Source organism: Solanum verrucosum, unplaced genomic scaffold (genome assembly GCF_900185275.1).
Source record: "Solanum verrucosum unplaced genomic scaffold, falcon-dt-bn FXZP01000181.1, whole genome shotgun sequence".
NCBI lineage: Eukaryota > Viridiplantae > Streptophyta > Magnoliopsida > Solanales > Solanaceae > Solanum > Solanum verrucosum.
Genome location: NW_026020407.1, coordinates 2941108 through 3013196, shown reverse-complemented (window position 1 = coordinate 3013196; position 72089 = coordinate 2941108). Strand labels below are relative to the sequence as shown.

General features: G+C 37.1%; 2 protein-coding genes and 1 long non-coding RNA gene across 3 annotated transcripts; 2 read left to right on the top strand and 1 right to left on the bottom strand.

The window, feature by feature from the left end:
- Positions 1–3690: 3690 nt before the first annotated feature.
- Positions 3691–4092, bottom strand: LOC125840502 (uncharacterized). The gene is made up of 2 exons (XM_049519475.1): positions 3950–4092; positions 3691–3880 (listed from the first exon to the last, which is right to left on the bottom strand). Exons 1-2 carry the CDS (start codon positions 4090–4092, stop codon positions 3691–3693), a joined length of 333 nt encoding a protein of 110 aa, XP_049375432.1.
- A 21665-nt stretch (positions 4093–25757) lies between these two features.
- Positions 25758–30321, top strand: LOC125840514 (uncharacterized). The gene is made up of 4 exons (XM_049519485.1): positions 25758–26136; positions 29213–29251; positions 29897–29981; positions 30073–30321. Exons 1-4 carry the CDS (start codon positions 25762–25764, stop codon positions 30153–30155), a joined length of 582 nt encoding a protein of 193 aa, XP_049375442.1. The 5' UTR covers positions 25758–25761; the 3' UTR covers positions 30156–30321.
- Positions 30322–34449: 4128 nt separating this feature from the next.
- On the top strand, positions 34450–34712 carry LOC125840518 (uncharacterized). Its single transcript, XR_007443750.1, has 2 exons — positions 34450–34573; positions 34663–34712. It is a non-coding gene; the product is annotated as an uncharacterized LOC125840518 (long non-coding RNA).
- Positions 34713–72089: the final 37377 nt, after the last annotated feature.

The following is a 72089-nucleotide window of genomic DNA, read 5'->3' as shown; positions in this document are numbered from 1 at the left end:
TTTTGCGTCAATAGTGTCCAACGCCTTTTTACCACTTCAAAGTTTCACGTGTTTTATATATACATATATGTGTTGCTATTTTGACTAACATTTTCCATATTAATGTTTAATATTTAAATTTGTGCTTGCTTTATTTTTGGGCCTATAGAAACCAATTGAGAGTGATAGTAAGACATAGTCGTTCATCTCTCATCCCTCTAGATATTAAGTTTAGTACGACCATTTGGCTTAGGACGACACTTTCGAATTTAGTTTTCATTTGTTACTTACCATATCTTTTGGTCACGAAAGCTTAACATTTAAAAGAAAGTGAACTTGAGAGGAATCCATTTTTAGAGTATAACATATTCATTTTAGATCTGTTTTAATAATAAAATAAGAGTTTAAAACAATTGTGTAGCAATTTTATAAAGTGCAGTTTTTTAAGGTGCCAACGTACAGATTGTATCCTGAAAATTGCAGAATTTTGAGGGGTAAGAACTGCAACTTTAAACAGCCCGGCAATGCAGATTTTTTAGTGCAAAATTTATACATTTTGTTTTGGAGTAAAATGCTATGTTATGAGAGTTTTTGTGATGCGGCATTTTGTGTTCTAAAAAATGATGCATTTTCAGTTTCAAAGAGTGTAGATTTTCAAAAGTTACAAAAAAAATATATCACGTTTTAAGGGGCTTCAAAATATAGCAAGTCATGTATCAAAAATCATAACTTTGAAGACAAGAACGCATACTTTTCTAGAACTTATAAAATAAGAATGTAACTATAGAATAAGTCTCAATAGCTAAAGCCCATTTTATATTCTTTACATCACCCCATCTTTTGAAATATATATATATTTGCTATATTACTTTTCAAATCAAATATTGCTAAAACATTCTAATTTCTTAATATGTCGTTTCAAGATTTTAGATATGCCAAAAGGTTCAAAATACAAGGTACGTACATATAAATGTCATGCACATAAAGGTATAAATTCTATTTTTTTATATTTAGTTTTCTCTAATACATGACCTATTATTTTGTTACACTTTATATTATTTTCTCACATCTACTATCACTCTTACAAATGTTACTTATTTTTTCTTATAATTTATAAATCCCTACACGTTAATATACAATTTATTTTACTACATATTTTCATTCGACTACGATCTCACTTTATTTTTATTTTCTTTCATGTCTTAGTTCTATATATATAAATAAAATGACAAATTTTCATATCCTTTAAACTCAACATTTATTTTTGATACATTTATATAGGACACCTCTATATTTTTTTATTTTTTTATTTTTACATACAAAATTGTCATACATTTTAGTACATTTATTTATTTATTTTTACTATATGATAAACATACTACTATTAATTTTATTTAATAGACATATATATATGTCGTACCTTGTAATTTACTCTTTTCTTAAAATAATAAAATTTACTTACCATTGATTTTAAAAGCAAATAAATAAATAAGATTTTCCTGACTATATTTTCCTAAATTGAGTTTAAGGACTATCTTCGGATAGGCTCGAGGGATGCTTCACACCTTCCCCTCGAGTAACCAAAACCCTTACTCAGAATCTCACTAGTTTCGCAAATCAAAACAGAGTTTACATTTACATATTTAAAAAATGGTTTTCCTAATATTTTCCTTAAAATTTAGGTGGCGACTCTAAAACAATAACAATTTTTTTTCAAAATCAAAGTGTCAGCCATATTATATTGTGAACTGTTTCAGTTGTTTCGAAATAGGGGTGCGACAGTGTTCGTTCAACATGGTGTCATTCTCACACAACTGATACTGACCCGAAATGCACCATATGTTCGGCTCATAGGCATTTGTTGAAGGCTCAACTCTGGTAGGTACCAGGCTGTCGCTTGAGTTATCGGCATCAGATGAAGAAGCGGGACTGCCGCTAGAACTAGAGCCGGACTGCGACTCGAAGCTTGAATATGTGGGGCCCTCCTCAGACTGGGGGGAGATGACCTCGACCTCGTCACTTGTGGGCACAATCTACTGGGATCGCCTAGTAGTGCGAGGGGTATTGAGGGAGACCCTGGTGATAGGTGGAATGTACTTTGTATCGTTGTTCGCATCAATTAGTCATTGTGACGGGGTGACAGATTTGGACTTGCTCTTCTTGGCGTATACCGGTGCTTGTTTGGGAGGCATGGTACCTGTGGAATATTAGTTAGTACCATAACAAGGCAATAAGACTCACAAAATAATTTTAGAACAAGATTCGGACCCAGACAAAATCTCAAAAAAAATTCAGACAGTAGCTGAACTTGTGACCCACGGTGGGTACCTACGGTACGTCGATGGAATGATGGTCCGTAGGTTAGGAGGTCTCATTTTTGGGTTCCAGATAGGGAACCACGGATGTGCAGAATGGTCTGTCGATCAAATGACGGACCACAGTCCACACCATGGTTCTAGACTTATACCAATTTTGTGTGCTACTAATCTACGGTCCCCGACCTATGGTCCATAGGTTGACCTATGGTCCATAGGTTGACCTATGGTCCGTGGGTGGGGCTTGTGGATCAGTTATGTGCTAGGCATCATACTTGAACTCACAGTCATTGCAATATTTCAACAAACACTCAATCAAACTAAGCTGACACATGCATTTCAACATATATTTTGGTAGTTCATCATCCTTAGGGTTGTGATCTTTCAATTTCATTCACATTCACACAAAACCATTGAACAACCCTAAGTCAAAAACTTCCAATTAGGCCTATTATTATTTTTAGTTGGTATTAATTCACTACACACTCACATACTGTCATTCCAAGGGTGTTTCTAAACTAACATCAACATTTGAACAAGTAATTGAACAACCCGAGGTCAATTTCATTGTTCTGACTTCAATAGAAACAATGAAATGTTGAAAGTTTTGGAGAAATCAACATACCTTACAAGTAATCAATGATGGCGAGTGTGTGATCAAATGCAAAAGCTCCTAGAACAACAATGACACCGAACCTGGACCTCGAGAACTTTCATGGAAAGGAAATAGAGATGAAATTTAGGAGAGAAGGCTGATATAGGATATGGGAAATTGATTTGTATCAGTTATGGAGTGATTTGCTGGGTTATTTAAGGATGAATATGGGTATATGGAGGGTTAAAAACGGTTGGGAGGGAAATATAGAAGTGGGGAATGTTTTAAAACTGAGGGGTTATATTAATTTAGGGTTCGGGTCGGATAGAAAACCCTAGTCTGGACCCACGAGACCCCATCGATGGGTTGTGGGTCGACCTATGGTCCGTCGATTGGGTTCGTAGACCACTCTGACACTTATAAAATATAGAGAAATTACTTGGTATCTACGGACACCATCCACGGTCCGTGGATTGACCAACGGACCGTCGATGGGATCCGAGACCACTGCACATCAGGTTTCTGCAGATTTTGCCTTTTCATCCCTGCACACGTAGCAACCATTAGGACTTTGTTTTTACATTTTATGGATACTTTTTAGACACGGACCCTATTCTATATATAGCCAACACAAAAACATAAAATAAACACCTATCTAAAGACCTGCAAAAATCAAAATGAAAGAAGAAAACTCCTAAAATCGAAAACAAAATCCTATAGTTGGCTAGATTGTACATCTTGGGTTGCCTCCCAAGCAGCGCTTGATTTAACATCGCGGTACGACGCAGACACCTTGATTACTCAGACTTCATAAAGATAATATGCCTCAATCACTTCTGTCACACTCTTAGATTTCCCCAAGTAGACTTTGATCCTTTGTCTGTTCACTTTAAACCTCGTTCCTTCCTTGTTCTCGAGCTCGAACGCTCCATGTGGAAATACTTGAGTGACTTTGAATGGCCCGGTCCACTTGGACTTGAGCAAGCGCAACCTTTAGTTGAATAAGAGCACCAGATCACCCATAACAAATTCACGTTTTTCAATCTTTTGATCATGGTACTTCTTCATCTTCTCCTTGTACAAAGATGAACTTTCATATTCTTTTAGGCGAAACTGATCAAGCTCATTCATGTCATTCATGTCATTCAGTCTTTGTCTCGATGCGGCACCCCAATCCAAATTAGACTTCTTTTGCACCCACATTGCTTTATGCTCTAGCTCTACGGGCAAATGACATGACTTCGCATATACAAGTTAGTAGGGGGACATACCTATGGGAGTCTTGAATGAGGTGCGATAGGCCCATAGAGCATCATCAAGACTTCTTGACCAATTAGTTTGGTTACAGAGTCTTTGCAAGGATTTTCTTTATCTCTCTATTTGACACCTCAACTTGCCCACTAGACTGCGGATGAAAAAGAGTAGCTACAATGTGGTGAACTTCATATTTCTCAAGCAACGCTTTGAATAACTTGTTACAAATGTGAGAACCTTCATCACTGATAATTTCCCTAGATGTACCAAATCTAGAGAATATACTCTTTTCAAGAATGTGGTGACACTTTTTCCCTCATTGTTTGAAAGCGCAATTGCCTCCACCCATTTCGATACATAGTCAACCGCAACAAGAATATACTTCATCACATGCGAACTTACAAATGGACCCATGAAGTCAAGGTCCTAGACATCAAATAACTCAATCACCAATATCGGATTCATAAGTAGCTCTTACTTCTTTGAAATTCCTCCTTCTCTTTGGCAACGGTCACAAGACTTGGCGAAATCATGAGCATCTTGGTGGATGGTAGGCCAATAATGCCCACACTGCGTAACTTTGTGAGCAGTTCGGATACCACTATGGTGCCCACCAACAGGCGATGAATGACATACCTCTAGTATACTCATCATCTCAACCTCGGGCACACAACGATGAATAATCCCATCAGCACAAATATGGAACAAGTAAGGCTTATCCCAAAAAAAATTCTTCACATCAGACATAAATTTTTTCCTTTAGTGGAATGACAAATCTGACAGACCAAATCACTTGCCAAGTAATTAGCAAAATCTACAAACCAAGGGATAAGATCATAAGAAGCGGCCAGTACTTATTCATCAAGGAATGCATCAGTAATCTCAATTCCATCCTCAAATTTGACCATAGTTTCCTTATCTAATATGGACAAATGATCAGTAACTTGATTTTCCATCCCATTTCTATCTTTCACCTCAAACTCGAACTCTTGCAACAAAAGCACCCATCTAATTAACCTTGGTTTTACATCCTTTTTAGCCATCAAACACCTCAATGGAGAATGGTCAGTATGCACTATGACCTTAGAACCAAGAAATTAGGACCTAAATTTTTTAAATGCGAAAACTACATCAAGGAGTTCCTGTTCAGTCACCATATAGTTCTTTTGAGCCACATTCATAGCTTTGTTGGCGTAGTAAATTGGATGAAGAATCTTTTATTGCCTCTATCCTAATACTAACCCAAGCGCCACCCCGCTCACATCACACATAACTTCAAATAATTGTCCCCAATCCGGTGAAATAATGATAGGTGCAGAAGTTAACTTGGCTTTCAACTCTCCAAATGCTCTCAGACAAGCATTATAAAAATCAAACTTACACTCCTTTTCGAGTAGTTTGCACTATGGGTGTGCAATTTTTGAGAAATCTTTTATGAGCCTCCGATAGAAACCTACATGCCTAAGAAAACTGCGAACACCTTTTACAGAGATGGGTGGTGGAAGCTTTTCGGTTACCTCAACTTTGGCTCTATCAACCTCAATACCTTTCTGCAAAATTTGATGACCCAGAACCATACCCTCTTTCACCATGAAGTGGTACTTTTCCCAATTGAGCACAAGATTGTACTCTTCACATCGTTTCAGTACCTCAGCCAGATGCATCAAACGAATCACCTACCACAGAAAAATCATCCATAAATACCTCAATAGTGTCCTCCACCATATCTAAAAATATCGACATCATACAATGCTGGAAGGTCATTAGAGCATTACATAACCTAAATGGCATCCTTTTGAAGGCGAAAGTCCCATAAGGACAAGTGAAGGTGGTCTTCTCTATGTCTTACGGAGCTATGGAGATTGGATTGTATCCCGAATACCCATCTAGAAAACAATACAAACCCTTACCAGGGAGATGATCCAACATCTGATCCTTGAATGGCATAGGGAAGTGGTCTTTCTCTGTCCATGCATTTAGCTTGCGATAGTCCATACACACTCTCCAACCAGTCACCGGCCTCATTGGAACAAGTTCATTTTTAGCATTTGTGATGTTTGTGTAATCAAGACACAAGTTCCAATTCGAGTGTCTATGATCGTACATTAGTAAAGTAACCCAACCAAGGGTTGGGGTTAAGTCCCAAAGGAGTGGTTTTGAGAATTAATAGAAAAATAAAATTTAGTTCTAATTAGACATAGCTATAGACATTAACGAACATACTAAATCTAAAGGGGATGACACAAGCGTCAATTATCAATGGGTGGTTTTGTATTAATTAACAACTACAAAGAGCGAAAATATACGAAACTAGATAAAAAGACAGGATTCTTGGGATGTGATAGGAATATGGGGTAAACTAAATTGTCGGGTACATGTTTTTGATAGTAATTTCTTTAGTAGTTGTGACTAGGCTAGATTATATTGGGGGTAAATTCTCTCTCGAGCAACTTACTTCGAATCGACTCGATTTATCTCAAACACCAAGATGCCACTTTAAGCACAGCCTCCGCCTTAGCCCATTCACTCTCTTGAGCTGAATGTGTGGGAGTAGGACTAGGATTCACTCTCTCGAGCTGAACCCATGTCGACCCAATACCACCAGCTATCAATTTAGTAGTCTTAGTTTTACGACCTCTCTCTCGAGCAAGCCGAAAACACTGAGATGAAATCGTATTTACAACTAAAACTCCATTAACTTCATACACAACTACTAAAAGAAATCACATTTAAGCAACAAATAAACCATCACCATGCAAGACCCAACAGATAATCTAACCCATATTCACAAAATCACACCTCAAGAATTGGGGTTTTAGCTAGACATGTAAAAGAGATAAAAATTTGTACCAATATCAGTTTCCATCAACTGTGTATGAAAGATTAAGTCTAAAAACACATCAAGAGTGAAGAATCTTTGAGACCCAAGTCTAATTTCTTGGAGTTGAAACCCTTTGAATCTTCAAGGTCTTAGAATAAAGTCTCCAAAACCCTCTAAAACTTAAACTCTATAAAAAAAACTGTAAAATGTTCTAACAATAATAGTGAAATGATACTAAGCTAGAAATTTAAACCAGTATTTATAGTGTTTGAAAATGTGTTGCGAAGGACCCTTCGGCAAAGTTAGTCAGGATCACCGATACATTCGGCGATCCGTCATTTGGTCGATTTCATCACCTTCCTGCTTTAGCCTTTAGCCTTTAGCCTCTTCGCGTTTTGAGCCGTTGGGCGATATGGTACTGCTTCACGAAACTATTCGACGACACGTTGACTGCTCTATTTCATCGCCAGCTTGACCTTTTCCTTCTTGGTTAAGCGCATTGGAACAAAAGGCGATCTCCAGGCCGATCGGCGACTCGCCAACTGGGCTCGTCAATCTTCAGCCATTTTTTTCTTCCTTCTTTCAGCCGCTTTGTTCCTTTTTGCTCGACAGCATCAATGCTTTGTCTCTCAACTCAAATACTTGAAACTTAAGGATTTTCATCATATATAGAGACAAAATATGCATTTGATGACACTAATTCTATCAAAATATACCCCTAAATGAGTCCAAATTGTGGACTCGTCAATTTGGAACCACGGTGATTCCCCCTTTGTTGGGCACACACTGAATAGGACAAACCCAACTACTATCAGCAATGGGATCTATGACTCCAACATCCAACTACTTAATGATCTCCATGTTCTCAACCTCTTGCATAGGGGGATTCAGTCTTCTTTGGTGCTCAAGTATGGCTTAGTGTCCGGCATGAGTTGGATTTTGTGAGAACAAATGCCCGGTGGAATACCAATAATGTCTGCAATAGTCCATCCAATTTCCCTCTTGAACCTTTTCAAAACAGAAACCAAGGCCTCAACTTGCTCCTCACTCAAATCAGTAGCAATGATTACAGGTAAAGTACTATCTCTCCCCAAGAATAAATACCTCAAGTGTGATGGTAGAGCCTTGAGTTCCAGTTTTAGAGGCTCTTCCACGAACGATTTTGCAGGTGGGGATTCGCGATTCTTCATATCTAACTCCAATCTTTTTGGTTTGGAATGGAATTTGAACCTATCAAGTGCGGTAACCAATTCATCATAGTCTTTAATACCATTACCATCAAAACTCATCATTACCGCTATCAGTGCATCAACACCTAACCTATCTTCAGTAGACATTTTAGAACCTCTTTCCACATTATGATTCACCACCGATACTGACTTAAGATCACTTTCTTGCTTTATATACCTACAGATGTTAAAAGTTACCTCCTCATTATTTAGTCAGAATTTCATCTGCCCTCTCTCAATATTGACCAAAGCATTCCTAGTAGCAAGGAATGGTCTCCTTAAGATAATAGGAACCTCACAATCAAGGGTCACAAAATCCGCCGGAAAAATTAACGACTCCACTTTCACAAGGTCATCCTGAAAAACACCAATGGGATTCTTCACAATTCTATCGCCCATGAGTAGATGCATCGCAGTCTATTTTGGAGCCCTTAACCACAATTTCTTGTAGATAGACAATGGCATTAAATTAATGTTGGCACCCAAGTCGCACAAAGCTTTCGCAAAGTGTAATATCCCAATGGTACGAGGAATTATGAAAGATCCAGGATCCTCTTTCTTTTGCACAAGTGACATAGTAGCAATAGCACTGCAATGTTGCAACCTCTCATCATTATCAAAACTGACAGACCTCTTTTTGATCACCAAGTCTTTCATGAATTTAGCATATACAAGCATTTGTTCTAAAGCTTCTATCACCGGAACATTGATGGACAGTTTCTTCAACATAGTGATGAACCAGTTGTATTTTTCTTCTTCAGTCTTTTTTAACAACCATTGTGGGAATGGAGGTGGAGGTGGAGGTCTCGGCATGGGAACAACTTTTTGGGTCACCTCAGCTTCCTTTTCAGTATCACTTTTGGGCACTTTAGTACCCTCATTCTCAACCTCATCCTTCTCTATCACTTGTTCAACCACAGATGGCATAGGTGGGTCAATGGTCTATTTTCCTCCTCGAGTTGTGACTGCTATACCATGCCTATCATTTTTCAGATTCTGGATGGTGTTGCTGGGAAGTATGCCAGGCTGATGTGGGTTTACAATGGTAGACAACTGACTAAACTGTTGCTCAAGTTGCTTGATCGACACATCACGGGAATCAACTTTTTGACCAATTCTATACAAGTCATTTCGCATCTCTTTCACATTTTCATCAGTTGCATCAAACCTCTTCATCATCTTTTGGATCGTATACCCAATTTGTGACATATTATTAACACCCTCTCTATTACCACCCTCTCTATTACCAGGAGGAACAGAAGGTCCAACTTTTTGCTAAGTAGTGTCCATGCTTTCCCTCCAACTCCAAATACCTGAAACTTAAGGATTTTCATCAGATATAGAGACAAAATATGCGTTTGAGGACACTAATTCTATCAAAATATAGCTCTAAATGAGTCCAAATTGTGGACTCATCAACACCCCCAACTTAAACTTTTGCTTGTACTCAAGCAAACTAGAGTTCAACTGTTCAAAAAGGGTGTCTCAAACAGTGCTACACAAGACTCAATCATGAATGCACATAACAAGACTCTCTTTACTAATGCAAAGATCAATTGTGCACTCAAAGATTCAAGTTGTGACTCACCATTATAAAAAAGTCTCATGCTCACAATACTTGCTTAAAATGCAAGTTCAAGCTCAACAAAAGTGTTCAAATGCCTTCACACAAAGAAAGATTCAATTTCACACAATGGTTCACAATTTAAAGTTTTGGAATCAAATGCAACGCTCACACTCAAAAAGAGGACCACAATGCATAATTTTACCCATAGGTTTGCCCGTATTTTCCAATCGACATTTGTTTCAGCTCACTCAAGATCAAAAAGGTCTTTTTAAGGCTTGTAATGGGGCCGAGGGAAAAGGTATGGTCATTTAGGCTCAGTGACTTTCATCCTCATGAAATGTGGTTCTCACAACACTTCCTTTCCTCTTCTTTCATCATTTTCTTTAGTGCTCATAAGTCATCCTATTATTCACTTCCCATGGATTGTTTGGGAACCCCATTTCTTTTGTACTTTTCAACTTTATTCCACAACTTTTCTTTTTCATTCTTTTTCTTTTTCTCTCTTCTTTTTTTTATATGGAGGGGTTCCATTTTTCTCAACACTATGGGCTAAAGGAGACATTCCTTGCACTTCTTGACTTTCCCTTTTCTTTTCACCACACCCCCAACTTACTTTTGGCCTAAGTTGGCTATTCAATCAACCATGATTCACGAGGATTAAGGGTAATGGGTCAAGAAATGTCATGTTGTCATCAAATTTCTTCCAAAGAAAGGTAAGGTTCAAGGGGTGTTCACGAGAGGTTCACACACTCACAATGTAGGCCACAAAAGAGGTATATGTCAAATTGGCTCACACTCTTCGAAGTTGTCTAAGATCATATCAAAAGATAGCCTTACTTAGTCGATCAGACCAACGGGGAAAATTCTAGGTGTTATCATGTATGGTTCATTCTACGTTCATCACACAAGGCATCGACACTAAAGTCAAACAAGACTTCACACTTTCGCAAGTGTGCAACGATCATCACAAGAGACTCGATTTAATAATTGGCTAGTCACAACGAGATGCAAAAAGTTCACATATTGTCTATGCAACTTCACTTGGCCTCATCGTAGCCGCACATTCATGTTTGTTCGATTAAGAGCACTATTTAAGTCATCGGTATTGATCAGAACCGATACTCAAATTTGCGAAAGAACAACCACATTCAACACAGAAGGGGTGGCAAAATTTTTCGAAAGGGTCAAAATCATTTTGCAATATAAAATACAAAGCCACAAGCTTAAACATCCACAAAAATGCAGTATTAAAAAAATTATAATTTCAACCCAAATATATATACAAAACAAATATGCACAAAGGTGGCCTCACCCCACCACAAACAAAAATCATTTGTCCTCAAATGCGAATAAAAGTATCCAAAAGTAAAAGTAAGTAAGACAGAGAGGGAAGTAAAGAAAGGATCATGTCTATGCAGTCTCTCCATCTGTCTGGGCCTCAGTTCCCGGTGTGGTAATCTGAATATGGGCACCAGTGCTCGGAGCAACCTCAGAAGGAATAGCAATGCCAGATCCACAAGGAGCTGCTGTGGACATCTCAGTCGGCAATGTCTGGATCACCGGCTGCACAATCGTCTCCACAAGATCTGGCAAATATCTAAATATGCTCTCATCTCGGCTCTCTCTCATTTCATCATCATGTACCACTATCTGCTCTTTATTGGTATCTGCATCTGACTCATAATTTGATGTGCCATCCCTTTGTACTGCTCCGGTGGTAGCTGGAGGAATTCCCGAGTTCTCAGGAGCATTCTCGTCATCTGCACGCTAAATTAATGAAGTGAAGTCGATAGACTTCAAATAGTCTATGTCCTTCCTCAAATCTACTATTTCAGCTTTCAAAGCCAAAACCTCAGATGTCTTCCCCTACTTGCTCTCACAAGCAGTGACTCTAGTAGCCAGATCATCAACAGAGACCCTAAGGGGGGTCAGTGCTGCCAAGATAGCACTCTCAATCATCCTTGGGATGGATCTCTCCAATCGAGTTGCCCTCACATCCACTTAATAGGCCAGATTCCCCATTTTCAAGATCATGGCCTGAGTAATCCTGACATGTTGGGAGGAGGAAGAAGCACCTGGGACCTGTGAAGAAGAGGAAGGAGCGGGTGTACCTGAAGGCCCAGAGACCGGAGTAGGCGAAGATGCCTCTGTAGGTAACGAGTCAACATTAACATCCAGAGAATTATATGTCGGAACTGCTCTCATCCCATCAGCCTTCTCCCATATGTACTCGGCCTCAATACGCCGGATGTCAGTGCAGGATGAAGGGGTGACCTCAATATCCCTCGCACTGTCCCGAGGTACTCCAGCATGCCGGCACAGCTCAGTGATCAAGACCATGTCAGAGAAATCTGCTTCTGTTTGGCTCTCATGGCCATCTCCTGTGAAATCAACAGTCCCAGATTGATGTGTCTCCTAGACATGATAGAGCCAAGGGAAGCTACTTTCGGATGGCACAAAATACACACGTTCTGGGATGGCATTATAGTGTTGCTGATAAAGCCAAACCAGAACCTGGCAGCAATGCTCATGTCCGTCTTCTCAATAGGAGCTCCTGCATCCATCCACCTCGGGGTGGTGTCAGAAATCAGAGGAGCCAGCCAACCCTTCAAGTCATCAAAGGACTGAGCAATAGGCAACCCCTCGTAAGGAAGTGCAGAGTGAAGCGGTCTATTCAAAACAGTGTTAATATATTCACTGTTGCACCCAACTTCTTTGCCTCTGACCATGACCGACTTCGCCAGTCTAAATTTGTTTGCCTTTTTCTTTATTTTGGGCATCAATTCCTCATAAGTTGTATAGAATTCTCGGACCCAGGAAGGAATGTAAGGGCCTCGGGGCCTGGTGAACTGCTCAAACTCATGGTAGTGGATGGTGTCCCTGACACTAAAGTATTTTCCCTCCAGGCCCTCTGTAGATAACAGTTTCTCCTCTAGGATGGTCCGTACGCCATCACCTTTCAATATGTTTAGCAGTCAAGGTGGAGGAGCGATAGGGAGTACAGGGGTCACTGGAGGTGCCTGAGCTGGCACTGAACCTGTTTCAGGAGGGGTGGCAGCTGAGGGAACTCTGGCGGGAGAGGATTGAGATCTAACCTGGTGTCTATTCCTTCGGTGAATCAGAAGATCTTCATCTTCCGGTTCAGAAAAATTAGCTTGGGTGTCAGCAGCTACTTTCCTAGCTATGTGCTTCTTTCTTTTGCCTTTGTCCCCCTGTGGGAGTTCTTACCTTCTCTTCTGTGGGAGATTTGATGCCCCTTCGTTTATAATAATGCCTTGTGCTGTTTTCTTAGGTAGCATTGTTAGATTTGTACGTACCATATCCGCAAAAGATCTGGAGAGATTATGAGAAAATCAAACCTAAGCACAGAAAATCTATTACAGACAGACTCGCCGATCCAGTCGGCAAGTAACCGAACCTCTTTGGCGAGCTAGATCGTGCTCACTGAAGGGATTGGCTCAAAAATTATGGCAAGTCGGTGATGGGAAGGCCCTTTCGATGAATCGCTGACTACTTTCCGAGAGCAAGGGTTTGTCCGCTGAAAGTTACAGTACAACAAAGGTTTCAGGGGTGTAGACAAAGGGCGATCAAGCATACTTCGGCGAGTATCCGAGTGCTTTCAGCGACCTTAGGCTTCTTGCCGAAAGTTACAGAATCAAACATCACATACAACATGAAATTAAAGGTGAGATGGGGTCATTAGGCGAACCGCCATTTGGTTCGGCGAGCTCGACCCAGCTTGCCAAACATCCCAACGTGCCTATTTTAAATACACCTTCTCGAATTCAACCCTGCAACCCCCGAAAACAAAATCAAAACATGCAATAGTTAAATTAGGCTCATACCCATAGCACCCATCACCTCGGAATACTCAGACTTCTTTCGGTTTTGCCAAATTTGGCCATTTGACCACAATTGCCCTGAATAAAGGTGTCACCCTTTCTATCATTGAGCAATATACGTCATTTAGCACAAACACGAGCTACTTAGACTTCACCCAATCAATCTAAGCAACATGCAAGCACAACCCAATAAACTTTCAATTATTTAAAAACACACATATTACGGGCATTCAATGATCAAAGCAATACGGGCAAATTTTTTAAATTAATATTGGTATTAAGACAATCTATTCCTATCAGAGAGGCCCAGCACACATCACTAAGATACAATTAGTGCAAATGAGTACAAAATTTTCAAAGGTAAACTCGAAGTTCGGAAACCAATCTTAGATGCTGATTAAAATAGGATTGAAATGCTAGGCGACAAAGAAATCATAATTCCGAGCACCAATCAACAACCAAAATACTAATGAAAAGCAAGAATATTGAGAATACTAACTTGGTGTGAGTTTGTGAAGTATAAAAGCGAGGGGAAGTAAAAGGTTTGAAACTTTTAAAACCTTTGGCCATATATAACGTCCAGTTCATGACCATTCGACGACATTAGTCGCGTCTTCCGATCCACTCGGCGATGCGCCGAATGGTCTCTTACCTCTCTGATTTCTACAGGAGCTGTATTTTCTTGGGGGTTAAGATGGCGGTCTTAATCGTGGTTGCCAACCTGGTCGGTGACTCGCCAAACTGCTCTTGAGCTCACCGAGTTTTATAGGTATTTGAGTTGAAATTGTGTTGAGCCAAAGATGAATCAAGTCGGGCACGCCGACCTCTTCGGCGATACCCCGACCTCTTCGGCGATACGCCGACCTCTTCGGCGATACGCCGACCTCTTCGGCGATATGCCAACTAGACCATTTGCTTGCCAATCTGCATTTTCCAAATACTTTTCGCATTTAAACCTACTCAACTAACACACCATTATTTACAAAAACAAAACTAAAGCATTTAAAGGTTTTGGGTTGCCTCCCAAACAGCGCCTTAGTTCACGTCGTGGCACGACACAAGTCAACACTCAAACCTCATTTTTGGGGTTGAACCTAGTGCAACTAGGTGATCCCAATTGTTCATTTGAATGGAGCTGAGACAATACATGACCCAAGAGAGTTTCAATTAGCTGGATAGATCTAGAGTGAGAACCGCTCATCTGATTTAACACTTCTACATTTTCTCTACTCTCTTCTAACAGTCTATCTTGCTCATTTATCTTTTGGAGAATGCTTAATAACATATCCTCGATACGTCTATTTTCATTGTCCATAGACCTTCCCTGGTCGGTAGGTGGTATGCATTTGCTCTTTTTTTTGGACATCACCTCCAGTTCCTCGACCTTGTGAGTCAAGTTATCCATCTGAACCAGCAAAATGGTCAATTGTTGGTCCTTCTCAGTATCCTTCTTGGTTTTATCCACAAGGTCAAGGAATTTGGCTGCAGTCTCATAGAAGTATCTCGCAAGGCCACCTGGGATAAGTCGATCGATTAATCCTTTGTTTTTGGGATTAAAACTCATATAGAAGCACTCCAGTAAAGAGCTAGATCGAGAATTTCATGAGTTGGGCATTGTATCAACAGTGCTTTAAGCCTCAGCCACGACTCATGAAAAAGCTCACATTCCATCTGTTTGAAGGTCAGGATGCTATCCCTGAACCTCATCACTTCCACCGAGAGGTGCTCTATTGGTTCATTATCATTAACCACACTCATCTCTCCTGTTTCACTAAAAACAAGCGAACAAAACAAAACTAAAAATTAAGTAAGTAAACTACGACTACCACAAGCAAAATTCATCTAAACCAAGAATTTTCACGTAACACCACTCCCCGGCAGCGGCGCCATTTTAATGTTTGCGTAATCAAGACACAACTTCAAATTTGAGTGTCTACGATCGTACAATATTAAAGTAACCTAACCAAAGGTTGGGGTCGAGTCCCAAGGGACTGGTTTTGAGAATTAATAGAAAAATAAAATTTTGTACTAATTAGTCATAGCTATACACATTATCGAATATAAACATACTAAATCTAAAGGGGGTGACGCAAGCGTCAATTATCAATGGGGGGGTTTTGTATTAATTAACAACTACAAATAGCGAAAATATACAAAAACTAGATAGAGAGACAGGATTCTTGGGATGTGATAGGAATACGGGGTAAACTAAATTGTCGGGTACATACTTTTGAGAGTAAATTGTTGAGTATTTGTGACTAGTCTAGACTACAGTGGGGGTAAATTCTCTCTCGAGCAACTTACCCAGAATCGACTTGGTTTCACCCGAACACCGAGTTGTCTCTATAAGCACAGCCACCGCCTTAGCCCATTCACTCTCTCAAGATAAATGTGTGGAAAAAGGACTAGGATTCACTCTCTCGAGTTGAACCCACATCGAGCCAATACCACCGGCTATCAATTTAGTAGTCTTAGCTTTACGACCTCTCTCTCGAGCAAGCTGAAAACACTAATATGAAATAGTATTTGCAACTACAACTCCATTAAGTTCATACACAACTACTAAACGAAATCACATTTAAACAACAAATAAACCATCAAGAAGCAAGACCCAGCACATAATCTAACCCATATTCACAAAATCACACCTCAAGAATTGGGGTTTTTAGCTAGACATGTAAAAGAGATAAAAATTTATACCAATATCAGTTTCCATCAACTACGTATGAAAGATTAAGACTAAAAACATATCAAGAGTGAAGAATCTTCGAGACCCAAGTCCAATTTCTTGGAGTTTAAACCCTTTGAATCTTCAAGGTCTTAGAACAAAGTCTCCAAAACCCTCTAAAACTTAAACTCTCCAAAAATTGTAAAAAGATTGAATAATAGAAGCGATATGATGCTAGAAATTTAAAACAAGTATTTATAGTGTTTGAAAATTTGTGCTGCAAAGCACCATTCGGCGCAGTTAGTCGAGATTGCCGATACGTTCGGCGATCCGCCTCTTGGTTGATTTCATCGCCTTCCTACTTTTGCCTTCAACATTTTCGCATTTTGAGGCATTGGGCAATAGACGTAATGCTTCACGAAACTGCTCGGCGACGTACCGACTGCTCGTTTTCATCGCGGAATTGACCTTCTCCTTTAGGGCTCAGCATACTGTAATAAAGGGCGATCTTCAGGCTAATCGGCAACTCGCCAACAGGGGTCGGCGATCTTCAAGCCTTCATTTCTTCGTTCTTTTCATCCGGCTTATTCTTTCTTGCCAAGTAGTGGCCATGCTTTGCCTCAAACTCCAAATACCTAAAACTTAAGGATTTACATCAGATATTGAGACAAAATATGCATTTGAGAACACTAATTGTATCAAAATATAGCCCTAAATGAGTCCAATTTGTGGACTAATCAACACCCCCAACTTAAACTTTTGTTTGTCCTCAAGTAAAATTCAAATTCAGTCGTTCAAAAAGGATGTCTCAAACAGTGCTACACAAGACTCAATCATGAATGTACACAACAAGACTCAACTTACTCATGTAAGGATCAATTGTATACTCAAAGACTTAAGTTGTGACACACCATTATCAAAGATTCTTAAGCTCACTATACTTGCTTCAAATGCAAGTTCGAGCTCAATAAAGGTATTTGAATGCCCTCACACAAAGAATGATTCCATATTTACACACAATGGTTTAATCAGTTGAAGTTCCGTAATCAAATGCAACACTCACTCTCACAAAGAAGAACACAATGCATGCTTTCACCCATAGGTTTGTTCGTATTTTCCAATCAACGGTTGTTTAAGCTCACTCAAGATCAAAAAGGCCTTTTCAAGGCTTGTAATGGGGTTCAGTGCAAAGGTATGGTCATTTAGGCTCAGTGACTTTCATCCTCGTGAAAAGTGGCGCTTTCAACATTGCCTTTCCTCTTATTTCATCAATTTCTTTAGTGCTCATAAGTCATCCCATTATTCACTTCCATGGATTATTCGACACCAAAGTCAAATAAGACTCCACACTTTCGCTAGTGTGCAACGTTTATCACAAAAGAATCAATTCGTTAATTGGCTAGTCACAACAAGATGCAAAGAGTTCACATATTGACTATGTAACTTCAATTGGTCTCATCGTAGCAGCACATTCATGTTCGTTCTATTATGAGCATTATTTGAGTCATCGATATTGATCAAAATTGAGATTCAAATTTGCTAAAGAACAACCACATTCCACACGTACAAGAGGTGGCGAAAATTTAAAATTTCTCGAAGGGGTCAAAATCATTTACAATTTAAAATAAAAGGAGCCACAAGCTCAAACATCTACAAGAAGTAGTGTAAAACACAATATTATGATTCACAACCCAACAAGAATATACCACACAAAGGTGGGCCATACCTCACCACAATTAAAAACATTTGTCCTCAAATGCAACTAACATAATATCCATAATTTAAAATAAAGAAAGAAAGAAAGAGAGGGAGGTAAAGACGGGATCTTGTCTAAGCAATTGCTCCATTTGTATGTGTGGTATCAGTTTGGCCTCGGGCCTCAGTACTCTTGGTCACACCAGAAGGACCAGCTCCACTAGAGACAACAAAAGGTGTGTTTTCCATGGAAGCCTGTACAACCGCATCTATCATAATTGCTTCAGTCTCTGTCAGGTCCTCATCTGCAGCATCCATAGTTTCCTCGAGCATTTCCTTGTCTATCTCTGCCCTGACTCAGGCTCAGCTATATGCTCAACTCTATCCTCACTTCTGGTGATAATCGGAGGCATTTCTAGCACATTTAGGATCTCCGTTGTTCCAAAGACCATAGACATATCGGTGGCCTTCAACTGATCAACATCAGTCCTCAGAGCAGTAATAACGGCCTTTAATGTTGTCACCTCATATGTAGCCCCTTGGTCACACTCACACACCGCTATTCTAGCCTCAAGGGCATCAATGGTAGCTTTCATCAGTGTCACAACATTAGTCAAGGCAGTCTGAATCATGCCTCAAATGGAGGTTTCTAGGTTGGCAGCCCGACGATCAGCAGACTAGGCAAGTTGTCCCATCCGGGTCAATGATGCCTGAGTGATGGGCGCACGGGATGTAATGACAACAGTAGGCCTGGGTGATAACGTGGAAATAGAAGAACATGGAATGTCAGCAAGAGTGGTAGTGAAATTAGATATACATAAAGGCCCAGGGGAGCAGAGTAGGCGAAAATGCCTCTGCAGGTATGGATTCAGTGTCTGTGGCTTTCTTCTGCTTCTTCTCTACCTGATCCTTAAGATATTCTTCTTCGATCATTCGAATATCAGTAGAGAATATAGGCATCACTTCCACATCCTTCTTGGCATCTCGAGGTACCCGAGCTCGTTTGCACAGTTATGTGATCAATACTGGGAATGAAAGTGAGGTCTGGCGCTGCCTTGCACTCATGAGTATCTTAGATGCAATGATCTATCCCAGGTTCAACTTTGTTCCCTTGATGAGGCAACCTAAGTAGACTGCTTTTGCGTGGCGAAGGATAGATTCATTTTGTGAAGGCATGACCGTGCTGCTGATGAAGCAAAACCAATACCTCGCTGCCACATTTAGGTCCTTCTTCTCGATAACTGCCCCAGCCTCAAGCCACTTAGGAGCTCCATCTGATATTAATGTGGTCAACCATTCTTTCATATCCTCCAGTGATGTCTTTCTGATCATAATCTAACTGTTGTCCTCAAGTGTCTCGATGCATCCAGAACGGCATTTATAGCAGAAGAGTCACGTTGCACCTTCTTTCCCTTGACAACTACATAGCCAATTGGCTTAAACTTGGCAGTCGGCTTCTTCCCTCATGGTACCAATGCACTGTACTCGTTGTAGAACCCTCTGACCCAGCTTGGGATAAACGGGCCATGGGGCTTTGTGAAAATTTGGAAGTTATGAAATTTAAGACATCTCATAATCTCGGGGTATCTATCAATCACTCCATCCATGGAGAGATGTTTCTCCTTAAGAATTGTCCTTAATCCCTTCGTCTTAATTTGTTCGTTGACTTTGGAGGAGTGCCCTGTATTGGCGGTGCAAGCACTATTGCTTGCTCTGGGACTGGGGGAGTAGGAGTGGTAGGTGGAGGATTCCTGATCCTAGATGGATCATTCAGCTTCTTAGATCGCAGTTCAGCCCTGTGTGCTATTATCAGCTCATCATCACCAAAGGTTGCACTTTGGTTTTCATGTTGTTCACCCTCACTCTCCGAAGTAGTGAGGTCAGTGTCATATATACCTTCGTTGTCGGAGCTGACTTCTAAAGAAGCATGTGCCTTTCCTTTTCTTTTTCCTTTCCTACCAGTTGTGGAAAATTTTATTGCTTGTCCTTTTGATACAATTGCACCCTCGTTGATTTTAATCCCTCTTTCCCTATTGCGGGGTGGCATGTTTCTACCTGCGACTTTGAGTCTAGCCATGTCTGCAATACATTAGGAACAGGTTAGAAACAATTCAATCAGAAGTTCAGACAATTAGTAGCAGATAGATTTGCCGAACTAGTTGGTGAATCGCCGAATCTCTTTGGCGAACTAGATCGGGATCGCCGAAGGGATTGGCTCAAAAAATTTTGCAAGTCGGCGATGAGAGGGCCCTTTCGGTGAATCGCCGACTTCTTTCGGTGAGCAAGGTTTTGTCCGCCAAAAGTTACAGTGCAACAAGGGTTTAGGGATGCAAATAAAAGGAGATCGAAACTACCGTCGGCGAGTCGTCGAGTGCTTTAGGCGACCTCAGGTTTCTCGCCGAAAGTTACATACTTCAACTACTCATTTAGCATAAAATTAAAGGCGAGATGGGGGCATTAGGCGAACCGTCGAGTGGTTTGGCGAGCTCGACCACCCTCGCTAAACAACCCAACGTCCCTACCTTCAATCCACTTTCTCGAATTCAACCCCGCAACCCGCGAAAACAAAATTAACAATTGCACTAGTGAAATTAAACTAAGACCCACGACACTCATCATCCCAGGATACTCAGATTTCTCCCGATTCCACCAAACTAAACAACATGCAAGCACAATAACACAAAATTTAAATCACTTCAACGCACAGGCATATGGGATTTCAAATTAAAATAGGCATTTGAACGATCAGATCTTATCAGAGAGGCACAACACATGACAATACGATAAGATTATTTGGATACGAGAATGAATAAAAATAGGTTCGGGGTTCATAAGACTAACCTTATTTGCCTATTACAATGATATTTGAAATGCTAGGCGGCAATGTAATCCAACTCCAAGCACAAATCGACGACCAAAATACTTGGAATGCAAAAGTATTGAAAATACTTACTAGGGGTGAATTTTTGAAGGTTGTTATCGGGGAAAAGTGAAGACTTCAAAACTTTAAAACCTTTGGCTATTAATACCCATCCAGTTCGCGTCCGTTCGGCGACGTTAGTCGCAACCGCCGATCCACTCAACGACGCGCCGAGTTATTACTTACTTCGCCGAGTTTTACAGGACCTCCAGTCAAAGTGAGGGGCCAAATGGCGGTCTCCATCGGGATCACCGACCTAATCGGCGATGCGCCGAATGGAACATTTTCTCGCCAACCTGCACATATCAACACTTTCCATACTCAAACTTACAACATCAACACAACATTATTTCTAAACAAAATTAAATCATTTAAGGGTTTTGGGTTGCCTCCTAAACAACGCCTTAGTTAACATCGTGGCACGACGCGGGTTAACACCTAGATTTCACTTTTGGGGTTAGCCAAAACATCACTTGGCAACCCCCTGCTTTGTGCCGGATGGAGATGAGGCATCACATGACCCGTGAGGTTCTCGAGCAGCTGAATGGATCTGGAATGAGAACCAATCATCTGTTTCATCAATTTGATGTTCTTTTTCACTTCTTCCAGCACCCTATCATGCTCACTTACCTTGTTGAGAATGATTGAGAGCATTCCTTCAACACATTTACCCTCATTATCCTTGTGCTTTCTTCGCTCATGAGGGGGAACATATCTATCCTTCCTTTTGCATTGGACTTCAATCTCCACTATCTCTTTGGCCAACTCATCCATTTGAGTCATCAGTGTTGCCAACATGAAGTCATTCTCTACTTCTTGGTTTGCTTCAGCCATATGATCAAGCAGGTGGGTTGCTTCAGCCATATGATCAGCCAGGATTTAGGGTCACTTGTACGGTTCCCTATATGGTCCTTGGTGACCTATACGGTCCATTTAGGGACATATATACGTCACCCGTCAACTTTTAAGTTAGGGTCATTTTTGTCTTTCCCCTATGTGTTTGGTACCTAAGCTATGCCGTTTTAACCCCTATTTCAAGACATATATAAGTGATTTAAGTCCTTAAACTACCCATTCTAAATCATTCACCTAATTCCTAAATTTCTCTTCAAGATCACCCCCAAAATCCTCTTTAAGGCTAAGGAATAAAAAGCTAGGATTTCACTTCAAGATTCTCAATTCACCATAGTTATTTAGCCTTGATCACTAAGGTATGTTAGTATTCACCTATGAAGTCATTTCCTCCATAAATTTCCTAAAATCTCCAAGTCTTACAAGTTAGGTTCTCCATTCAAAGTTATGGTTTTATTCAATCTTCATGTGTCCTTTTCAATTATGATTCAATTACTTGTTTCCTATCTTCTAATGCATGAATTGAAAGTATTTACATGATTTTGAGTTGAATTCATATGAACCCATACATGATCCATGATTTTAGACTATGAACATATGATGAAGCTTATGAACTATGAAATATGAATTTATGAAGATACGCATGTTTTTATGAAGTTGATGTAAATGATTTAAGGATGATTTGAGAGTAATGTATCAATGTTGTTATTGTGAAAGGCTTTCTCACATACTACTAAGAATATGATTGTGAAATATTTTCTCACATAAGGATTCATAAGGTTGAAAGGTTTTCTCACCTAAGTTGAATCAAGTATAATAGATATTCTAAATGACTTTAGTTTGGATTGGTTGTTTAATTGTGTCTTTCCATGGATGATGAAATAAATATGATTAATGATTATTCCGTGGAATTTATACTTAGCACCGATAGGATATTGTGATAGAGGCTCTCCTGTTAGTAAAGACCGGGTCTATAGTAGCAATCTCCTTGTCCCATAACTATGTGCCACCATAGGATTGTATCAGATAGACATTAGCTAATTGATCCACTTTAGCTCAGACTCATGGTTCTTACCTTGGCAAGTAAGGACATCCATTTTCGGTGTGGGACAGACAATGGATTTCATGTTATAGCTCTAATGGTCTATGTCGCTTATATGTTGAACTTCCCACAATTATGAACTAAAGTTTCTTTTAAAGTATCTCACAAGTGTTTTAAAGATGTTAAGGTTGCATTGGACATGATTATGAATTATGTTTTCTAATCTTTTTTTTTATGATTTAACTTGTTCATTGCATGTCACGTAAAGTCCTTTTAGCATAATTTCATAACTTATGCATTGTTATCATACTCATGTACTAGTGCATACTTATGTCTACATTGTTCACTAATGTAGGGTCCAACGCTCCTACCTCTCAGACTCGTGGCTAGTTAATCCATTTTACATTTGAATATTGGTGAGTCCTTATGATCCGAGGGCCGAGACACCTTTATAGCTTTATGTCATTTCAGTTTTCAGAGTTTGTACGTATGTATGAGTTACGTCTCAACCACTTCCTTTGATGTAGTTGATGACTTATTAAGGCTTATGTTAGACTTCCACTTTGTGAAACTCTTTCATGATATAAGACTGGTTCATTTGAAATCTTTATTCTATTATCTTGTATGATGTATGCTAAGTGGCTTGTGTAGGGCCTCTCAGGGTTCTATACATCATGTTACGTCTAGGGTATACTTTGGGTCGTGACAGTATATGGAATGAAAAATCTTCACACCTTTATCCTAACACTACGCCAAGTGCCACCCCATTGGCATCACACATAACTTCAAACAATTGTCCCTAATCCAGTGAAATAGTGATGTGTGCAGAAATCAACTTCTCTTTCAACCATTCAAACTCCTTAAAACAAGCTTTATCAAACTTGAACTTCATTCTCAAGAAACTTTCATAATGGGTCCACTATTTTGGAAATTTTTTTTGATAAATCTTTGATAATATCCAACATGTCCTAGAAAGCTTCTAACACCCTTTATAGAGATATGTGGGGGTAATTTTTCAATTACCTCAATTTTAGCTTGATCAACTTCGATGCCTTTATTGGAGATCTGAAGACCAAGAACTATGCCTTCTTTTACCATGAAGTGACACTTCTTCCAGTTTAGCACAAGATTGCATTCTTCACACTGTTTAAGTGTATCACCAAAATGGGCCAATCAATCATCAAACGAGTCACCTACTACATAAAAATCATCCATGAATACCTCAATAGTGTCTTCCACCATGTATGAGAATATGGACATCATACAACGTTGAAAAGTTGGTGGTGCATTACACAACCCCAATGACATCTTCTTGACTGCAAATGTCCTATATGGACAAGTGAAAGTGGTCTTCTATTGGTCTTCAAGGGCAATATAAATCTGATTGTAGCCTAAATATCCATTGGTATCATCTTTTACCAACTAGACGAGCTAACATTTGTTCCATGAACAGAATTGGGAAGTGATCTTTCTTTGTCAATGCATTCAACTTGCGATAATCCATGCATACTCTCCAACAAGTACTGACTTTATAGGTATGAGCTCATCCTATGCATTGTGAACCATACACTCAACAACTGTATCTATCAGGAACTAAAATATAATTAAAATTGGCATAATTATGTATAAGATACATAACAATAAAAAAGATTCATACTGATTTAGGTTTGAAATAATAGGATTATATATAAATAATAATATTTGTATCAAATACATTGTACACAAACAAAGTTGTAATGTATTTGATAGTTGAAACATAAACATGAAACATCAGTAAGCACACGATTAACAGTTCCATAACATCGGAGAAACTATAAGCCAGAACTCCGGTAAACATCTCAGTCACCACACACCCAAGTACCCATATATCTACTGGAATACCCTGTTCGTCGTTGGTGACCATCTCCGATGACATGTACAATAGGGTACCCCTCAATTCACATCTCAAATCATCATCTTTTTTCATTCCAACTCTCTTTGCCAAATCAAAATCAGTTATTTTTACCTTACCATCTTCACCCAGAAGAATATTTTGAAGATTAATATCGCAATGAAAACAAAAAAGATGATGAAGAAATTTTCCTACCTATTTTAGATTTGAAATTGATGAAGAAAACTAGAAAAACACAATTGTAGTTCAAAAAATCCAAGTTTAAAGAAATCGTTGATATATGGCCCCTAATTTTGGCGTGAATTTAGGGGAGTTAAGCATGAAGTAGGAAGGGAGAGGGATATGTATCCGAGATTAAGAGATAGATAAGGAAAAATGAGATTTTTGTAATTTTTTAAATGGTAGGAAATTTTAGAAATTATGGTAACATAAGATATATATTTAGGTAATTTTTCCTAAAATAAAATTTGATGTCACCAGATTAGGTATGTGCTACCTGGGTGCAGGACGGGCGTTCCCTCATCTAGTGTGTGTATATATATATATATATATACGACTTAAGATATATAATATCTAAAATTCCTACTATTTGAATTAGTTACAAAAATCCTCCATTTGAATTAGTTACAAAATTCCTCTTTTCCTTCTCACTCTTAACATCCGAATACATCACTTCACATTTATCAGATACATTACAACTTTATTTGTGTATAATGTATCTGGTACAAATGTTATTGTTGATACATAAGCCCAATTATTTCAAACCTAAATCAATATGAATCTAGTTTATAGTCATGTAACTTATGTATCGTTTACTATGTATCGGGGGAAGGAGCAATCTATCCGAAAATTCAAAAAAATTATAGTTTGAATAACTTTGAAGATAAGATGTAATTAGCGCAAATTTTTTTGGAGTTTTTGTACCTTATACTAAAAGAAATTCTTGTACCGGTATTACCCAATTGGGCTGATGAATATTCTATATGCCCAAATGATATCCCTTATTCAAATGGGTGCCCAATTCCAAAAAGGGTACAATACTTGCTAATTAAGATGAGCCATGTGGCCGTTGAAGAAGAATATACAGAAACATGAAAGAAGGCAATAGAAAAAACAAGAACGTATCCTCCTCCCCAAAAAGAACCCGACCCGCTAGTCTATCAGGACCCGATTCTAGACCTTCAGGTTCACGCCATACGAGGCTATCTCCTCCTCCTTCGGTGTCAGTGCTTGACGGTGAAATCATCACTGAAGAGTTGGGTTTGCTTGAAATTTCCCCCAAGACCAACCCAAGAAGTTTTCCGTATAGTATTAAGCAGCAGTGTTGGGACAAGGCGGAGAAAGTGAAGGGAAGAGACCCGGACCGATGGCGCCGAGACCCATTGGGGAACACAATCTTTCGGAAGCTTGTCGGCTGTCCTGGTTGTCTCTGCCATGACTATGACCATATTATTCCCTATTCTAAGGTACTTTTTCATTCTTTTTTATATCAAGTTTAGGAAGATTTGATGGATAATGGAACTGCCGGAGTATGTTTCAAAGCTTATAAGATGGACAATTTCTGTACTGGAAGAGCGTTGTATGAACAAAGAAGCCAAACTGTTGCCTTTATAGACTATTTATAGAGCTGAACCATACAAGTTTGGGATTGAGGAGTAGTTAACTATGTATAAGCTTTGTTTAAAATATTGAGTTTTGATGCTGTTCGCTGATTGGGTTTAACTAGAAACAGCAGGTTTTGGGTATTTCAACATACTTGTTTTCATGCTACTGTTTGTTCAAGAAGCTTTGATTTTTGTGTTTATGATGAATGACATTATAGTAGATTTAATCGTTTAACGATGAGAGAAAATATGTATTGATAACTTGATGATATGTATGAATACAGGACACACCTATTGGCTATTAATGCAACACATGCATTAGATTTGTATATTATCAGAAAATATCCAACTTATCAAAAGCTGCCCAAATATTGCTTTTCGTGGAACAGTTTCCAATAAATGTGCTAGAAATTTTTGTTTGTCCAAATTTAACTACAAAGATGGAGAAGTGGGGTGAACAATGACTAAAATGCAGGTGCAAATAGTTCTGGAAAGACGAGGTGTCGCTGGAAAGTCATTTGAAAGTAGTATCATTTAAGATTGGTAAAACGCACACCTTAGTGATGAAGCCAGGCACGGGGCTGATTGATGCTTCATCTTGCTTAAGTGGGCTTCTGGCAAGCACCCAAGTGTTAAGGTGTGTGTTCTATTACCCATGGACTAGTTTTGAAGAGTATGCCACTAACAATAAATAGAGCTTGCAAGGATGTTTTTAATTGATAGTGGTTAGTTATGAGTGAATATGCTAGTAATTAGGAATCTAAGATTAGAAATCTAGCATGAGAAAACTAGTTAGTAACTTTTAATAAGTGACAAGAACTGCACTTTTCATCTGAAAACCAATAAAAAAGTGATATTGAACTTGATTGACATGTCTTTTCAAGGCTCAATTCCAAGTCAGTTGGGTCAGCTATCACTGATCCAAAAAATGTCGGATTGGCATCATGAATCCTTTCTTTACATTCTAATATTTTGATAATTTGTCATTGCCAGACTATTTCTGCACTAACCATCAGCCTATTCAATAATCTTTTGTTCGGGTTTTGGTATCTGCTATTCTTGTAATATGCAGATAGACACAGTTTGATGATATTATTTTACTTCATAATTCTTGCTCTTTTAATTATTTTTCCATATAATTGTTGCTTCTTGTATTTATATATATTATCATTCGTTGCATATTTTAGTTCTTTTATATAGAATCCCAGTAGATTGTAGAGCTTTCTACACTTTCATCCTTGACAACATTGTCAGAAGGGGACAGTGTATTGTTAGAACGACTAGTGAAAATTAGCATGGCGTGTCCCAAACGACCATAGGCAATGCACTGAGTGTTACTGAGTCAGTCATTGAAAATAAGCGCCACATCGTAGAAGGGTCACCGGCAATAAACATACTCCCTTTGCAAAGATCACTGAGAATTGGCATAGTACCATTTGAATTGGGACTGTAGATAGAAGTGTGCCGCTTGAATGGTAGAATCTACTTGATCCTCTGCCAAAGCCTTAGAGGCTCAGATAAACTTTGAGATAACTATGGAAAGGAAGAGATATATTAATAACATGATGATTTGGTAAACACTAAACATACTTTTTTGTAGTTTGTGGTTTGTCATGCACAATGTAAATGATATTCTAACTTTAACATACTAACAAATTAGAGCTTCGAAGAAGTCCACTAGTCCTTTTGTGGAAAAGAAAAAGAAAAGAAGATAATTTAGCGGGACAGGCTCATAAGAATGCCGCTAGATATAAGTGAAAGTTATTTGAGTGTCTATCACGATAGTAGAGGCTCTGATACAATGTGAGTAAATAAGAGAGATATTTTGATTAATGAATGCAAGACACCTGTTTCTATGGTTCACACAAGACACGTGATAATTTGGCAATACAAGGAAATATCTAACATAAACTTAATACTTCAAGCATTCTGACAATTTTATTAATAATCCTTAACAATTACATTTACAAACTCAAATCTCTATGCCCAAATTTTCATTTTGGAACTTGTTCCTCGCTCCTGCAGGAAAAAAAGGAAAAAAATGAAATGTTAATACATACCACTCATACAAGCCTGAATTGGTCATTTTCATAAAGCGTATGACCTTGATCTTTAGCTTGTTATGACAGATCTCATTTCATTGGCAGGATGGTTATGCTAATCTGTAAAAGACATCCTTGGTGTGGACTGCATGATGAGAACTTGATAAACTTTCTTGATAAAATGAACAGTCCATTATCTGTGAAAAAGAAATAACTGAACAGTTCATTTGGTGATCTTGATTATTTTGCATGTCCTCTTCATTTAATCAGACTTGTGATTGAAGAAATACTCAAAATTAATTGAGACACATTAAAAAGGAGTATAGTTATCTTTTCTTTCCAATGATTCTGGTCAGTCTTAATTGATTGGGACTTCGTTAAACTTAGTAATAGCAAAGAAGAGGATGAAGAAGTGAAAAAAGACTAGATTGTATATGATAAGATTGAGAGACAGATCAGTACTTATATAAGTTACAAACATGCTCAATAAAGTACATATTTAAACAGTAAGTGGCTCCACTTAAGAGCTAGTAGTTGCTAAACATCTTCATTTCTGTTCTTTTTTCCTTTCCTTTTCTCTTCTTCTTGTGGGGGATTGAGAGTGTGGCAAGTGCTAAACTTGCTATGAAATTGTTTTATATTTTATAATGCTCTATATGACAAATTCTAACCTTAGTGTCGCATCACACCATTAGTTTCAATCAAGCTTTTCAAATTTTGGAATCTTCTTTCATTTCTCTGGGTATGTTAAAAAATGTCTATACTTTTTGAAGTTTTCTATTGTTAAGAAATGTCTGCTCCTAGAAAAGATTACCCTCATCTTGATGTTCTGTTTTAACTACCAAATTCCAAAAGTAGACATTTGATTGAGTTCATCTGTTTTAAATATTTTGCAGGGTGGAGACAGTACACTAGAGAATTGTCAAGTTTTGCAGGTGAGATTTTCTCTCTGATAGAACATCTCTGTTTGTGCTTGCTGTGGAGTATCTTGAAATTTCCTTGCTGCATTATCGTATACTCACGGTTTCCTGTTATTGTGTGATTTGTTTTCAGTTAATCTGTCTTTAATTCATAGTATGTGCTACTTTAGAAGACATTATTTCATTAATATTTGAAATATATTCTACATTATCTTTCAAGAATACAAGGAGTGTTAAGACTACTTAGGGATTATGTATGTTGTGCCTTTATCTCCTTAATCATCTTGATGCTTGGTTCTCCATCTTTATCGATGTTCTCTGGACGAGTTATTACTCCCTCCTGACGACTTTTATCGTCCTTATTAAAAATAAATTATCATGTTAACCAAAAATGCAACAAGTAAATTGGACCGCAGGGAGTATCTTTTACTGCTCCATAGTGATTGCTACAAGTGTATCTGTTCCATTGATCCAATGTTGATCTCAATATCGACATGGAACTTTGGTGCCTTGCCTTCACTCCCTCCTCTCCTTCACCCAAAGGGATGGAGTGGGGGAGCAGAAGAGAAAAGAAAGGGTTATGCTGCTTATGGAGAAAGTTGAGGGAAGAAAATGGGGAATCTATGTTAGATAATTGATGGAAGGAGTGTCTTCATGCAGGCGACAGTTAATAGATCGAAGGGGAATCGAACTGATATATCAAAAGCTGAACTCATTCAAAGAAGTTCGTATTGTCGGGTTTCAGGTTAGATGCATTCAGTCTTGTGTTCAAGTATTTGGCAGTCTAGTTTATGAGATTATCTGTGATAATATTAACGTTTTAAAACTATATCCAGGTCGCGACATGGATCTTCTTGAACTTTCTGCCTACGGCAATGTCCGTCATGGACAAGATTCTGGGGGATGTAAAATTCAGTGAGTTATTTTACGACAATATACTCAAGAATGACATTGTATGCTTCCCCTTAATTATCAGTATGACACTAGTTATTCCTCTATTAAATTTGTAGCTTACAATTATTGGAAGTTTCATATGCTTGTATGCATGATTTTCTTGGGCAATCGTAATAGAGTTACATCATAAATTCTTATATATATATATATATATAGGAGTTAAAGCTGCAGAAGTTTGTACATATGTAAATCAAATGGAGTCTTATTAACTATGTTATTAGGTTATGTACCACTGCTAAAGCACCACAAATTTCTCGCTTTCCACATTTGCCATAAAAGAGACTCAATTTAAATAGCTCAATGAATTCTGGATATGGACTTGTATAACAAAGTTGTCATTTCATCATATTGCAAAATTCATAACATTTTTTAAATTAGGCCAATTGATAGGAGTCAACTTCCACACTAATTGAGTTTTCGGACAACTAAAAAATATATGGTCAATTATTTTAGTTAGGGGTGAACAAAATTGAACCAAAAATCGCACCAAATCACAAATTGAAAAAAAAATCGACTAGTAGTTTGGTATTGAAGAAATTTTTTTTTGACTATATTGGGTTGATTTGGTTTTTACTTTAAAAAGTCGATTTGAGACCAAACTAACCTGACATAATATATATATATATATGGAATTTAAAAAAATTATTTTATACATTAAACTTTTAAAGTCTTTATTTTGATATAATTTAGAAATATTTCTTATATACTTTTTCATAAATTTTATCTTTTAACAAAATATTTCAAGTTTGACTTAAAATTTTGAATAGTCCAATAAAGGTTATATTCCATAGATATTAGTAAATTCTAATGAAGCTCAATCAAAATCAAATCAATACTATTGCTAACAAAAAATATCAACTCAAATACTAAGAATGACAATAATGTTGAATATTTGTTCTTCAATTATATATTGGCTTAGAATAATTAGACTTATTTTAACATGATTTATACTTTAAAACTATGATCATTTTCATTTTGACTTATTTATTTGCAATATCTGTTTTATGTGATTTCATTATTATTTTGTATATTTTACGGTCATCATTCATATTATATTTTGTGTTATTTTCTTTAGAAAAAAATACCTTTAATAATTATATTTTGGTAAGATTAAAGAAATATTTAAAACACAAGTTAATTATATGTTTGTATGAATACTTTACCGAAAAAACCCGAAAACTCGAAAAATCTAGAAAAAAAAACCGAAAAAGTTTCTAGATTGAAAAATTCAAATTTATTAATTTGATTTGATTTATAGATTAAAAAATTCAATACAAATAATTTAATTTGCTATTTTAAAAAAATCCAAACCAATTAAGTTCATGTACACCCCTAATTTTAGTTTCTAAATCACAGACCCTGCAAACATCACAATTTGGACGCAATCTCTTAGAAATGTACTATAGTTAACAGGAAGGACAAAAAGAATGGAAAATGTTTTTTTGTTTTTTTTTTTTGTTTTCAGTGACCATCAAAAACTTCAATTTTTTGGAAAAGATTGACCACTGACTTGAGGTCTTAGAGTTCTAGAGTTAATACCATTATCTAAAATTTATTCATCCAATTCGTCCGATAAGTAGCCGTAAAATAAATTCACCTTGACCATTGAGTTATTGAGTAAAAAGTCTATATATTACCTTAAAGGCTTAAATTTATAGTATAACAAAGTAAATTTCAAGTATTAGCTTAGAGCTCATATTTGATTTATATATTTATATTTAATGTACGAATTCGGGGTTCATCCCTCAATCAAGCGCTACTTAAAAGTCAGGATAGATTTATTTTCGATTATTAGTCAAGTCATTAATAACAAATTGAATACGATATTATTCGTTAATTGCATTAAAAGTTTTACTAATGCCTAAATTAAGATAATATGAGTGTGTACTCAGAGTTTTCAAATCTTAAATTAGCTTTTGCGTGTAAGTTTAAGCTCCTCTCCATATTTTATTACTCCATTTCAAGTTGGGTCCAAATCATGGTTAAAATAATAGATATTTCCATATATTTGCTCCGAATTTTGTAGTACTACCAAAGTGTTGTAACGTGTCACTTATCTTACACATAAATAATATATTTTGTTTACATAATAAGATTTTCAGAGAAAACAAAACATTGGCTCATTCAAAGCCGATTCAACAAGACTGGGGCCTAAAGTGAAACCTAAGAGAGGGGCCCTAATATTTTATTTTTTTCATCATATATATTTTTATTTAAAACCTATCTTTTTAGTTTTTTTAGATGTGAAGTCATTAGTTACTGTTTTATAATCGATTTGTTTTATTAATTCATTTTCAATTGATAATATAGTTAATCTATTCAATCAGTTCTCTTGAGACATTGTTGATCTTAATTAAGATTTAATCAATGTTAGTTTCGAGAAACTCTTCAGCTTAGGTGACAGTTACATGAACTTTTAACATTATTCTATAAGAAATATGTGGATTTGAAAAAGAATCGAGTCTTTTTTTTATTGAATATTTTTTTTAGATCATTATCTTCTATTTGTATTATTTCTCTTAATACTTTTAATTCAAAAAATAATCTAAACCATCAGTATCATAATAACTATAATGTGTTAAAGAAAGTTCAAGGTTAAGACAATGTCTTTTTTAAATTCTCATCATCTAGTGATCTCAATTTATCACTAAATAAGAAATCAAAAATATTTTTATATGCTTTAATTGGTTCAAATCTATTTTGAAGTGAAAAAATAACTTGATGTAATATATATATATAATGGGACTTTATGATTTCGTTATCAATATTTTCATCATATTGTTTCTTACGAAATTCAGGTTCTATATTCATCTCATCTGCAATTTCCTTGGTAGAAATCATAACACTCATCGTACATATAAATTTTTTCTAAAAAAAAATAACATTTATAGTAAAACAAAATTTAAAAATTAGAGACCCCAAAAAATATAGGACCCCAAGCGATGACTTTAATGACATAGGGGTTAAGACGGACCCGGGCTCATCAACCAAATAAAAACATTTATTTCATAGGTTTGTGTGGAACAATTGGTCAAATAGTATATGATAATTTCTTCTTCCAAAAGTTAAACGTTTTGTAGAACATGAAGGTGTAATGTGTCTAGAAGCAAGAGATTAAAAATGGAGTAATTAAAGGATTGATTAAGTAGTAGAGTCTTACCCGACAACACGTATATCATGTGCACAGTGACAAGTACTAATTAATGAGCATTTTGTGTGGATATATAAAGCTACCTATAGGCTATACTTGCAAAAAAGAATTGAAAGATGGAAAGAATTATTACAAGTGACTATTCCACTTGTAATTAGATAATGTAAACCACACCATTCATGTCAAAGTTCATGCATCAATCTTGAAATGATTATAATATTTTTGTGTTTTTTTTCATTCGATATCCGATATCCTTATTGAAGCTCGATTAAATTTAGATTCACGCTGGAAAGTCGCATATTAGGGGATAAGCACTCCCTAACAAATGTAACTCTATATCCAAAGGACTCAAACCCAAAAATTCTGATTAAAAATAAATGAGTAGTTATCACTCCACCATAATCTTGTCGGTATTTTTGTGTCTTGAAATGATTCATTATATGTTCCACTAAGGCTTGACTTATATTGAGACACATCATTATTACTTGGTAACCTTCCACTACCGCAGTGTGCTCATCCTTGTTCCCCATTTTGACTTAATAAATTTTCTCATTGAACCTACCACTTCAACCTAAATTCCATTCTCTCTCTTAGCCTTACTTTATTTATATAAATATATATAATCTTCAAGTTTCATATCAATGGTTCACACACACATTATCTTTTATCAAGTCACTCTATAACATATATTCAGAAAATTATTAAGATAATCTGATAAATTCTTATAATAAACATATTAGTAATTAAAATGCTAAAAATAATATAATTTTGTTGGTTTTTTTTAATCAAATGGAATAGCAAAAAAAGGTTAAAAATGTCTCTCTATAATTATCTTTAAATAACCAGCTTAAACATAAAATCTGTCAAATTTAAAATTCAAAAAACCTAAAATATCTCAACAAAGCTAACAATACTTTGTGATTTGTTAGTATACACACATATAGTATATCTTAATTATAATATATGTATTGGCAAATAGTGCACATCTTTGAATCATAAGATATTAGCTAGAGTCACCTTTTTTACTTTAATTTGTGATTTGATTGCCGCAAGCAATAGGTACACTCAATCTCAAAGTGCTTTATATATTTTGTATATATAGAATGAATGAATGTATAAAATGGGGCACTAATCTCAAAACACTTGATTAATTAGGAAAATGGCTGCCACTTTGTTTCTGGCTTTTCTTTGTTTTTCTCAAGTTATCTACTTGAATGCCATCCCAATTACAAGTAAGTAATCATATTTCAACTTATTTAACATCGATCAATATATATTATTTTTTGATGGTTACGTTGAATATACTTATTTTCGTTGTTAGGATGCAATAGTTTGGTGTACAAAACTCAACAACATGAGAATACACAAATGGTAACTACTTGTCTATCTTCTTTCTTTCATTCAAGCAAACATCACTTCTTTCATAATTTCTTGTTTTTTTTTTGTCAAATATTTATTAGGAGAATATGGAGGTTGAGAGTATGAAACTAGGTGATGCCGTCATTAGAAGAATGGATGTTGAGGTCAACGACTATCCAGGTTCTGGCGCGAATAATCGCCACACTCCGGGCCACCCCTAGAGATATGATGGATGTGTGTTCACGATTAATGAGTATGATCTTATTATATGTACACATACTTAATGACTTTTGCATATGTATGTATGCATATATAGTTCAAGCTGAGAGCAATGCGTTCACCCACAATCTGGCCTCAGGCTAAATATGTTGAGTGTGTTAGTAATAAGTAGTGATAGATATGTGTGCTTTAGATGTTTAGGAGTACTGTGTTATTATGGAAAGCTAATAATTAAAGGGATTCATCTTTTCTTATATACATAGTACTTGTGTTTATTATGAGAATTTTTGAGGATTAACTACCTTCATAAGCTTTATCTGGCTGGATCTTATTAATTAATCATGCGAGGAACGGGAATGAGTTAATTTATTAATTAAAGAGGAACTTTAACATATAGTCACTCAAAAATAGCCTAATTATACTCTATAGCTATAGTTTGTTAATTACGATTTGTAGCTACATGTTATAGGGAGGAGAGTGGCGAGCGAGAATGGGAGAGGGAGGAGAGAGGCGAGCGAGAGAGGGCAGAGAGTGGGAGAGAGGTGAATTGTATATGTATATCGGTTAGATAATTGTATATTATACATATGTATTTGTATATTCTGGTGAGAGAGATTGAGAAAGGGGGGAGAGAGGCGAGCGAGATTGGGAGAGGGAGGAGAGAGGCGAGTGAGAGAGGAGAAAAAATTATATAATTCACATCTCGTTTGTATAATTCGCAAGTACGTTTGTATAATTCACATATTTTTTGTATAATTGGGTAATATAAAGTCTGGAATTATATAAATATAATAAAACTTGAAATAACGAATTGATACAAACATAAACGTATGGACTTTAAACAATTATACAAAATATATTATACAAATTATATTATACAAAATCCAAAAACTACACGTTTATACAAACATTTAAAAGTTATACACAAAAAGATTGAATGTATATGATGACAAAACTGAAAAACCAAAGGAATCATCGTCATATACAAATACAAATAATCGTATACAAATACAAATCAAACAAAGAATTGTTAGCTGCGAATTATACATATACAAACGTGGATTATTATACAAACTCGAAGTCAACCCACGTAATTAATGTATAATTTTAGTCGTGAGTGGTAATTATAGCAAACTATAGCTATGATGAGTAATTAAGTAGTATAAATTTGTTTGACCGCGTAATTTTCTCTTAATTGTAAATTAGTATCCCAAAGATTAATTGGAGTTCATTTCTCTACTTTTTGTCTCTTTATATTTTAATTTTCATTACTTTACCTATCAATAAAAAATAGTACAAGTGTCAAATAGGTAGGTTGGATTGAAATTGGGTGGATCAATTAGCTGAAAATGTAGGTTATAACCCAATGCGCCCTATTCTTACTGTTGATTTTTTTAAAGGGTAAAACATGTATTACATATAAGAAAGGGGAATAGCACATGCCTCTCTGTCAATGCATGTGCTTCCCTGAAAATAACATTGAACTCGAGGGGCATTTCATACATTCCAGGATTACATGTTTATCTTTCTGTTGCCTCAACCTTAACGCCTCCTTCTATGTAAAGCACCGCCACACACCTCCATTTCCACCTCTATTCTCTCATCTTCCTCTCCAATTCTGTTTGTGTTTTAGCGGAGTTAGTATCTTAGTTCTTCACTGATTTTAACAACACCTTCGTCACTTCGTCTTTTTATTGAAATAACATGTTCCCTATTTCTACTAATTGTTGTAAGTGTCATTATGATGTAGTGAACAAAATTAGTTACAAATGTTTATAAAGGTAGTTAGATAGAACCTTCTAGAAGAAGATTAGTTGGACCTATATGTACTAAGCACCAATTGTACTTGACGTAATTTTTCCATATTCAATAAAATAGTTCATCTATCTTCTCTTTCTAATATGTTTGTAATAGCATAGGGAATTCATCAATGGTGGACATATCCACCATGGATTCTACATACAGAGCTCAAAATTAACATGGTATCAGAGCGGTGATCTCACGTTCAGCTGAGCTTAGAGTTTGAGTTCATCGCATCAATTCGTTTAGTACACTAATGACGGGAGAACAATCTACTGCAGAAATGAAAGTTCCAGCTACAACGATAATCGATCATCATCATCCTTTCTATCTTCAAGTTTTTGATTTTCCAAGCTTAGTAATAATTTCGATCAAACTCACAAGACCAGAGAACTACTCTTTGTGGAGCAGATCGATGAAACTAGCACTGCAAGGCAAAGGAAAGCTTGGGTTTGTGGATGATAATTGCACGAAGAGTAAGTTTAAAGGAGAACTAGAAGAATTATGGGAAAAGTGTAAAGCAATTGTGTTGTCATGGATCGGCAGTACTGTTTCTGCTGATTTGATACCAAGCATAGTTTATGTTTCAAATGCTAAGAAGATATGGGACGAATTCAAGGAGCGTTTTGATAGATCAAATTTGACGAGGATCTACTATTTGTGGGCAAAAATTGCAAATTTGAGATAGGGAACTGACTTCTGTGACAAGCTATTACTCTAAAATGAAGGATCTATGGAACGAACTTGATGTAATGGTTCCATTACCTTCCTGTGATTATGAAGAGTCTAATGCTTATATGGACCATTTGAAATCACAACGATTGTTGCAGTCCTTATGGGCCAGAATGAGAGTTATAGCAACCTGAGGAGCCATATTTTATCTCGCAATGCAAATGTGACTGTCAATGAAGCTTATGCTACCATGGCTCAAGAGGAAAGCCAAAAATCATTAGGAGAGGTTGATGCTCAGAATGATCATTTGACTATGACAATAGGAAGGGCTCAAGATTACATATCTAAAAGACCAGGAGGTCATGGAGGGTCTGGAGGAGCTGGGAGAAGCCATGAAGGGTCTGGAGGAGCTGGAATACCTTGTATCCATTGTGGCTACAAAGGTCATCTAAAGGATGATTGCTACAGGGTATTTGGCTACCCTTCAGACTTCATAAGCAGGAGGTAAGCTTCACAACAAAATCAACAAGCACAACCCAGTTAAAGCAAATCTATAGCCAACACTAGCACCAGTACCAAATCAGGAGTTCCACAAAGAACTGGCTCAAATGATTCTTCCAGTTTAGGATAAGGTATACATTCTTCATTATCAAATGTTTTTGCATATGAGTGGATTGTTGATTCTGGAGCTTCTCACTACACTACACCTTGTAAGGATCTGCTGATATTAGAAAACTAGACAACCATCTTAGTGATAAAGTTCAGGTACCCACTGGTGGGAGATCTCAGATCACAAGTGCAAGGAATGCTATTATTTTTGGAACATAAAAAATACAGAATGTTCTACATGTTCCTGATTTCAAGTGTAACCTTCTCTTAGTGTCTAAAATAATAGAGGACTTGTCATGTGTTGTTCTATTCTTTCCTGATTTTTGTGTCTTTCAGGGACTCTACAATGGCAAGGTCTTTGGAATTGGTAAAGAAAGGGAAGGGTTGTATCTCTTAAAGGAACATGTCGCTCCTACTACAAATGTTGTCAGTTTCAAACACCAAGCAGAAGGTGTTCTTTGGCATCTCAGATTGGGCCATCCATCCTCAACTGTGATGCATCACATTCCTTCTATCTCCAAATATGTTAGCAATAATATCCAAGACAAATGTCATATTTGTCCTCTAGCTAAACATCATAGGTCCAACTTTCCTACTAGTTCTAGTATGATACTTGCTTGTTTTGATTTGATTCATGTTGACTTGTGGGGAACCTATAGAAAGCCTACATATGATAAGAAATACTACTTTGTCACTATTGTTGATGACTACAACAAATATACATGGATTTGTTTGTTACATTCTAAATGTGAGGTTACTAGTGTCTTGAAGAATTTCCTTTGTATGATTAAAACTCAATTTAGTGTCTATGTGAAATCCTTAAGGTCTGACAATGGAACTGAATTCTTCAATACTCATTACATACAATTATTGGCCTCACATGGCATAATTCACCAAAGCAGTTGTCCCTACACTCCTCAGCAGAATGGTATAGTGGAAAGAAAACATAGACACATTTTAGAAAAGACTAGAGCCCTTAAATTCCACAGTGGTGCCCCTATCAGTTTTTGGGGTGATTGTGTTAGAACCTCAGTGTACTTGATCAATAAATTGCCTTCTCTAGTTTTGAATGGGAAGACACCTTATGAAATTTTGTATGGAAAGATACATATCCTTGATCACTTAAAGGTGTTTGGTTGTTTATGTTATGCTAGTAAATTACCTAGAAGTGACAAGTTTGCTGCAAGGGAAAAGAAGGTTGTTTTGGTTGGCTATTCTGAAACTCAAAAGGGCTACAAATTATATGACCCGGAGGATAAGATCTTCTTTGTCAATAGGGATGTTGATTTCAGAGAATCTATTTTTCCTTTTAAGATAGATGCCACATCAGATTTGGACATGTTCAGTATCACTCGTATAGATCATTTCATCCCTGCTAATGCTCCTAGCTCATTAGATGTTATAGAGCAACCTCAGCCTTTGCCTGACTTGGTTGAAAACATGCAAGATGACACCTTGCCAAATCCTACTTTACTTCATGATGAGGTGCAGGATACTACTCTGGTTTAAGAAGAAGTACATGGTCCTCTTCTAGTAGATATAGAAGTGCAGGATGCTACTGTCATTGACTCCACCTTTGTTGCTCCTGATCACAGCAGACCAGTTAGGGAAACTAGGCCTCCAATATGGCTTAGTGATTATGTTTCTACTAGTAAGCCTAAATGGACCTGCTCCTACCCCATTTCTCAACATGTTTCTTATGATCATTTATCTCCAGCTTATCAGATGTATTTGGCAAATGTGTCCATTCCTACTGAACCAACCTCCTTCAAGATGGCTTCTCAACATCCTAGATGGATTCATGCAATGCAACAGGAGATAGATGCTCTAGAAGCTAATCATACTTGGGAGTTGATTACTTTACCTGTTGGTCAGAAAACTATAGGTGCTAAATAGGTATATAAGATCAAATACAAAGCTAATGGTGAGGTTGACAAGTTTAAAGCAAGGCTTGTGGCCAAAGTCTATACTCAAAGAGAAGGTTTAGACTATCATGAGACTTTTTCTCCAGTTACCAAAATGGTTTCAGTCAGGACTGTTATCAGTGTTGCTGCATCTAAGGAATGGGATCTTTTTCACATGGATGTTAGTAATGCTTTCCTTCAAGGAGACTTGGATGAAGTTGTCTATATGGATCTGCCTCAGGGTTTCCATAGACAGGGGGAGACAAGAGTGGGCAAGCTCTTGAAGTCTTTGTATGGCCTTAAACAGGCTTCAAGACAATGGAATATTAAACTCACATCAGCCCTCTTGGTTGACAATTACAAACAAAGCTCCCATGATCATTTATTGTTTACCAAGAAGCAAGGATCAAATATTGTAATTATTCTCATATATGTAGATGAACTTCTCATTAATGGAAAAAACCAAGACCTCATCTATGCAACACAACAGTATCTCCATAGCAAGCTCAAAGTCAAGGACCTAAGACCACTCACTTATTTCCTAGGGATAGAAGTCATGAGATCCAAGCATGGAGCCTTACACAATCAAAGGAAGTATGCATTATAAGTCATTTCTGATGTTGGTTTGAGTGGAGCCAAACTAGATTCCACACCATTGGAACCCAATATCAAGCTCAGAAGTGCAGCCTATGATAATTATCTAGGCAATGTGATTGACGACCCTTTATTGGAAGATATTTCTGCCTATCAAAGACTAGTTGGGAAGCTAATCTAACTGACTATAACCAGACCTGATATTTATTTTGCTCTGCAACTGCTAAGTCAGTTCATGCAACAACCCAAAAACTCTCATTGGGATGCAGCATTCACGGTAGTTAGAGTATTTATCCTGGATTGGGTGATTTTATGAAGAAAGGTTTTGAAATAAAGTGAGTGCCTACTGTGATTCAGAATGGGCAGCCTACCCCAACACTAGGAGGTCAGTGACAGGGTATGTATTCAACTTGGAGGCTCATTGATCTCTTGGAAATCAAAGAAACAACACAGTTAGTCCCAACTCAGCAGAATCTGAATATAGAAGCATGGCTGCAGTTGTGTCTGAAGTCATTTGGTTGGTTGGATTCTTACAAGATATTGGGGTTAAGGTTCCTACTTCTATAGAGCTCTTCTGTGACAAAAAAGCCGCAAAACAAATAGTTTCAAATTCCATGTTTCATGAACGTACAAAACACATTGAGATTGATTGCCATTTTGTGAGGAAAAGGTTTCAGGCAAGGTTGATTAAACCTGCACATATGTCGACTACTCTACAATTGGGTGACTTATTTACCAAATGTCTTGCAGTGGTACAACATCACTTCATTCTGTCCAAACTTGGGGTTCTAGATGTTTTCTACCCTACAACTTGAGAGGATGTCTTGAAATAACTTGTTCCTTATTTCTGTTAATTGTTGTAAGTGTCATTATGATGTAGTTAACATAATTAGTTACAGATGGTTATGAAGGTAGTTAGATAGAACCTTCTAGAAGAGATTAGCTGGACCTATATATACTAAGCACCAATTGTAATTGACGTAATTTTTCCATATTCAATAAAATAGTTCCTCTCTTTTCTCTTTCTTGACATATACACCATGGATTCTGCATATAGAACTCAAAATTAACACTTTTCTTGTTCTGAATTTGGTACTTCGGTGGCTACTACCTCAAGTAAGTTGTTTATGTTCTAAACCCCAATACTGAAAAACATCATTCTCAACCCCAACCCCAACTTCAACCCCTCTCACTTATTCATCTAAAAAAAATTCAATTCGAATCACCTCAACACAAATTATTCATAAAAAATTCACCAAAATGTCCCAAGAAAAGAACTGAAAAATCAATTCTTGATAACTCCCACAACTTGCACCAGTTGCTCTTAATTTTGCAACTAGCTCAAATAATATTGAAACCCTTTTTGGGTGTGAAAATAATCAAGAATTGAACTGGGTCTTTAAAAAATAGAAAAAAAAAACACCCCTAGATAGTTGAAACTTTGAAAATGACTGAAAATGAAAGTTTTCAATTAAAAAAAATCCAAACTTTGACTGATTTCAATGATTTTGGAGGTTTTCACCTTCTGGTTTGTAAAATTGAGAAAAAAAATGGGAATTGAAAGAGGTCAGGTAAAAAAGTGAAGTTGTAGAATCTAATGTTTGATCGTAATTTTTTCCAAAAATTGTGCAGAAGCAACACACACAAAAGTGAAACAGATGAAAGGATAGAGAAGAGAACTAAGGTGGACTATGGAAAATCAAAAAATAATATTAGTATTAACTTTTTCCCCTTTTTTTGTTTTGGGTTGGAAAAAACAAATTAATTTTCATTTTAAAAAAAAGATTTTACTTGTTTGACTTTCACCCATTTCTTACATATTTAATTTTTCAGTTTACAATTGACTGACTAATATTGTTTATACACAATTAAATAAATATATTGCATAAATAATGAAGTAAGTGTTTTTTAAGAGAAAATTTTAATGAAAAATACATAATCAGAATTATCATTTAGTAATATTTATTAAAATATTTTCTCTATGCTATACAAGGTATTTTGTAGAAGTAAGTTTTTTTTCTTGTATTTTAACAAGTATCTCAAGGCTTTAGCTTGATTTATTTGAATTTGGTTGGGTAAATTCATTAATAAAAAAAATGAAGTATTTCCTAAATTAAAAAATGATTGTCAAAATCTCTAGGGAAGAGGAATATTTATAAGAAAATTTAAGTGCAAAACTACTTGCTATTGAAACAGCTGATGATATTTGTGCATTTAGGCATAAACAGACTGGGCTGCTCTGAGGGATTTTCTTGTTAGTTACACTACTATACAGAACTATGGTGCTGAACTCTTTATTGCGAAGAAGGACTCCTCTCCTTTTAATTTGGTCGCTTGGCATAACAATTATATCCCTTATAAGTCGAGTATTTCTCTATATTCTGAAGCTATCCTCCGACAATCCATGAGCTCTTCATGATTCCGCATCTTACACCACTTCTTTTCATCGAACAACATTGTAATATTCTTTTATTTTTTAGTGCATCAGATGCAAATATGGTAAAAAAGGAGGCCTTTATCACTCTTCAAGCTACTTTTCCCTCTTAGTTGCAGAGGAAATTTGTGATTGTTATACATTTTTACACGACAGACGCTCATGTTGGGCCCGGGAAATGCCCAAGCTGCTTTTACTAGTTACATATAAATAAGGGGAATAGCACACACGTCTCCGTCAACGTGTGTGATTCTCGGAATTACTAATGTTCAACTTGTTGCAACTTTTATGACCTTTTTGGAATTCTCTGACATCATTAACCTTTGGTTACATCATCTATTGTGCTTACTAATACTTACTATGGGTCCCACACAACTCTTTCCCTTCACTTTTAAGTTTTAGCAAAACAATTCTAATATAGAACTTCTCTCTGGATGACTTTTTTTGGGTAAAATTTATTATTTCCTTCGGTCCAATTTATATGATACAATTCGAATTTCGAAATTTAAATAAGTCTATCTTTGATCATAAAATTTTCATACATTCTTAAATTTTTCCATTATCAATTATTGTAACTTATAATACTTTTTATGTAGTTTATAAATATATAAATTTCATTGATGAAACTTAAATTGTTTGACTCTCGAAAAACGAAATGTGTCACATAAATTGAAAGAGAGGGAGTAATTGATTTTATTTGAAAATTTATGTTTTATTGATGAATTCAAAACTAATTTTACCTAATACTTCGAATTTTAAAAATAACTTATAGTTTGTTTGTTAGCTCACTTTTAAAATAGCATTACATTCTGTAACACTCCGGAATCTAGTAGGCTAACCTAGAGCTAAACGTACGGGTTAAAAATCATAAAATGACTTCCGATAGATTGATAGACCATCTAGGGTTGAAATGAGGGCTACAAGAGTCTAGGCGAAAAGGCAAGTGCCAAGGCAAATGGGCCAAGCCAAGGCCAAAGGCCAAGGCCGCCCCAACCTTGGAGCACATTGCCTCAACTTCAAGGCCATCACCACGGCCACTGGTCTTGACCACGGCTCGTGGGAGGCCTCATGAAGTTGCCTTGACCAAAGAGGAGTAGCCACCAAGTGGCCTAGCTACTGCCTCAAGGCCCACGAGAGGGACTACGGCCAATGGTCTTGACCACGGCTCGTGGAGCCCCTCGTGAAGATGCCTTGGACATTTGAGCTAAGGGCCCCAAATAGCATAACTGTTGCCTCAAGGACCACGAGAGGTACCACGGCTTGTGGTGCCCCTCGTGGGAATGCCTTGGGCATGTAAGCTTAAGGCACCATGTGCCTAGCTATTGCCCCAACTTCACGATTGGGACCACGGATCGTGGTCCTCACCACGATTCGTGAAGGCACCTCATGGTGCCTGGCCATAGTCACTTAATGAAGGTCAATTAAGTAATTTCCTTTTTAAGTCCAATCAAAGTGAGGTCGTTTTAGGTAATTTTGGGGTCACTTTATAAGTTGTTTTTAAGTCAAAATTCCTAAACTAAGTTATTTTTCTCAAACACCCAAATCAAATCAAAAGTTCATCTCCCTCACAATATTTATCTCTCTAAAACCCAAAGAAGAAGAAAAGTAGAATTGGAGTTAGGGTTTGGCGAATTCAAGGCTTCTTCCTCCAAATTCTTGAAGACTCATCTTAAGGTATGGTGGATTTTCATCTATGGGTAGTTTCCACCTATAGATTCCCTTCAAAACTAGATTTCAAAGCTTTCAATTTCCCTAAAAAGTTAGGGTTTCAATCTTAGTCATGGGTTTTATTTCAATACGTTTTCAATTTGATTTATGATACATTACGATTGAATTGATGATTTATTATTGATTTATAATGAACCCCCCACCCCCAAGAACCCATGAATCCCCATATTAATAAATTATGAGTTCATGATGAGGGTTGATTGATTATGAAAGCATGTGAATAGATTATGTCTATGTTGATTGAGTTTATTTAATCATGATATTCTCCATATCAAAAATAGAAATTCTAGATGTTTGGGTTGAATGTGATTCATGGTCCTTGAAGGGTAAATTATGAGGGTTTATACATGTTTATGAGAATTATGTATGAACTTATGATTTACTTAGAAAGTGAAGATCCTAGGACTATGGTGTAATTGTGGTATTGTTGAAAGGTCATTCTACCCATACCTTTACACATGAATATGCATGAAATGTCTATGACTATGATAATGTTGTTCTGTTAATTGAAAGGTTATTCTCATGAACACACTATGAACATGATGTGAAAGGTTAACTCACATATTAATGATTCTAAGGTTTAAAGGTCATTCTCACCTAATGAATCTATGAGCTATCATGATATCATGTTAGTTTGAGTGCTAGGGCATTCTTTCATGAACATGAACCTAAGTTAAGACTTAACATGAACTTCAAGGGGAATATGCTTAGCACCGAGTGGATATGAAAATGAGATGAAAGCTTTTACGTCAGTTAGTCCGGCTTTCCAATGGTTTCCTTTTACGCTAGTTAGTTCAGGTTCCCAAAACAATTATCTCATGAGATGGAAACCTTTTACGTCAGCAGTCCAGGTTTCTAGAAGCAATCTCCCTATCCCGAAACTATGTGCCCACATAGGTCTTTAGCTAGTGGATCCACCTAAGCTTACAAACTAGTTCTATCTTAGGCAAGTAGGACACCTCTTTTTGGTGTGGGGGCATGACACCGGATTACATGTAGCTCACATGGTCTATGTCTGTTAAGGCTATTTCCCAACATGACAAGAATATGAAATATGACAAGAACATGAACATGAACTATACTTATGACTTCTCAACGAGCTCTACTTAATGTGAATGGGGGTATGAGACTTCACTCATGCATTACACAAGTAGGATTTGAAAGGGGTTATATGGTGTGGTTTCCTTGTGCTATGAAGATATATGAACTTATGCATGTATGATATGGATTGTTGCTAAGAGTGACTTTACTTGGTACAAGTTATGAACATAAATGTTTCCTTGTCTATGAGTATTGGCTATGGATGAGGTCAACGTATGATATGCATGAACATGGTGGCCTAAAAGTGATACTTAGTATTAGATAGGATTATGGGATCTTGTCTATGCATTGCACAAGTTTAGCGTAGGGTTGCTTATGAAATGGTTTGACTTATGTATTTACACTTATGTGCATGATGACTCTTAAAGTTGACACAGTGCATGGTTTTAACTAAAATGTCCCTTTTTGCATGTTTTATGGATTTTTATGCATGACTTTCATACTTAGTGCAATTTTGTACTAACCCATATTTTCTACATTTTTTGATAAGTGTAGGGCTCGGTTGTTGAGGTTTTCTTCCTTCTTGATCAAAGCTTGGATTGACTATTCTCCACACTTTTGGTGAGTCCTCATGGTTCGAGGACGAGAGTTGTTCTTTTCTAGTTTCTTTCTTAAATTTTCTTTTGAGACTATGTTGTAAAGGGTTGTGACCCTTATTGAATTCTCGATTGTATTAGATGGTTAATGAGACAATGTCTAGACTTCTGTTTTGATTTTATGAAAAGACTTCGATTGTAAAAAGTTTTAATTTCGCATCATTTCTATTACTTATGTTTATGATATGCTAAGGTCTTGTATAAGACCCCTTCGGGGTCAAGTACACCGTGTTACATCTAGGGGGTACCCCTGGGTCATGACAAACTTGATAATCAGAGCACAAGGTTTACAGTGATTCTTGGATGATGTCTCATAAGCCACATCTAGTAGAGTCTTGTTCATGGGTGTGAAGCGCACCACATTTATGAATAGAAGGCTATAAGATGTTTTAGGAAATTTCACTTATTTCATTACTCTTTAGTCGTCCTTAGAGTCTTAACTCTATGAAGTCCCTTTCCTAACCCTTCTCTTGTGTCTTCAGGAAATGAAAACACGAAGGGTGAATGCTAGAAGGGCAGAAAAGGAGAATGTGAATCAAGGAGTTCATCAAGGCAACCAAACTCCTCAAGCCAACCAAGCTCCAGTTGATCCTCCGGCTATGATGGATGTGGAGATCAGGTTGGCTTTGCTAATATTGACCCAAGCCATGACGGTTCAAGCTCAAGTTGTGACAACTCAAACTCAAGCTCAAGCTATGACGGCCCAAGCCAACAGAGCTACTGGGCCCCATGTGAACACCGTGGATTCTAGATTGAGAGATTTTACAAGGATGAATCCTCCCGTGTTTCTTGGTTCCAAAGTGGGAGAAGACCCCCAAGAATTTATGGAAGAGGTTTACAAGATAATAGATGCTATGGGGGTGACTTCGGTAGAGAAGGCGGAGCTAGCTGCCTACTAATTGAAGGATGTGGCCCAAGTATGGTATACTTAATGAAAGAGAAATAGGCCGGTAGAAGCGGGTCCCATAGATTGAGAGGGGTTGACATTCCCAAGACAGCCTTCCGAACAAGATATGGTCTCTATGAGTTTCTAGTAATGTCCTTCGGTCTAACTAATGCCCTGGAGGCATTCATGGATCTAATGAATCGAGTGTTTAGACACTACCTTGATATGTTTGTGATTGTATTCTTCGATGATATTTTGATCTATTCGAGGAGTGAAAATGAACACATGGACCATTTGAGGATTGTATTGCAAGTCTTTAAAGACCACCAATTATATACAAAGTTTAGTAAGTGTGAGTTTTGGCTAAGGTATGTGGCCTTCCTTGATCATATTGTGTCGACAAAGAGTATTGAGGTAGATCCTAAGTAAACGGATGCGGTTAAGAGTTGGCCTAGAACTCTAACTCCTACCGACATTAGAAGCTTTTTGGGTTTGGCCGGTTACTATAGGAGGTTTGTTGAGGGTTTTTCCTCCATTGCTTCTCCATTGACGGCTTTGACTCAAAAGAAAGCTAAGTTTGAGTGGTCAGAGGCTTGTGAGAAAATCTTTCAAGAGTTGAAAGATAGACTTACTTCCGCTTCGGTTTTGATATTACCGGAGGGTACCGATGGTTTTGTTGTACATTGTGACGGCTCTAGAGTGGGTTTGGGATGTGTCCTTATGCAACATGGTAAATTGATTGCCTATGCTTAAAGGCAACTCAAGGTCCATGAAAAGAATTATCCGACCCATGATCTTGAATTAACGGTGGTTGTGTTTGCTTTGAAAAGATGGAGGCATTATCTATATGTGGTGCATGTTGATGTGTTCACCGATCACAAGAGTCTCCAATATGTGTTTAGCCAAAAAAACTTGAATCTCTGACATATAAGGTGGCTAGAACCCTTGAAGGATTATGACATGAGTGTCCTTTACCACCCCAACAAAGCTAATGTGGTAACGGATGCCCTTAGTCGATTGTCCATGGGTAGTGTGGCTCATGTAGAGGATGAGAATAAAGAATTGGTTCGTGATGTGCATAGGTTGGCCCTGCTAGGTGTTCAACTAGTGGAGTCCACCAAGGGTGGTGTAATGGTCCATAATGGTTCCGAATCGTCCTTTGTGATGGACGTGAAGTCTAAGCAAGACCTTGATCCTATATTAGTTGAGTTGAAAGAGTCGGTACTCAAAAAGTCTGTTGAGGCTTTCTCCCAAGGGGGAGATGGGGTGCTTAGGTACCAAGGTCGATTATGTGTTCCGGATGTTGATGGTTTGAGAGAGAAAATTCTAGAAGAAGCTTATGGTTCGCGGCATTCTATTCATTCAGGAGCCACCAAGATGTCCCTTGATCTACGGAAAGTCTATTGGTGGAATGGTATGAACAAGGATATAGTGGGTTTTGTATCCAAGTGTCTGAATTGTCAACAAGTTAAGGTCAAACATCAAAGGCCGGGAGGCTTGTCCCAAGATATAGATATTCCCACTTGGAAGTGGGAGGATGTGAATATGGATTTTATTGTGGGTTTGCCTCGTACTCGAAGGCAACATGATTCTATTTGGGTCATTGTGGACAGAATGACGAAATCATCCCACTTTACTCCTGTCAAGGTGTCTTTCTCGGCGGGAGACTATGCCAAGTTGTACATCAAAGATATAGTGAAGTTGCATGGGGTGCCTTTATCTATTATTTTGGATCGGGGTACTCAATTTACTTCACACTTTTGGAAGGCAAGCCAAAAAGTACCAAGGTTAAGCTTAGTACCACTTTCCACCCTCAAACGGATGGTTAAGCGGAGCCAACCATCTAAACCGTAGAGGATATGTTGAGGGCATGTGTTATAAATTTCAAAGGTAATTGGGATGACCATCTACCGTTGATAGAGTTTGCCTACAACAATAGTTACCACTCAAGTATTGCCATGGCTCCTTTTGAAGCATTGTATGGTAGGAGATGTAGGTCTCCGGTTGGTGGGTTTGAAGTAGGTGAAATTGCTCTAATTGGTCCCAAACTAGTTTATGAGGCCATTGAGAAAGTCTGACTCATTAGAGAGACGTTGAGGACGGCCCAAAGTTGGCAAAAGTCTTATGCCGATGTTAGAAGGAGGGATCTAGAATTTGAAGTTAATGGTTCAGTCTATTTGAAAATCTCACCTATGAAGGGTGTGATGAGGTTTGGCAAGAAAGGGAAACTTAGTTCCCGGTATGTGGGCCCATATTAAAACGTAAAACGTGTTGGGAAAGTTTCCTATGAGTTAGACATGCCAAGTGAGTTGGCCCCGGTTCACCCGATATTTCATGTTTCCATGCTTAAGAAGTGTATTGGTGATCCGGTATCCATCATCTCCTTAGAAGGGTTGGGAGTTGATGAGAGCCTTTCATATGAAGAGGTTCCGGTAGAAATCTTAGGCCGGCAAGTTAAAAGGTTGAGAAATAAGGAAATAGCTTCCGTAAAGGTTTTATGGAGGAATCATTTAGTTGAGGGTGCTACATGGGAGGTCGATATGAAGTCCCGCTATCCTCATCTTTTTCCTTCTACTCCTACCTAAGCTTAAGGTAAGTAGTCTCTCTTGAGTTTAGAGTCTTGGGAGTCATGTATGTACTATGTGTTCTTCATGATTTCCTTATGATATGCATGTTCTTGTGAGAATTCATGTTTAGTATAAAATGAGTTTTCATGATTTATATGTCCCTCATCTTATTGTGCATTTTAGTATGATGATTGCATATTTGACTTCGTGAGATGATTTGATGAACATGCTTAGTTATGCTTTTGGTGAAATGTCATTGGCTCCATAATGTTGTGTTGAGCTTGCTTTGAGTTGGAGAAGGTAGTTCCTCCTATGTTCATGTGAAATGATAAGTTTTGTGCATAATGGGTTGTGGATGTAGCTCCTACTTCCTTGTGTTTCATTAATTATGTCTTGAGATGGACTTGATGTTTCCTCCTTTGAATTATGCATTATTTTGATGTTGCATGCATGATGGGCATCTAGTCTTGAGTCTTACTTTTCGTAGGGTGTCTAGATCGTCATTCGAGACGAATGTTTCCAAGGGGGATATAATGTAACACTCCTGAATCTAGTAGGCGAACCTAGTGCTAAACGTAAGGGTTAAAAACCATAAAATGACTTCCTATAGATTAGTAGACCATCTGGGGTTGAAATGAGGGCTACAAGAGTCTAGGACAAAAGGCAAGTGCCAAGGCAAAGGGGCCAAAGGCCAAGGCTGCCCTAACCTTAGAGCACACTGCCTCAACTTCACGAACATCACCACGGCCAGTGGTCTTGACCACGGTTCGTCGTAGGCCTCATGGAGTTGCCTTGGCCAAAAAAGAGTAGCCACCAAGTGGCCTAGCTACTGCCTCAAGGCCCACGAGAGGGACCACGGCTTGTGGAGCCTCTCGTGAAGATGCCTTGGGCATTTGAGCTAGGGCCCCAAGTAGCATAGATACTGCCTCAAGGGCCACGAGAGGGACCATGGCTTGTGGAGCCCCTTGTGGGAATGCCTTGGGCATGTAAGCTTAAGGCACCATGTGCCTAGCTACTGCCCCAACTTCACAGGTGGGACCACGGATCGTGGTCCTCACCACGACTCGTGAAGGCTCCTCGTGGTGCCTAGGCATAGTCACTTAATGAAGGTCAATTATAGTAATTTCCTTTTTAAGTCCAATCAAAGTGATGTCATTTTGGGCAATTTTGAGGTCACTATATAAGTTGTTTTTAAGTCAAAATCCCCTAAACTAAGTCATTTTTCTCAAGCACATCAAACCAAAAGTTCATCTCCCTCACAATATTTCTCTCTGTAAAACCCAAAGAAGAAGAAGAAGAAGAGTAGAATTGGAGCTAGGGTTTGCCAAATTCAAGGCTTCTTCCTCCAATTTCTTGAAGAATCATCTTAAGGTATGGTGGCCTTTCATCTATGGGTAGTTTCCACCCATAGAGTCCCTTAAAAACTAGATTTGAAAGCTTTCAATTTCCCCAAAAAGTTAGCATTTCAATCTAAGTCATGGGTTCTCTTTCAAAACATTTTCAATGATTGATTTATGATGAATTATGATTGAATTAATGATTTATTGTTAATTTATAATAAAATCCCCCCAAGAACCCATGAATCCCCATATTAATAAATTGTGAGTTCATGATGTGGGTTGATTGATTATGAAAGCATGTGAATAGATTATGTCTATTTTGATTGAGTTTATTGAATCATGAAATTCTCCATATCTAATGTAGAAATTCTAGATGTTTGGGCTGAATGTGACTCATGGTCCTTGAAGGGTAAATTTTGACGGTTTATACATGTTTATGAGAATTATGTAAGAACTTGTGATTCACTTAGAAAGTGAAGATCCTATGGCTATGGTGTAAATATGGTATTGTTGAAAGGTCATTCTCCCCATACCCTTACACATGAATATGCATGAAATGTCTATGACTATGATAATGTTTTTTGGTTGATTGAAAGGCTATTATCACGAACACACTATGAACATGATGTGAAAGGTTAACTCACATATTAATGATTCTAAGGTTTAAAGGTCATTCTCACCTAATGAATCTACGAGCTATCATGATATCATGTTGGATTGAGTGCTAGGGCATTCTTTCATGAACATAAACCTAAGTTAAGACTTAACATGAACTTCAAGGGGAATATGCTTAGCATCGAGTGGATATGAAAATGAGATGAAAGCTTTTACGTCAGTTAGTCCAGCTTTCCAATGGGTTCCTTTTATGCCAGTTTGCCCGAGTTCCCAAAACAATTATCTCATGAGATGGAAAACTTTTACATCAGCAGTCCGAGTTTCTAGAAGCAATCTCTCAATCCCGAAACTATGTACCCATATAGGTCTTTAGCTAGTGGATCCACCTAAGCTAACAAACTAATTCTACCTTAGGCAAGTAGGACACTTCTTTTCGGTGTGGGGGCATGACACCGGATTCCATTAGCTCACATGGTCTGTGTCGGTTAAGGCTATTTACCTATATGACAAGAATATGAACTATGACAAGAACATGAACATGAACTACACTTATGACTTCTCAACGAGATCTACATAGTGTGAGTGGTGTATGGGACTTCACTCATGCATTACACAGGTAGGCTTTGAAAGGGGTTATGGTGTGGTTTCCTTATGCTATGAAGATATATGAACGTATGCATGTATGATATGGATTGTTGCTAAGAGTGACTTTACTTGCTACAAGCTATGAACATGAATGTTTCCTTGTCTATGAGTATTGGCTATGGATGAGGTCAAGGTATGATATGCATGAACTTGGTTGCCTAAAAGTGATACTTAGTTTTAGATAGGATTATGTGATCTTGTCTATGCATTGCACAAGTATAGCTTAGGGTTGCTTATGAAATGGTTTGACTTATGTATTTACACTTATGTGCATGATGACTCTTAAAGTTGACAAAGTGCATGGTTTCAACTAAAATGTCCCTTTTTGCATGTTTTAAGGATATTTATGCATGACTTCCATACTTAGTGCAATTTTGTACTAACCCATATTTTCTACATTTTTCGATAAGTGTAGGGCTCGGTTGTTGAGGTTTGCTTCCTTCTTGATAAAAGTTTGGATTGACTATTGTCCACGCTTTTGGTGAGTCCTCATGGTTCGAGGACGAGAGTTTTTCTTTTCTAGTTTCTTTCTTACATTTTCTTTTGAGACTATGTTGTAAAAGGTTGTGACCCTTATTGAATTCTCGATTGTATTAGATGGTTAATGAGATAATGTCTAGAATTCTATTTTGATTTTATGAAAAGACTTTGATTATAAAAAGTTTTAATTCCGCATCATTTCTTTTACTTATGCTTATGATATGCTAAGGGCTTGTATAAGACTCCTTCGGGGTCAACTACACCTTGTTACGTCTAGGGAGTACCCCTGAGTCGTGACACATTCAAATATAAATATTATCCACATATTATAAAGGAAAACTTGCATAGATATCCTCTATTAAGAAAATATTTATTATGATAGCAATAACATTTTCTTTTTCACGGGATACTTATAATATATTTATAATACAAATTTAATACATGTTAGAGAGAATAGTTTATAAACGCATATGATACAAATTCTATTTATGGATAATACATTTATCATACACCTTAATACACTTATAATATATTTATAATATAGTTTTTTTTTACCCTCCCTAGGAGCTCCCACCCCTTTTGCTCCCTTGGTGACTCGAACTCGCAACCTTCGGGTTGGAAGTGAGGGGTGCTTACCATCCGAGCAACACTACAAGAAAATTGTGAATTACATTGGGATTTTCCTGGGGATAAGTATGAAAATCCATAGGTAACTTATTTTCTTGCAAATTTTCATACAAATCCCTAGGAAAATCCCCATATAATTCACACTTTTTTTGTAGTGCAACTCCCTCTCGTCTTATAATACAGTTTTAATACATGTTAGAAAGAATAATTTATAAACTCATATGATACAAATTTTATTTTTGGATAATACATTTAACATACACTTCAATACACTTATAATATATTGTGTTAATTTCAGACCAAACAAATATAATATATTTTAAAACTTATGATACATTTATATTGTATGCATAATTCACTTTAGTATATAACACATTCATCATAGTATTGTTATATATTGCTATAAATTGTAATTATATATATATAAAATACCACTAAAATCAATAATTATTTTGCTAAAAATATCCGCCCAAATAATTTTCTTATTATAAATCGTATCACTGATTGCTAAAAAATTAATATTATAGGGCTCGTGAACAGCACGGGCGACCGTAACAAGTATACTATATAAGAGGGAATATGTAACTTGAAACTAACCGTACTTTGTATTTTTCAAAATATAGAAGTAAACATCCAACAAAATTTAGGAAAACGGTAAAAGAAAAAACTAGAAAAACACATAATTCCAATTTTTTTATGGAAAACAGGCTTATTTGATGGGTGGGTAATTTCAAATTTTCATGGAAGATATGGTTGATTTATGGGTGGGTAGTTAGATGCTTTTTAGGGAAAATCTTAAAAATACCCCTCAACTTTGGTTTATTAATTGATTATATCCTTACCGTTAAAATGAAGTTATTTTTACCCCTGCCGTTATTAAGTTTTACTTCTTCAATTGTTCCAAATTTCTCGAAATATCTTTTAAACTCTTCATCTGATAAATTAAGAGGCAATCCACCAACAATTTTTTTTTATGTTACTTTTGGCTATTTTCACTATTTTGTCTTTGAAGTTGTTGGCATTCTAAACACGTTGGCATTGACGGCTTTCACCTTTGGGTATCGCCAATTTAACATCAACCTACCATAGTAATCATCAAACAAAAAGAACATATGAACAACAATTTTGTCGGAAATGGATAGAATCAGCACAAATACTCTCTTTTACTAAGTTTGGTTATGGTCCGTTGAGTTATTCGCTGAATTTTGAAGATGAGTTTGATAATGTTGAAGAAGAAACACCTTTGAGGCAGAGGATGAAACAAGCGTGGAGTTTTCTTGCATTTTTATGGTTTTTGTGTGAATTAGCTGAGAAAATAAATGCCCCTCGGATTGATTTATGAATTGTTAGTCTTGTTCTTTGTTTGTTCGTTTGTACACTGACGATTGAACGAGAAAATATGGTTGTGATTTTCATACAATCCAACTGAAAAATCATATTTAAACAATATTGTTGGTTTGAGACAATCCTATGGGGGAGCACGTAGTTTAGGACTAGAGGTTGCTACTAGAGACTATCCTATTTGAGTCTCCACCTCAAAGCCCTCTTGGTGCTAAGTATAACTCCCAAGGGAATAGATAAAATTTAAATATCAATATAACATAGGAAAGGCAATGATTAATACCAATCCACACTTTTGAGATCAAAACATAGAACAACTACTTAAACACAATTGAACATGGATGAGAAAATCTTTCACCAATGTGAATCCTTATGTGAGAAATACCTTTCACAATTATCATCATAATAGCATGTGAGAACCTTTCACAATAACATTGATACTTTCCTTTCAAAGCATCCCCAAATCATATACAATAATTTTATAAACATGCATATATTTATAAATTCGTAGTTCATGGGTTCATCATAGGTTCATAGTTGAAAATCATAAATTCGATATGGGTCAACATAATTTCAACAAAATATCATTTAATAATGTTAAATCATGCATTAGGAGACCTAATCAACAATAATAAATCATAATTGAATGAAAGTCATAAAGATTGAATTGAAACCCTAACTTGATCAATTGAAAGGGAATTTGAGAAATTGAAAACCTTGGAGACCCCATGAAGGAAAAGACTCCATGAGTGAATACCCACATATCTTGATACTTAAAGCCCAAAAATAATGGAGGATTGATGAACTTGAATTTACACTAGCTTTTTCTTCCTTACTCTTGAGAGAATTTGGGGAGGATGAATTTGGTTAGGTCTTGAGGAATTAGGAGAATGGAGTTTTGAGTGGGTAATTTAGGACTCAAAAAGCCTTATATAGGCCTTAGGATGAAGGTCAAAATGACTTAGTTTTAATTTAAAACTACTAGAGGAAAGACTCAAAAGCCCCTTAAAATATTTGTCGGTCACGACCTATGATTATGAGTTTCTAACCTACGGTCTGTAACTAGTCAACCATAAAAAGTTCAAAAACCATTTATTTGGACCAAATTTTGATGCGACTTGTCTACGGATCGTAGGAAGACCTACGACCCGTAGATACCAACCCTACAAAATTTCACCAAGTCTGGGACCCACTTGCGAGACCTACCTATGACTCGTACTAAGAATGACAGGTTGAACCGTATAAAAGGTATATATTGGGAATTGGTTTATAAAAATATATTTCCTCCCTTCTTATGAGATTGGTCTACAACCTGTAGAAAGACCTACAAACTGTAAACTGGTCTAGTAGAACGGAACCTACTGCTGCAATTTAATGCAGTCTTCCCCTTTTGAAATTCGAGGTGTTACACTTTATTTATCGAAGTTATCCCAAGACATTAGCATTCCTACTTGAAAGTGGGAAGATTTGAATATGGACTTTGTTGGTTTGCCTCGCACCGACGACACTATGACTCGATTTGGGTTATAGTAGGTCGAATGACAAAATCAGCTTATTTCATTCCCGTCAAGGTTTCTTATTTGGCGGAAGACTATGCTAAGTTGTATTTGATAGAAATGGTAAAGTTGCATAGAGTGCCTTTATCCAGTATCTCCGATCGAGGTACTCAATTCACTTCTCAGTTTTGGAAATCCTTCCAAATGGGTCTTGGTACTCATGTTAAACTTAGTACGACCTTTCATCCCCAAACCGATGGGAAAGCGGAGCGTACTATCCAAACTTTGAAAGATATGTTGAGAGTTTGTGTGAATGATTTCAAAGGTAATTGGGATGACCATTTGCCATTGATCGAGTTTGCATATAACAATAGTTATCACTCAAGTATTGGTATGGCTCCATTTGTGGTATTGTATGGTAAGAGGTGTAGATCTCCTATAGGTTGGTTTGAGGTGGGTGAATTTCCCTAATAGGTCCCGAGTTGGTACATGAGGCTTTGGAAAAAGTTCGACTTATTTAGGAGAGGTTGAAAACGGCTCAAAGTCGACAGAAGTCATATGCCGATGTAAAAAAAAGAGATCTCGAGTTTGATGTTAATGATTGGGTCTATTTGAAAATTTCACCCATGAAGGGTGTAATGAGGTTTGGTAAGAAAGGGAAGCTTAGTCCCCGATATGTAGGCCCATATCAGATTTTGAGGCGTATTGGTAAGGTCGCTTATGAACTAGAATTGCCTAATGAGTTGGCATCGGTGCATCTAGTTTTCCATGTCTCCATGTTGAAGAAATGTGTTGGTGATCCGACATCTATAATTCCCTAGATGGTTTGGGAGATGATGAGAATCTTCTTATGAAGAAGTCCCGGTTGAAATTTTAGATCGGCAAGTCAAAAAGTTGCTTCCGTGAAATTATTGTGGAGGAATCAATTAGTTGAGGGTACTACTTGGGAGGCCGAGACCGATATGATGTCCCGTTATCCTTATCTCTTTCCTTCTACCCCTACTCTATCTTGAGGTATTGAGTTCCTCATGGTTTACTCTTTGGTGTCATGTGTCTTAGATATTCCCATGATTTCCTCATTTATGCATATTTATGAAAAGGCTAAAGTTTTGAGAAAATGAGTCAATTTGATTGATTTCTACATGTTTATGTGCATTTGAGTACGAGTTTCATATAGACTTCATAATATGATGTTTTGAACATGCTTTAGCTTGAAGTTGATGTTTCCTCCCCGGATATGCACATTCATGTAATTGCATGCTTGTTGGGTTGCTAGGTTTGAGTTCTTCTCTTTCTTGTGATCTCTAGAATTCCATTCGAGAATGAATATTCCCAAGGGAGAGATAATGTAACACCTCGAAAATTAGAAGTCTAGAAAGGAAGCCCAGTTGAAGGTTACCAGCCTATGACTGAGCCATGGCACCCTTCATGGAGCCCCAGATGGGCCGTGAAGGGCACCACGGCTCATGGTGGTGCTCGTGGCTGCCTTCCAGTATTTGGCCAAGAGGGGATTTCCCCCCACGAGCCCTTAGACAGCTTGTGGTGAGCCATATCGCCCGTAGTAATGGCCGTGAAAGGGAGGCAGAACCCACCTCTAGGCAAGCCTCCTCCCATGAGCCCCTAGACAGCTCGTGAAGGGTTAGACGGCCCATGAAGGTGGGTGTGTGGAGAGGGAAGGACTTGCCTAGACACTGGTCTAGGGACCACGACTGCCCAGACGGCTCGTGAAGCTTTCCATCTAGGGGCTCGCGTCAGATGTAAGTCAGGGTCAGTTGGGTCTTTTCCTAATTATTTTATCTTGATACTACGTCATTTAGCCCTTACCTAGAACCCCCTATATAAGTTATTTTAACCCCAAGATCAACCCATTCAAGTCATTCTCTCAAATTTACAAAAGAAGAACAAATCGTCCTCCCAAATATTTCTCTCTAGAAAAGCTTGAAGAAGAAGGATTCAACCTAGTGTTTCAAGTCAAGTCTTCAATTCCTCCATTAAAGTTAAGCAATTCACATTGAGGTATGATAGTTTTCGTCCATGGATTCCTTCATTCATGGAGTTCCCAAATTATCTTATTTCCAAAGATAAAAATCCCCAATTGAGTTAGGATTTTCTTCTATGTTGTGGGTTCTCTTGATTATTGATTTAATTGATGGATTTATGATCTTTTATGCATGAATCGATAGAATTACATGAATTTATGATGAATTTCCATGAACTTATGTCTAACCCATATTTTATAGATATTGATGCATGAAAGTGGGTTTTGAACTATGAAATATGAATTATGGAATTATGCATATTCTTATGAAATAATGTAAGTGTTTTAAGGATGCTTTGAGAGTGAAGTATCAATGATGATGTTGTTGTTGTGTTGTTGAAAGGATTTCTCATACACACATGAAAGCATGATTGTGAAAGGTTTTATCACAAAATAAGAGTTCTTAGGGTTGAAAAGTCTTTCTCGCCTAGAATGAACCAATGCTAAGAAGATATTCTAATGATGAGCTAAGAGGCGATTACCCATGCTCTCTAATTGAAAGACAAGAGGTGATTACCCATGTCATATGATATAAAGACAAGACGATTACCCATGTCATAAGATGTAAGGACAAGAGGTGACTACCCATGTTCCTATAAGAGCTAAGATGAATATGAAAAAGAACTATTTCATGGAAGTTAAGCTTAGAACCAAGTGGACAAATGGCGATTACCCTTGTTCCATAACTATGTGCCAACATAGAATTGTCTAGATAGACATTAGTTAGTGGATCCACATAAGCTAGAAGTTCATGGTCCTTACCGTGGCAAGTAGGACAACTCTTTTGTGTGGGAGACACCAAATTCCATGATGATAGCTCTCATGGTCTTATATGTCGATTAAGGCTACTTCCCACAAGCAAGTTATAATGAACTAAGGTTACTTCAAGGAAGTATCTCATGCATATGTAAGATGATGACTATGTGCATTGCCCATGTTTTATGACTCGTGTTCTCTAACCCCTCTTATCTCATGTTTTAGCTTGGTCATTGCATTTCATGAGAGTATCTCTTTTAAGTATGTTTTCAATTTTTTTATGCATGGCTATCATACTTGGTACATATTTTGTACTAACACATACTCTTGCCTACATTTCCCAAATGTAGGGTCCGACAATCAAGGTCCCCAGTTTCGTGGCTAGAGTTTGTGGACGAGATTCTGAGCTTTGGTGAGTTCTCATGCTTCGAGGACCGGACTTTCTTTGTTCTTAGTTTTCCTAATTACTTTGTATTTTGGACATGATTTATGGTTTAGGTCCAATTTCATTCTTATGTACTAGATGTCTATGAGAATGATGTTATAGACTTCCGCTTTACTTTTATAAGACTTTGATACATTGAAATTGTGTTTCAAATCTCTTTGTCTATTTCTTATGTTATGAATGCTAAGTGACTAGTAAGGGGCCTCTCGGGGTCCTCTACACCATGTTATGCCTAGGGGATACCTTGGGTCGTGACACAAGTTGTGAATGTCATCCCTCATTTGGGAAATTAGATGTAGGAGCTTTTCATCATGTTAAAGCTTTTGAGTCAAACTCATGAGCCAAGTTTGACTCACTATACTCATTTCTTCACATCGAGGCCATGAATCATCAACATAGGGGTTACAACCCCCAAGCATTTCATTTTCACAAGAAGCCATCAAAACAAAAAAAAAAGTAAAGACAACTATTCGTAATTTAGATAAAAACAAGTAAATTATAAATCCTAATGAATTCAATATGCCTAATTGTTTCCCGGCAACGACGCCATTTCTTTGATAACGCTCAAATTACTCCCAAATAAGTTAAAGAGTAAGCACTCGTTAACAATATAAAAGCCTAAAAAGGGAGTCGATATTGAATCCCACAAGGAACAATTTATCGGCAATTGAAAAGATAAGGAATTACAAGCTACTAATTTGAATCCAAATTAATAATACACAATTATCAAAATAAGATTGGTTTTACAAACAAAATTATGATTGGGCAAATATCTAATCAAGCAAGGGATAACGGGGAATAGAGATATTTGGAACTCAATATTCATTCAAATGATCCATTGTACTTCAATACATGCCAATTCATTCATAGGTAGGCTAGGTCATCATCAACAATACAAATCTTGAAATCTCATTTTGATCTCAATCATGTAATTCAACAAAACAACATACTACCTTAATATAGACCTCTCTTTTGAGCAATGATGAGTCCACAAATTGGACTCATTCAGGGCAATATTTTAATAAAATTGTGTCCTCAAATTCTTATTTTATCTCAATATCTGATGAAAACCCTTAAGTTTCAGGTATTTGAAGTTAAAGAGAGCATGGACACTACGTCGCAAAAAAGGAACAAAAAGGGCTGAAAAGAACGAAGAAATGAAGGCCTGAGGATCGCCGAGTCCACTTGGCGAGTCGTTGAAGGGTCTTACTTCGCCTTTTGTTCTAGTGTGCTGAGCCCTAAATAAAAGGATCAAGTCGACGGAAAAATGGAGCAGTCGGTGCATCGTCGAGTAGTTCCGCGAAGCAGTACCATACCGCCCAATGGCCCAGAGCACGACGTTGTTGAAGGTTGGTACAAGACGGCGATGAACTAAACCAAAGGGTGAATCGCCGAGTTGATCGGCAATTCCGACGAATGACGCCGAACGATCCGCTGCAGCACAAATATGTGATAACTGTAAATACTAGTTAGAGTTTTAGTTTTAGTGTGGAACTTTTATTATAATTTTCACTTAGAGAATAGTACATTTTGATATTTTTGCTCTAAGTTTGAGAAGTTTTTGGAAACTTAAAGAAGAAGAGGGTTTCATCTCCAAGGAGTTGGACTTGGGTCTCTTGATTTCTTCATTCTTGGCATGTTACAAGGCTTAAATATTCATACACATTTGAATGCAAGCTCATTTAGGTATAAATTTTTATCTCTTGATGTGTGGCTAAAAACTCCCTATTTCTTGGGGTGTGATTTAGCGAATATGGGTTAAGATTGTTGTTGGGTCTTGTTTGCTGATAGTTTAGATGTAGTTTAATGTTGATTTCGTCTAGTAGTTGTGGATGAATTTAACAAATTTGTAGTTGCAAATACAATTTTATTTATGTGTTTTCTGCTTGCTTGAGAGAGAAGTTGTGAAACCAAGACTACTAGATTGATGGCCTAAGGAGTGGTCAACATGAGGTTCAGCTCGAGAGAGTGAACCCTAGTCCCATATCCTAACACTCAGCTGGAGAGAGTGAGTGGGGTAAGGTGTAGGCTGGTCTTCATGCGGCAAGTTTGTCTGAGAGGAATCCATTTGAAACGGGGTAAGTTGCTCGAGAGAGAACTTATTCCCACATAAAGCTTAGCCTAGTCACTATTACTCTATAAATTTGCTATCGCAAACATGTACCCAATAATTTAGCTTAACCCTTATTCCCCTTATTCCCGTCACATCCCACGGATTCCCTCTCATTATTTAGAAACCCTTGTTTATTTTGTTGTTTTTACTTACTTGTGATAAAAATCCCCCCATTGTTAATTGGCACTCTTGTGTCCCCCCCCCCTTTAATTTAAAATGTTTTTACTCATTAATGTCTTTAGCTATGACTAGTTAGAACAAAATTTTATTTTTCTATAAATTCTCAAAACAACTCTCTTGACCAAGGGCTATTATACTATTACACGATCGTAGACAATTGCATTGGAAGTTGTGTCCTTGATTATGCAAACATCAAAATGGCACCACTGTCAGGGAGTGGTGTTATTTGGGAATTCTTAGTTATGTAGAATTCTTGGTTCTTCTTAGTTTTAGCTTTACTAATCTAAATTGTAGTTTTGTTTTGCTTGTTTGAATATCAAAGCAGAGAAATAAGAATGGGTGATCATTATGGATACCACACAGACCATCCCCTCTTGAAATTGTTAAATCTGAGGGACAACATCCTGACATTCAAACAAGTAGGGGATGAAACAATTCAGGAAATGTGGCTGAACTTTCAAATGGTGCTACAACCATGCCCATCTCATGGGATGACAGACAAGGCGCTAATAGAGTGCTTTTATAGGGGTCTTGGACCCGAGAATAGAAGTGTAGTTGATCAAATTTTCGAGGGCGGCATATTGTACCAGCCCTATAAAGTCGTAGTAAAACTCTTTGATGGCATGGTAGAAGCCAGCAAATAAGCCAAAAAGAAGCAAGAGTGGGAAGCACTAGTTACCCAGTTGGACGCTCTATCCAACCGAGTCATGGAATTGGAAATACAAGCCATGGGCAAAGACAAGCATTTCTCCTTCTGAGAGTGTAGTCATGGGAAGAAACAGGGAGGTGCGCAAGATGATGAAGCTCTTTCACTCATTCAACAAAAAATTAAGGCACATGAGAAGATGTTGAATGAAATGAAGGAAAACATCGAAATGCTAAATGAAGCGTCAACCTCTCACTCCGTGACTATTCAGCTGTAGGATGCTCAAATCGGCCATTTGATATCAGGTCATTACCCACCATTCATCGAGGACTCGCCTAATTACAACATGGGCAACTCCGAGGATGAAGAATAGTTGTTGACTTATGTCGTGCCACGACGTTAACTAAGACACTGTTTGGGAGGCAACCCAAAACCCCTTAATATTTTATATTTGCATATTAGTAAAATAATAGTGTGTTGTTTATACAAGTTGAAGTGTGAGAAGGTGTTAGAAAAAGTGTTGGGTGGCGAGCAACAGTTCCAGTCGGCGAGTCGCCAAAGAGGTCGGCGCACCAAATCAATTCCGCCGTTTGACTCAAGATAGCTTCAAATTGGAATATGTAAAATTCAGGGTGCCCAGAAAAGTACTAGCGAATCGCCAACCATATCGGCAACCCCGATGTTCACCACCGTTTGAAACGCTAACCGACTCAGTAATCAAGACTACTGCCACCGAATGAGCATGAACTGGACAGTTTGCAAGTAAAAAGGGTTAAAATTCTACAACTTGTTCACTTTTACACTCTTTCATTCCTCCAACCTCATCTTTGCACACTAATTTCCATATATTCCTGCATTACCTAAGTGTTCTAGTTATCAATTGGTGCTCGGAACATGGATTACACTTTAAATTTGGTCAGCGCAAAAGGGTGGTTGTGAACCATTCGACAACGTGGGTTGAGACTAGACGCATTGGGCTGCCTAGCAAAGTTGTGGAGAATTTGAGAAACCACTCAGTGGTCCGCTTAACGTCTCCACCTCAAACATGCTACTCCGACAGACGGAGAAGATGCTTAACCAGGATTATTCTCTAGCCCTTTCTCTGTCTTTCTCTAATTTGACCCTTGACTTCTTGTTTTATGCATTTAAGGATAAATAGTTTTTGTATTATGGTGGGGCGAAGCCTACCTTTTGTGCGACTGCTATTATTATCCGTGTTGTGTGTATATATTTGGGTTGTTTCGCTTTAAAATTGTGTTTTATCTGTTTTTGTGGATGTTTGAGCTTGTGGCTCATTTTATTTGAAAGTGCAAAATGATTTTAACCCATTCGAAAATTTTTGCCACCTCTTGTGTGTTGAACGTGGCTGTTCTTTTGCAAAATTTGAGTCTCGATTTCGATCAATACCGATGACTTGCGGCTACGATGAGGCCAAATAAAGTTGCATAGACAATATGTGAACTCTTTCCATCTCGTTATGACTAGCTTTGTATCAAATTGATTCTCTTGTGATGATCATTGCACAGTAGCGAAAGTGTGGAGTTTTGTTTAACTTATAGTGCCAATGCCTAGTGTGATAAGCTTACGTGTGAACTATGCATGATAGATCCTAGAATTTGCCCCATTGGTCCGGTCAACTATGTGATGTTATCTCTTAATATGATCTTAGGCAACTTCGAAGATTGTGAACCAATTTGACATATACCTCTTTTGTGACCTACCTTGTGAGTGTGTGATTCTCTTTTGAAGACCCCTTGAGCTTTACCTTTCCTTGGAAGAAAACTTGATGAAAACTAAACCTTTCTTAATCCATCACCCATAATCCTCATGAAGTTGTGGTTAGTTTGAATAGCCAACTTAGGCTAAAAGCCTAAGTTGGGGGTGTGGTGAAAAGAAAAGGGAAAGTCAAGAAGTGCAAGAAAGTCCATCCTACCCATTGTTTTGAGGAAAATGGAACCTCTCTATATAAAAAGAGAAAAAAATGAAAAAGAAAAGTTGTGGAATAAAGTTGAAAAATGAAAAGGGGTTCCCATACAATTCATGGAAGGTAAATAATAGGATGACTTATAAGCACTGATGAAAATGATGAAGGGGAAATGAAAGGAAGTGTTGCGAGCATCACACCTCATGAGGATGAAAGTCACTGAGCCTAAATGACCATACCTTTGCACTCAGCCCCATTACAAGCCTTGAAAAGACCTTTTTGATCTTGAGTGAGCTGAAACAAATGTTGATTGGAAAATACGGGAAAACCTATGGGTGAAAGCATGCATTATGTACTTCTTTGTGAGTGTGAGCGTTGCATCTGATTCCAAATTTATACTGTGAAACCATTGTGTGAATATGAAATCATTCTTTGTGTGAGGGCATTTGAACACTATAGTTGAGCTTGAACTTGCATTTGAAGCAAGTATTGTGAGCATGAGATTCGTTGATATTGGTGAGTCACAACTTGAATCTTTGAGTGCACATTTGATTTTTTCATAAGTAAATTGAGTCTTGTTGTGTGCATTTATGATTGAGTCTTGTGTAGCACTGTTCGAGACACCTTTGTTAAACGGTTGAACTTGAGTTTACTTGAGGACAAGCAAAAGTTTAAGTTGGGGGTGTTGATGAGTCCACTAATTGGACTCATTCAGGGCGATATTTTAATAGAAATTGTGTCCTCAAATGCTTATTTTATCACAATATCTGATGAAAACCCCTAAGTTTCAGGTATTTGAAGTTAAAGAGAGCATGGACATTACGTCGCAAAAAAAGCATGAAAAGGGCTGAAAAGAACAAAGAAATGAAGGCTTAAGGATCGCCGAAGGGTCTTACTTTGCCTTTTGATCCAGTGTGCTGAGCCCTTAAGAAAAGGAACAAGTCGGCGGAAAAAGGGAGCAGTTGACGCATCACCGAGCAGTTCCGCGAAGCAGTACCATACCGCCCAATGGCCCAGAGCACGATGATGCTAAAGGTTGGTACAAGACGGCGATGAACTACACCAAAGGGCGAATTGCCGAGTTGATCGGTGATTTTGACTAATGACGCTGAGTATGCCGCTGCAGCACAAATCTGTGATAACTATAAATACTAGTTAGAGTTTTAGTTTTAGTGTGAAACTTTTATTATAATTTTCACTTAAAGAATAGTACATTTTGATATTTTTACTCTAAGTTTGAGAGGGTTTTGGAAACTTAAAGAAGAAGAGGGTTTCATCTCCAAGGAGTTGGACTTAGGTCTCTTGATTTCTTCATTCTTGGCCTGTAACAAGACTTAAATCTTCATACCCATTTGAATGCAAGCTCATTTAGGTATAAATTTATATCTCTTGATGTGTGGATAAAAACCCCCATTCTTGGGGTGTGATTTAGCGAATATGGGTTAAGATTGTTGTTGGGTCTTGTTTGCTGATAGTTTAGATGTAGTTTAATGGTGATTTCGTCTAATAGTTGTGGATGAATTTAACAAATTTGTAGTTACAAATACAAGTTTATTTATGTGTTTTCGGCTTGCTCGAGAGAGAAGTCGTGAAACCTAGACTACTAGATTGATGGCCTAAGGAGTGGGTCGACATGAGGTTCAGCTCGAGAAAGTGAACCCTAGTCCCATATCCTAACACTCAGCTCGAGAGAGTGAGTGGGGTAAGGCGTAGGTTGGTCTTCATGCGGCAAGTGGGTGTCCGAGAGGAACCCATTTGAAACGTGGTAAGTTGCTCGAGAGAGAACTTATTCCCACATAAAGCTTAGCCTAGTCACTATTACTCTATAAATTTGCTATCGCAAGCATGTACCCAATAATTCCCGTCACATCCCAAGGATTCCCTCTCATTATTTAGAAACCCTTGTTTATTTTGTTGTTTTTACTTACTTGTGACAAAAATCCCCCCATTGTTAATTGACACTCTTGTGTTCCCCCCCCCCCCCCCCCTTTTAATTTAAAATGTTTTTACTCATTAATGTCTTTAGCTACGACTAGTTAGAACGAAATTTATTTTTTTATAAATTCTTAAAACCACTCTTTTGGGTCGATCCCAACCCTTGGTTGGGTTATTATACTATTGCACGATCGTAGTCAATTGCATTGGAAGTTGTGTCCTTGATTACGCAAACATCAAGCAAGTCTCGCATTCAACAATAAAAGCCTAAATCTCTCTTGTGAGCAAACTCAAAATTCAAGGCTAATACGCAATTATCAATCTAATTATCCACTTCATGAATTCTCTTTCAAGTAACCCACGAAGATCTTAAGCTAGATCTGAGCGTGCACTCTCAAATCATAAATGAAAACTTGAAAATTAGACTAAACCCATTTCATGAATATTAAGCATGAAATCAATTACAAAAACAATAAAATGAGAAATCAAAGTCCCAAAAGAATTGTCTATTTCTATCACAAAACCTCCCATTTCAATTAGCAATTACACCCACAACTCATGCAATACAAAGCAAAGGAAAGAAGATAGGATAACAAATATTAATATTCAGAACACTATCTTCAATCCAAAAGATAAAAATTCTTTGATCAAAGATAATCACTAAACTAACAGTATCTTTAAAGGTAAAAAATAAGATATCACTCCAGATGATAGGTGATGCTTCTCTTAAACCCTTTGTGAGAATTTGATCCCAAAGTCCATGAGATTCTCACTCTGCCCCTGTCTATAAATCAAGACTTCACTAAAGCAACCATAAGTTTGCTAAAGTAAACGTCGCAAAAGTGATTGGCCTTATCGCAAAAGTGAAGCTGTCTTTCTTGGCCCCTTCGCATAAGCAAACCCCATGTGGTCACTTATACGATTTGTTGACTTCAGGTTGAGTATTCGTGGAAGTGAACTCTATTTCGCAAGTGCGGGATCAGAGATTATTTTTCTTCCAATTTCAGCTCCTTTTTCCACTATTTTTTATCATGTTCCTTCCGAGCAACAAATACCTGAAATTAACACAATTCAATGAATAATTAATCTATTTTGTAGAAATCTCACATCTAGGATTAGAGAAATCAAGGATTGTATTGATGAATAAAATTGTTGAGTACATACTCCTTATATAAAAAGAGAATTGTAGAGTCCTACTACAATACCTATTACTACTATAATAATAATAATAATAATAATGCAATTATAAATAATCTAATCCTAGTCATAATATAATCCTAATCGTAATCTAATCCTAGTCGTAATATAATCCTAATAAATATAAGTAGTCTAATCCTAGTGCGACTCTAATTCTACAGCAGTGATGTATACTCGTAGTCAGCTTCGTTGGACCTGTTCCTTTGACATGTTCCAATCATCAGCTTACTTCTTCATCAACACTTGTTGTCAGCTTCGTTGGACTTGTTCCTTTGACATGTTCCAATCATCAGCTTCCATCGTCATCAACACTTGTTGTCAACTTCGTTGGACCTGTTCCTTTGACATGTTCCAATCGTCAGCTTCCTTCTTCTTCAAGACTTCCCCTCAAGCTAATGAGTAGAGGAACGGTTACTCCTAGCTTGCTTCGAATATCTAGCAAAAACCCTTTGAATACCCAGCAAAAACTTATTTTGTCAATGCTTCGGTATAAATTTGATGTCTAGTCGTTGCTTGTGATAGTTCATCTACAGATTTATACGAGTAGTCCCACCAGTAAAAACACTTAAGAGTAGTTCGATTATTCCTACCACAGATTTGACATGATTCAATATTATTCTTCTCCTTATTTTCACTTTGGAAACTTTTATTGTTCGGAGAACCTAGTCCATATTGATAATCCTGAGAATATGTTCCCTGTCCAGCAGGCTTGAAACCTCTTTCTCTGGAGTTGATATTTTTGTTTCCTCTTCCCTTGCCTTTTTGGGCAGAGAATACCATGTTATGGTTTTGTTGTGACACCCCTTCTTCATCTTCCCTTATATCAAAACTCGTGAGAGCATAAAGAAATTGATTAAGGGTGGGATATGGTGCCATACCTAAACTTATAGAAAAATTAATTACTTTTGTTGCTTGAATATAAGCTTTTTCCAAGCATTCCCACCTCTTCTTGGCAGTTGAGCAGTCCACAATTAGGTGCATGCTTTCTTCAGTCAAGGTGCTTGAGATCCAACTCCTTAGCAAAACGTCTTTCTCCTTCCAATAATCAATGGTGCCACTATCTTTTGCATTCTTTTTAACCGCTACAACCTCCCAAGCAGTCTGTCCAATGGAACAACTACGTTTACTTGGTTCATAGATGAGATACGTTAGTTTCATCACCTGAATCAATTGGGATATTTATGTCCTCCATATGAGGTAGTTTGTTGGATTAAGTTTAATGGAGCAAGCGACAATGAGTTGGTGAAGTGAGGAGGTCGACATAGTGTTGGTACAAGAGGTCATTGCAATTTAACGTGTGGTTGGGTTTTTTTTATCAATACTTAGAGAGCGAAAGAGCTTTTATGCTCTGATACCATGTAGAAATCTCACGTCTAGGATTAGAGAAATCAAGGATTCTATTATGAATAAAATTGTAGAGCACACACTCCTTATATAAGGAGAGAATTGTAGAGTCCTAAGTTCACTATACTTAGAGTCCTACTACAATACCTATTACTACTATAATAATAACAATAATGCAATTATAAACAATCTAATCCTAATCATAATATAATCCTAATCGTAATCTAATCCTAGTCGTAATATAATCCTAATAGATATAAGTAGTCTAATCCTAGTGCGACTCTAATTCTACAACAGTGATGTATACTCGTAATCAGCTTCGTTGGACCTGTTCCTTTGACATGTTCCAATCATCAGCTTTATTTTTCATCAACACTTGTTGTCAGCTTCGTTGGACATGTTCCTTTGACATGTTCCAATCGTCAACTTCCTTCTTCTTCAACATCTTTCTCTACTTGGGTGCCACAAAATCATAAGAAAAGAGCTTCAAATGAGTGGAAATCCTCCACTCATCACTAGGTGAGGCCTTGATTGAATTTTAAGAGGTCCTGAACTTATTTTAGAATTTTTAGGTGTTATATTCATTTTTATGACTTCCACGAATTTCGATAAAGGAGACCTCAAATTTGTGTTTTGATGGTTTCATTGAGTCTGAACATTGAGTTTAGTAGATTTACATATATGGTTTGTATGTGTGGTGTTCCAAATGATCCTGAGGGTCCTTTCGATGATTTGATTTTGGTTGTGTTTTGCCGGTGTCTGCAGGCCTCACTTTTGTGAAGACTAGTTCGCTTAAGCAACCTTCGCTTAAGTGAAAGAGCCTTTTCTTTTGCGAGACTGGACATTTTTGTGGGACTTGCTTAAGCGAACAATTGGTTCACTTTAGCGATGTCTGCTTAAGCGAATTTATGATCGCTTTTGTGATATCAGAGAGGGTTTTAGACCTGCCATTTTCTAGATTTTACCTATATTTCTCCAGTTTGAGCTTTGTAAAACCCAGGTAATTTTGAAGAGATTTCTTGTACTAACTTATTTGGGTATGCTTTTGTGACCCTAAAAATTAATTTCCTTTTATCATCTATGAATTTTAACATCAAAACTTGAAATTTTATTGGCAAATACCGAGGTTTTCAAAGAACTTGAGTTCTAAGCTAAAATGGTGATTGTGGACTGGTTTCATTTCCTTTTACGAAATGGTTTATACCAATGAGTTTCAAATTTCCTGGGTAACATTTTCAACTAACGATTTTTGAATTCAAACCTCATTTTTTGGAATTGAGTTTTTTAAGTTGATTGATCCATTTTTCAAAGTGTATGATATGGGTATTGTTATTTCTGGAGTCTTATTGTGATTACTTGATTGAATTAGATTGTGTGGCTTTGGAAATTATTCGGAAAGGGAAGGCTTAAGTGTTGTATTAACTTTTCAATTTAATTGAAGCAAGTGATCTCTTAAACCTTGTAAATCTAGTAGAATTGTGTATTTCCCTTCATTGTGTGTGTTGAGGAGTAATTAATGGAAATGAGGTGATGAATTCATTGTTCAACTTGATTAATCTTAATAAATAAAAAGGGGATTCATGAAAAGGCAACGTGTTGATCATTATGCTTTGTAAATTACCTTGTTGTGGACTCTATTTTGTTGATTGATGAAATGCTTTGATGATATTAATATGGACTTGAATTGCTTGAGTTGTTGTCTCTTCCTTATGGTGTGAAATTACTTATTTTCATTTATTGTTGTGCACCATGATGAGACATGTGATGTTATGCCGAAGTGAAATTATTTCGGCAAGTGATATAATATATAGTCGAAGGAAAATGGTTCCACCTAGTGATGTGATATAAAGTCGAAGGAAAATGGTTCTGCCTAGTTATACGATATAAAGCCAAAGGGAAATGGTTTCGGCTTGTGATAGTGTGTCGAAGGGAAATTGTTCCGGCAAGTGATATGATATAAAGCCGAAGGAAAATGGTTCCCGCTAGTGATATTGTGCCGAAGGAAAATAATTCTGACAAGAGTTTGACTATTGTAATTTGATGCATTTTGATACTTGTGATTGATGCACTTGATACTTGCGATTGATCTTTGTGACACTTGTGATTGACATATTTGATACGTGTTGGTTGTTGAACTGTGACTATTGGACTGTGATTAACGTCTTGTGAATTGTGTATTGTGAAATTGTTAGGTTGGGCTGATTACTATGCAGGTTGTAGTTTGAGGAGGTTTGGTTGGGATGAAAGGAGTACTTAGTTTCTAACTATTTTTTCCTTGTTTATTTGCTTACTTGTTGAGTACCTTGTTGGTTGATACTCACTCCTTGCTTTTATACTTGTGTAGGTTCACATCCTGGATCGGTGTGATTGCTCTTCTTCTTGTTACATCTAGGCTTTCTGAGGATACATTTAGAGGTAGATGCTTGTCATCCCGATGGACTCTCTTGTTCCTTTCCTTATGTTTTATTCTATTTGAGAAATAAAGACATTGATACTTGTAGGCTTGTACACGTAACAATAAGGTTTTGGGATTGTATTAGAATGAATAAGTTTTTCGCTCTTATGTTATTCTTGTTTTACTTTCTGCATTTCTTTCATTTCGTTGTGTTTGTGGCAAACTTGTCTTGGTGGGAATAGACAAGTGTCATCACGTCCGTTTTTTGGTCGTGGCATGAAATGAGTTAAAGAATAGAATATATAGAGTGAAGTGTGAAAAACAATACACCTAAAGCATTTCGATGTTTTGAGTTTTATATATGAGCTATTAGGTATTTGATCTTTCTATTTAAACTATCACCAACTATTTATCGAAACTTATTCTCAATTAAGAATTATTCACTTTTCCAACCTAAACTTATTAGGTAGAAAACTCATACATTTAACAATTGTGGTGTATTTTGATAAATAGTTGATGATATTTCACGTAGAAAATTCACATACCTGATAATTTATATATAATACTCAAAAAGATCAAAACACATTAGATATATATTTGACCATTAACTCGAATACAACATTTGTCACTCAGTGTTGTCTAGTTTTCATCTGGGCTTTGTGCTAGTTGTTGAAGAAGAATTGTAAAGGCCTCTCCATCAATGGAAGCTAGTTTTAGAGAGAGATCATCCACCTTTTTATTCAATATTTTGATGTAATTGCA

Excerpts from the sequence above, each read along its gene's own strand:
- LOC125840514 (XM_049519485.1), top strand. The coding sequence starts at position 25,762 with ATGAAAGAAGGCAATAGAAAAAACAAGAACGTATCCTCCTCCCCAAAA. Across the intron at positions 26,137-29,212 it reads ATATTATTCCCTATTCTAAG|GGTGGAGACAGTACACTAGA; the intron begins GTACTTTTTCAT and ends AATATTTTGCAG. Across the intron at positions 29,252-29,896 it reads AGAATTGTCAAGTTTTGCAG|GCGACAGTTAATAGATCGAA; the intron begins GTGAGATTTTCT and ends GTCTTCATGCAG.
- LOC125840502 (XM_049519475.1), bottom strand. The coding sequence starts at position 4,092 with ATGTGGGTGCAAAAGAAGTCTAATTTGGATTGGGGTGCCGCATCGAGA. Across the intron at positions 3,881-3,949 it reads TACAAGGAGAAGATGAAGAA|GTTGCGCTTGCTCAAGTCCA; the intron begins GTACCATGATCA and ends ATTCAACTAAAG.